General features: G+C 44.6%; 2 protein-coding genes and 1 long non-coding RNA gene across 6 annotated transcripts in view; 1 reads left to right on the top strand and 2 right to left on the bottom strand.

Moving 5' to 3' along the window:
- CCNE2 (cyclin E2) overlaps positions 1-6445 on the bottom strand; it is a 12347-nt gene extending 5902 nt beyond the window's left edge. The window contains exons 1-7 of one of the 2 annotated variants that reach the window (XM_040261054.1): positions 6384-6445; positions 5332-5371; positions 5139-5235; positions 5005-5058; positions 3943-4094; positions 2903-3038; positions 680-826 (exon numbers count right to left, since the gene is read on the bottom strand). In XM_040261054.1, the coding sequence (XP_040116988.1) occupies positions 680-826; positions 2903-3038; positions 3943-4094; positions 5005-5058; positions 5139-5235; positions 5332-5345 (600 nt within the window). In that variant the 5' untranslated portion in view covers positions 5346-5371; positions 6384-6445. The remainder of the gene's footprint in view (positions 1-679; positions 827-2902; positions 3039-3942; positions 4095-5004; positions 5059-5138; positions 5236-5331; positions 5372-6383) is intronic. The other variant, XM_040261053.1, reaches the window with a different exon arrangement.
- Positions 6446-33139: 26694 nt separating this feature from the next.
- Positions 33140-49055, top strand: LOC120878480. The gene is made up of 2 exons (XR_005724557.1): positions 33140-33410; positions 46772-49055. It is a non-coding gene; the product is annotated as an uncharacterized LOC120878480 (long non-coding RNA).
- Positions 34085-50013, bottom strand: TP53INP1 (tumor protein p53 inducible nuclear protein 1). 3 transcript variants are annotated; one of them, XM_040261058.1, is made up of 5 exons: positions 47603-47684; positions 46872-46989; positions 43401-43661; positions 42453-42813; positions 34085-38936 (listed from the first exon to the last, which is right to left on the bottom strand). In XM_040261058.1, exons 3-5 carry the CDS (start codon positions 43510-43512, stop codon positions 38687-38689), a joined length of 723 nt encoding a protein of 240 aa, XP_040116992.1. In that variant the 5' UTR covers positions 43513-43661; positions 46872-46989; positions 47603-47684; the 3' UTR covers positions 34085-38686. The 3 variants fall into 3 exon arrangements, with proteins under 3 accessions (XP_040116992.1, XP_040116993.1, XP_040116994.1); XM_040261060.1 differs by lacking the exon at positions 47603-47684 and adding an exon at positions 40010-40047 and having other exon boundaries at positions 38678-38936; positions 46872-46960; XM_040261059.1 differs by lacking the exons at positions 46872-46989; positions 47603-47684 and adding an exon at positions 49845-50013.
- Between the last annotated feature and the right edge of the window lie 21057 nt (positions 50014-71070).

Genomic DNA, 71070 nt, shown 5'->3' with positions numbered 1-71070 from the left:
TGCAGTTTGTTGATGACAGATCTGTCTTAACAGTTCAAAGAACAAGAACCAGAATGATCAGAGGAGTAGAAGAGATGCCTGCCACAGGTGAGAACAGGCTAAAGATCAAGATTCAGTCTAGAAAAACATTTGAAACATACAGTATTATTTCAGGTAAGGAGATACTGAAAATACAAACTTATAAAATTTGGGGACAGCCCGTAAACCTCAAAAGACAAAATGTGGAAGAAAAATACACTTAAGGAAATTAATGCATGATTCAGTCCCTCCTGTACTCTCAAAACTGTACAGGCTTTGAAAACATCAGAGGAAGTTACTAATGATCTGTGTTGAATTTAAGAAAAGTAGATTGAAACTATGTGAAAAAAGATTTCAGGCAGAAAAGTTATTTCCTTCTATCCTGGCACTATTATCAGATACAGAAATATTAGGCTGGATATAGATCTTTATTCTAACCCAGTGTAGCATTTATTGCATTTGATTGGTTAAGTAGGTTTCACAGACCATTCTGTTGAATCCAAGCACCATAACTAGGTATATAGAGACAGCATTGGTGGTTTTGTTTGGCACAGTGAGTCATGGAACATTTCACCTAGATTCTAGTCCCAGAATCAAACCAGAGACTTATAATTTAAGAGTTTGGGGTAAATATATCTAGGGATAAACTCTAAGAGCTTACCTCAAGTTTGGAAGCAATGAATAATGAGGTAATTCCAATCAGTTGAAGCATATTTTTATTTATATCCTTTTGTGTCAACATAAATCTATCGAAAAAGTCTTGTGCGAGATAAAATGTTTCCCTATGAAGTGTGTATACTTCACATACCTAGAGAAGAATCCAAAATAATTTAAATATTATTCCATTAATTTCTCCAAATTACAGAGTCCCTCTTAGCATACTAAAGAACAGTTTTCTGAAGCCCAACTTTTTTACGATACCAAATCACAAATGCAGGAAAAAATTAACATGTGCTAATAGGATAAATCTATTACCATCCTCACTGACTCTTAATTAGTTTCATAGGTTTTTTCCCCACATGGATTTAATGTGTTCATTCCCAGGTACATTTGCTAACTATGGATAAGAACTTTTTTCCTATTAACTTTTAAATTTTTATTGATGATAAATGGGTGGGTGTTTTCATGATGCTTAGTTTGTCTTCTGATAGTTCCAAGTGATTCCTTTTCATCATTTTAGATACACATTTAACTACAAAATGACAACAGTGTTTCTTCAATGTTCTTTCCTCATTTAAGAATTAAAGAAGAAAACTGAATGGATAACACTGGTGATAGTCAAAATTTTTATTGTATTCCTTGTTTCTGACTGTAATGGGAGTTCCCCTAATGTTACACTATTACTATCACTAATAAGTAATATCTGTCATTTCCACAACATAGGGAAAGCTTTTAATTCTCAAAATAATTTTATGAAGCAGGGAGGAAACAGAGGGATAGACATCAATGTGTTTCTAATTAACATTTAACGTGTTAAGGAAATTTATTCCTAGTTGATTACACATTTTAAAATCAGGAATGTATATTCAATTTCAAAAAATACCTTTTACATCCATGATATATAACCTTATGAGTTTTCTTAAACTATAAATAGAGTTTCAAATGTTGAACCATTTTTGCATTCCTAGACTGAAAGAATATACTAAGACAAAGTAGAGATTAGTGCTCTGCTGGATTTGACTTACTATATTCTATTTGGTTTTGTATATGTAATCATATATTTAAGGGAAAATAGGGATAAATTGGATAGACAACCACTGAATAAAAATCAATTTAACATAAAAAGGAAAAATAAAATTAACATAATTATGCTGAAAAGTTGCATTCATGATCACTAGACATTCAGAAAAAGTCAGAAATCAACTACAGTCTTGTACACACATGATTGAAATATAATCTTCCCTTCTAGTCAGAATAAGGAATAAGATGACCGGATTCAGAAGGACATTTTGTACTCATAAGAACTTTTCTGATGGCTTCTGAGATCTATTCTGCCATGTGGTACTTCCCCCTTAAAGTTCACTGTCTCTATACAAAACAGGGAAATTACAGAGCAAATATCCAAGGATTGTGGGAAAATCAATTTGTTATCAATACAGGTAATCATTTTCTCAATTTGAGATTCTTTCAGAATTATTATCCAGAAAGGATATGGGGCCTAAACGAGAGCAGACATTCTGGCACAGATATTTAGGGACTTTTGGATCACTGATTATTTCTTTAATGGTACAGTTTATTTCTGAAAGGAACAGAGGGATATAATAAAAGGAAGTTACATGGGCTTTCTTAGGGCTTAGGGCTACTGGATATTCAAAGCCGCCTTATCATTTAGGATATAGAAATTAGGAGTCCAAATCATAATTTGATTTTGGTGATGAAGGACTTCTGAGGTCTGAAGCCTAGTCCTGGCTTTTCACTTTGCACAGCAGACTTCAAAACCTTGTCAAATTCTGTTCATCTTGAATATCCTTGGCACCTAGAACAGTGCCTAGTACACAGCAATACTCAGATACCAGGACTTCTAAATTGTGTTTGGGTTGTATGGGATATAGTGGCTGTGTCAAGATTTTACTCTTACCATCTGCTGGTGAACAGCACCCAAAAAATGCCTCCTGATGTCTTTCCTGGTGGTCCAGTGGTTAAGACTCTGTGCTCCCAATGCAGGGATTTGAGGGAACTAGATCCCACATGCTGCAACTAAGAGTTCACATACTGCAACTGAAGATCTACATGCCACAACTAAGACGCTAATAAGTACTAAACAACAACAACAAAAAGGCTCCTGGCAATAGGTAATATACCATGAGGGCACATGGAAAGCATATATGTTTAAATACGTTCCCATCATACAGAGAAAAAGGAATTTTGTACTGCTAGAACATACCTCTAAAAGCCAGTCTAGAAGTATTGACCTCATCTGTGGTTCCAACTCAGAATGCAGAACTTCAAAATGTTTGTCGTGAACATATCTGGTCTCTTTTTTTAACATGTTTAGCCAAACATCTTGTGAACATCCCCAGCTATGGAAAGGCGAAAAATATTGTGTGATCTACATAATATACGGCTATCTATTTCACATTGAATAAACTGAACTTCCAAACACTGAATCAGAATTTGGAAGGAACAGCTCTTAAATTAGGAAAAATTGCTACTTTAAGAAACCATTTCTTTAACATGAAATTATACAAAGAACTTGGACTATGATAATCTAAATAGACAGATTTCAAGAATGACTTAGCAGCAGCAGCAAGAATACCTTCTAGTCCCCATTTACTTATATTTTACAAAGGCATCGATATAAGATAATCATGTTTTTTCAAGAACAATACTAAAAACGTAAATATTTAGAACGTATGATCCCAGTAGAGATAGTCTCAATCACCTCCAAACAGATTGTCAGTACTCTGCAGTGGGAGTTAGGTGGGACAGGACAAAAGGAAGATGGGTGAGTTTAAACATCTGAGTCCATTAATTTGCTTATTAAAGCCAAATATAAATTACTACATATTTTATATAAGCTGTACCTGTTAGTCATTAACTATAAAAAAGTATAGACCTTAATAACTAATCTGGGTAAGAAGAGGAGCTAATCTATCAAATGAAAATGCTGTACATGTTAAAATACTTCCAGCTTAACAATGTACATAAATTACTTAAACTCTATTAAAAAAGGTGATTCAGTTCTGATAAGGCTTACAGTCTTCAGCAAGCAAATGAAAATGTTATACAATCACTGTTTTAAATAACCTATGTCATCTGTAATAGGACTACTACCAGAAAACATGTGCTTAAAGACTAGTTTTTAAAAAAACAAGTTTTTACATCTTATAATGAAGGCCAAAAAAAAAAACCCCTCAAAATAGCACCATATATTACATCAGTAAATTTTAATCTTTGACATTAAATTACTGAAATTTTTCTTACCTTAAATCAGGTAAAGGTGAAGGATTAATAAAAAGATTTTTAAATCTATAATTTGTAAATCTGGAGAAGTCACTTGTTCCTATTTCTTTGTGGGGTGTTTCAATGATAATGCAAGGACTGATCCCCCCGGATAATACAGGTGGCCAACAATTCTGTCATTAAAAAAAAAAAAACTATATTTGTACAGTAAGAAACTAGCTTTTGTCTGAGATCTTTTCTAAATGAAAGCTAATACTTCTAAACAGTCTATAGTTTCCCCCAAACACCATCATTTGCTAACAGTGCTGACGGTCTAGTTAATTGGACATTCATATTTAATAATTAGCCCTATAACTCGTATCAGTGTTCATAAGTAGTAACAGGATGTTTTAGACAACAGATTACAATTCTGCAAATACAAGACATTAGGTATTGAGGGAGAGGAGAAAGAACAACAAAACGCATCTGTAGTCAAATACCACTTTCAATATTATAAAATTCTTCTTCTATATTTAGCAGTAGTGTCCAGGGCACTTCCCCACCCTCTCCACTCCTTTAAGGCCTGTTACTTTAGAATACACGAAGGCAAAACCTTGAAAGTAGAAACAATTACTTAAATATCTAAAGGGCCCTTTCTCCAGTGAATGCTGGCTTCAAAGAGAACCACTATTTCTACAGTGTTTTCTGTACAACACATAGGCAGAGTAGATAGCAAAGGGCTGGGTGCCAGTCTGTCGCCGACTTTACAATCTATTTATGCCCTAGGAGCACTATTAGGATCCTCCACTATAGTCAGAGAGGGAACAAAGAGCACTACATTGGACAGATTAGGCGGGCCCTGTGCACCAGGCAGCTCCTAGAGGGAGGGATTTACAAAGAGGAACCAGCTGCGTCAAGGCAAACTTACTCTGCAGCTGTAGTAGGATTCAGGGACATAAAAACCACCCAAAGACAAGCGCGTTCCTGCTGACCCCTAGGGGCATTAAAAGTGTCAGAGGAATCTTCCTACCGCAAAGCAGTAACAATTTTTTTTTTTTTGGTCCCGCATTTGTGTCCCCCAAACCCAGCCCAGTTCTGCATTACCCTTATTTCATACTGATGTTTCTTGGTGACCTCCTCTTTTCTTTTTTTGACATCCTGGAAAATAAAAAAGTCATGGTTGCACTAAGGTCCCAGCAAGGAATTTTCTCTCTCCTCTCTTTCCCTCCTTAACTCACCTGGGCCGTTTTCCTCTTCTTGGCCTGAATTATCTGGGCTTCTTGCGGGGAATCCGTCTGACTGGCCTGGGGCTGCTGTTTAGCTTGTAAACGGCTACTATAGAGTTTTTAAGAAGGAAGTTTAATTAGAAAGTGATTCGTCTCAAAGGCAGCAACTAACTTTGAAACATATTTCCAAGACAAATAATGTTACCTGCGTCTTGACATTCTCTTCTTTCAGGTGAAGGAAACCTCTGGGGGGGCGAGGAGTGGGGAGGAAAAACCAGAGTCAAATACGTGGTCATTCATACTCTCCAAGTGCCAGTCAGAGGCTTACACCTAGGTTCCTCAGGAGATGACCCGAGCCATTTTACCGCGATGACTTCTGCACTATATTAGCGCAGGATTTTTTAGACACATGCCTGTGTTCCCACAACTCAAGGTACAGCCCGGACCCGGAGTGTTCAAAAAACATTTTGCAAAGCTCCCTGAGAGCCCCTCCGAACGCGCAGGGAAGCAGATGGGATCTTTTCTGCGTCCTGCACCCCTCTCCCCCGGACCCCCACCCCCCCACCCCGAGCGGGGCCTGGGCAGCGCCCCCACTTTCCCCCACCTCCCACCCTGCACAAGCCGCGGGGAGAGGGGGGTTGTGGAGGCGAGAGGCTGAGGAGAAGCCGGTTCCGCGCCAATTTGGAGAGCGGCGGTGGCGGGGGAGCAGGGGGCGGAGGGAACTTGTGTCACGTCCTTCAGTCTCCTTTCCCTCCTTCCCGGCCCCGCCGGCCCCTGCCCACCGCCTGGAGGGGCACTGCGACCCCGACTCCAGATGGGAGATGAGGACGAAGAAAAGGCAGTTCCATTTAAAAAGCGGGGGTGGGGTGGGGGAGAAACCGGGGTGGTGTAGAGCAACCGGTCGGCTCTGGGAACTTTTCTCCGCGTGAAGGAGACCCTGACCCTCAACCCTCTTTCCTGAGGGGATAGCTCCCCCAATGGGGTCGGCACAGAGAAGCCCCGAGAGTGAGGGGCTGCTCCGCGGGCCTCCCGCTTAGGGGCAGCCCTCCATCTCCTACCACCTCCCAGGTCCCCTGCCAAGGGTCCTGACAGGGACGCGGAACGCGGGAACCCGGCGTCCCCAGACGTCTGCTTCTCAGCCCTGCCCGCTTTCCCTGCCCCCAAGCTCCCGCCCGCGAGATGGATCGACCCGGGGGTGAGGAGTGGGGTAGGGGTGAGGCGTTTCTTTCCTCCCGCATCCCGCCCTGCGCCCGGCACCTCCTCACCGCCAGACCCGCTACCGCTCGGCTCTCAGCTGGCGCCGGCGCCAACCCAATATATAGGCCGGGCCTGGCCCGCCCCGCGCGCATGCGCCGCAGACTGACACCTCCGGACAGCGCGCTCCCCTCCCCCGCACGCCCGCCACCCGCCCGCGCGCGCCGCGCCGCGCCGCGCCGCGCCCTGGCCTCCGTCCGCGCCCGCCCCGCTCCAGGGCCGGCAGGGCTGGCTCACCGCGGCCCCCTGCCCTCCTGCCCTCCTGCCCGCTCGGCCCGGCGGCAGGAGAGACCCTCTCAAGAGGGCTCCGCTCCGCCGCCGCCGCCTCAGCCCTGCTCCCCGCCGCTCGATTTCGTCAATCTCCCGCCAGTACGTTTCTGTTCCCTCCCTCCTCTCTCAACTCTCGAAGGCCGGGGATGTCAGGCCGCAGCCCCCAGCCCTGGCGTACGGCACTGTGGAGGCGGCTCGGGGGTGGGGATGGGGGGGTGGGAGGCACAGAGCGGCTAGGAAGTGGCCATCCTGTGGCGCAGGCTGGCTGTCCCGCCTAGGCCTCCAGGAACCCGGGTTTTCTGAGACTCGGGGACCCGAAAGGCCCGCCCCCTGCGGGCGGAGGGCGGCGCCGGGGGACTGGCGAGCTGGCCAATGGGAGGCGGGGACGGCGGCACAGCGTGGAGCCGCCTGGCGAGCTGGCCAATGGGAGGCGGGGACGGCGGCACAACGTGGAGCTGCTGCAGAATGTAAACACAGCGCGGTGCGCCGCGCACCACATGTGTCGCCGCGCGCCCCACACGTGTCGCCGCGCGCCCCACCCGGGCCCACTGGGACCCCTGGAGCCCCACGACGTCCACGCACAGGGATGCCTGTCTTGCACTTTGCTCCAGCGACCCCGCCGAGGTATGCATCAACCCCCTTATTTCCCCCGCCCTCTGTTTTGTGGACTCGGTCATGGCTCTTCGTGGGGGTGGGTCCCTGCACCCCGTGTCACCCAGCCCCTGCCTGGCAGCTTCCCCATTCAGTGGTCCCAGCGCAGGAAACAAAACGCTCGCGCCGAGCCGCGCGGTCCCTCTCTAATCCCAACCTCCAATTCTGGAGCTCTTCAAGGGGAAGCGTAGACATCTCTCCGGAACGGGGCCGGGTGTGGGTGGGCGGGTGGCATTGCCCCTTTCCCCAAGAGAACGGTGGCTTTCCGGGGGCCATGCCCGACGGGGACAGCGGTTCCACCACGTGCAGGCCCAGGGCCGGCCCGCCGCGCCCCGCCCCGCCGCTGCAGCCGCCAGCGCGCCCTGCGGAGCCCGCGCTAGCCGGCAGCGCGGGAGCTCGCCGCCCGCCTCCGAGCGGTCAGCCGAGGAGGCGGTCCGGCGCGTGTTTCCCTCCTTTTCCCCTAGCATCCAAGTTTGGGGTTCTCTTCGCTGCCTGTGCTAACGTTCCGCCCCGACGCGCCCCCAAGATCAGGGTATCTCCAAGTAGGACCAGCCGCGGACCCTCCCGCAGCCCGGATTTGCGGGGCGAGAAAGTGGGGTGGGGGACGCCTGGCGGGAACAAAGACCCCCGGGGCGGGAGGAGCCTTGCGGGGAGCTTCCTGGGCCCAGCGGCGGCTTCCACAGGACGCCGGCAGGCCGTGCTTGCTTCTCTGCCCGGGCCCGGGTGGAGCCGCCGGGGGAGGCCGGGAGCCGCGGCGCGGCGGCGCGGCCCGGGGCCTTCCCGAGATGCACCGGGAGGCGGCGGCCCCCGGGCTCTCGGCTCCGCGCCTTTTGTGCCGCGCGGCCCGCGGAGCCTCGAAATCACGCGTGCGCTTCAGGCAAAGCCCTCCTTCACTGTTTCCCCACCACAGTCTCCGGACGCTGGCAAATTTGTTTCCCTCCCAAGTTTACTCGTGAGGAAATAAGGGTAAGGTGACACGGGCTTCCCAGGTGGCGCTAAGTGGTAAAGAACTCGCCTGTCAGTGCGAGAGACGAGAGAGAAGCAAGTTCGATTCCCTGGGTCGGGAAGATGCCCTGGAGGAGGAAATGGCAACCCGCTCCAGGTTTCTTGCCTGTAGAGTCCTCGTGGACAGAGGAGCCTCCTGGGCTACAGTCCATGGGGTCGCACAGAGTCGGACACGACTGAAGTGACTTAGCGCACAAAAAGGTGTCATGGAATCAGAAGAGGCCCAGGAAACTTCATACTACTTAGGATGGTTTATGATGGCCTTCTCAATGAGAGGGGAGTTGGCTTCTTTTTGTAGTCACCTCAAAACGCTGTGCTGTTCCAGTGTAAAGCTTAGGGAGCTAATAGCGTGATAGTAAGAAATGGGAGGTTCCAACAAGCTTATGACTGGAACGTAAGCAAAGCTGGTGGTCTCCGTGAGTGAATTTGGTAGTGACGCTGAAAACCACTCCCGGAAGTTTGGAAGCCCAGCGTCGGGCCAACTAGTAAATGAGACACCATAATTAGAAGTGTTCTGTGGACCATGCGGTTGACTATGAAGTGAACAGGGTGGGATCCTAGTAGAGGAGACATTAAAATCCTAAGACTGCTTTGTGTGGAAAGGGACAGGGTGAATTCTGCCATATTACCAGGATCTTAAATGAGAACCAAAATGAGCAGGGCTTGCCTTTCAGGTGGACAGATTGTGGAATCTTGCTCTGTTGTAAGTCATGTTAATCCCTGTAAACCTGAATTTTATGGAGAAAAGATAACAGACCCTCGTTTCAAGGCTGTTTCAGATTAAATTTTATAATGTGTATAGACACCCTCTGTATATACAATGGACCTTAATTTGAGTAAACTCCTGGAGGCAGTGGAGAACAGAAGGACCTGGCATGGTTCGGTCCATGGGACTGCAGAGTCAGACACGACTTAGCCACTGAACAGCTACAACAATAGAGACCCTCTTGCATGTGTACCTATCAGAGAGCAGATGCCAAGTGCTATCTTCACTCTCCTATCCACCTCCCTTACTAGTTTATACTCATAGACATGTAGGTCATGAAACTGCTGTTTCCCAAAGTTTTGTCCTTGTAATTGTCCTTTTGGGTACCTATTTTAGGTATCATCTTTCAATATATTATCTTTATTTTGTATTTGTATATGTTCATTTTTAGCTCCCTCTTCTTTCTACTCATCCCAGTTTTAATATTCACTTAGTTTTAAATGTATGAAATTCCTTTATATTTGTAACAGTTTTAGAAACTTTGGCTTTTTCTAAAGTGTATTTTGTCCATTGTACATGCAACGTTAAAACACCATGGTAAATAAACTGTTGCCTCTACAGTGCTTTCATTTTCAGCAAAAAGGAAAAAAAAAAAAAAGGGTGGGGGGAGATTCTTAGAAGGACAGATTTAAAAAAAGAAAAAAAATTAGGCCCAGTCCCAATTATTTCTTGCTTCTGCCCCTTTTCTCTGCCATACCTCTGTGCTCTTCAGTTATGCTCACCTCTCAGGACAGTAATTACCAATTAAACAATTAAAATGTCTTTTGTCTTCAACTAGGCGGTGGGCCTTGTTTTGTTCTTTTTTTTTTTTACAGCCAGTACCCACCTGTTCAGAGGCATGCTTGATAGGAGCTTGGTAAATGGATATCTCATTATAGAACTTAAATTCTGTAAGGTTAGAGTGATGGATGGTAAATTATTCCCAATTAATATTAGGATTTTTAAAATTAATAAACTATCTTTTAGAAAAGTTTTACAGAAAAATCAAGCAGGTAGAACAGAGCTTCCATAAACTCCTCTGGTCTCTTCCACCCTCCCCCACTATGGCAGTTTCCCCTATTATTGACATCTCACTTTACTGTGGTGTGTTTGTTACCACATGAACCAATATTGATGCATTATATTATTATTATGCAAAGTTGAGAACAATTAAAGTCTGTATTTTGTTCAGATTTCCTTAGTTTACCCTAATATCTTTTCACTGTGGCAGGATACACACATCACATTTAGAAGTCATGTCTTCTTATGGTTCCTCTTGGCTGTGACTGTTTCTCAGACTCTTGTTCTTGATGACCTTGACAGTTTTTAGGAGTGCTGATCAAGTATTTTGGAGGATGTCTCTATGGGAATTTATCTGATGTTTTTCTCATGGTTAGATGTTTATGGGTTTGGAGAAAGAAGATCACAGAGGTAAAGTGTCATTTTCATCACATCATATCAAAGCTCCATGCGATCATCATGGTTTATGAACTGCTGATGTTGACCTTGATCATCTGGTCCTGTTTGTCAGTAAAGTTGCCCCCCCACACCCCACTATGTACCTACTCTTGGGAAGGAAGTCACCGTATGCAGCCCACACCTAAAGAGTGGGTCCTTATGCCCCCCTCCTTCAGGGTAAAGTATCTACATGGTTCATTTGGAATTTTTCCATGTGGGAAATTTGTCTCCTCTTCATTTATTAAGTCATCCAATGACTTCTTTATATCTTGTTGCTCAAGTTCTAACTTTGGTCAGGGTAATACCTATTTATTGTTTCAGGGCTGATTTAAAGTTAACAATGAATGTGGCTAAATGATAATCAACATTTCTCACATATACGAGAGAAATAAAACTCCCCTTCCCCATTTCATTAGACTTCCTTATTATCTGTATTAGCCAAAACGAAACTATAGAAAAACAATCCTTCCAGATTGTAATAATGGATTACCCATCAGACTGTTCTTTATATCGCTTCATTATGGATATTTGTCAGTATGCTGGCTTTATTTTTGACCTGGGGAGTGGTGGTACAAGGACTACTAGTATAGTTTGCTGAGTTGATTTGTTCTAGGGCACCAGTGGTTTTAACTGACATTGCATTTGCATCATCAGAGCCAACAGTAACGTGTTGAAAAAGACAAACATCTTAATTTTTTTGCGAAAATAGTTGTGATCTTTTGGTCCTTCTGAAAGGGTCTTCGGGATCCCCACCCCCGCAGACATCTATGGAACACACTTTGAGAACAGCAGACCTAGTTTCCAAATCAGAATGCTAGGAGTCATCTTGGTCCCCTAGTGGAATCTGATTCCAGCCCCGCTGAGCTGTATTGTCTTCCAATTACCATTGCATCTCTAAAGGAAATCAGTCCTGGGTGTTCTTTGGAAGGACTGATGTTGAAGCTGAAACTCCAGTACTTTGGCCACCTGATGCGAAGAACTGACATTTGAAAAGACCCTGATGCTGGGAAAGATTGAAGGTGGGAGAAGCAGGGGATGACAGATAGTTGGATGGCATCACCGACTTAATGGACATGACTTTGAGCAAGCTCGGGGAGTTGGTGATGAACAGGGAGGCCTGGCATGCTGCAGTCCATGGGGTTGCAAAGAGTCAGACCCGACTGAGCGACTGAACTGCCCTGACCATCACATCATTTCCAAATTCTCTCCCCCCACCACCCTCTTAGTTCAGGACTCCATTCTTTCCTTAAATACTGCAGTAATCTAAGTGGTTTTCCTGACATGTGTTGCTCCTTCTATTTTGTGTTCTAATGTATCTCCCACGTTCTCTAAAGCACAGATCTAACCACCCAGCCAAGGGCCTGTTGTGGATCACTTTGGGTTAAAGGCCAAGGCCCCTACTTAACACACATAGCCTCTGGAACCCAGGAAATTCAACGAGGTGCCATCCTGCCCCACCCTGCCTTTTTCACTTCCGACCTTTGCGCCTGCACCTCTCCCCCCACCTCTACTCTCTTCCCCAGCTACCTCCAGGGAATCCGTCCAGACGCAGAGATGCCTCCTCTAGAAGGTGTCCCAGCGGCCGGAGGCAGGGCGCCCCTTCACCCCTCGGCCTTCTGCCTCCGGCCTCTCCCACGGCCCTTCCCAGGCTGCAGGGGGCTGGAGGGACGGAGGCTGCCTCTGGGGGCCCCTTACGCTGGGCCTGGGGCCTGGCCGACGGCGGCCTCTGTGCTTGCCGGGGGGCGGCCGGGCCGCGGCCGAGCGCCGCCCGCTAGAGGCGGAGCTGCTCCCGGGCTCGGGGGCCCTGCAGCCCCGGGGGGTCAGGGCCCAGGGCGCCCGCTCGGCCGCACTGTTCGCGGCTGTCACCTGGGAGGCGGGCCCGTGAGGAGGACGGCCTCTAGCGGGTGGGAGCGCGAGCTGGCCCTGAAGCAGGCGGGGCCGGCCCCGCTCCCAGTGCAGGGAAAGAACAGGGGTAAACAGCAGCCTTGGAAATCCAGAAGCTCTGCGTGGAGGTTGAAACAGACAGGAGGGTGAGGGTTGGATCGGCCCTCTCTGGGCCAGGCGCGGTTAACTGCAGGACGTGAACTGTCCGCAAGAGCTTCCGTTTTTGAGGGGTCGGGAACAGAGAGCTTGAACTGTGTTGCTGGAGAAGACTCTTGAGAGTCCCTTGCACTGCACGGAGATCCAACCAGTCCATCCTAAAGGAAATCAGACCTGAGTGTTCATCGGAAGGACTGATGCTGAAGCTGAAACTCCAGTACTTTGGCCACCTGATGCGAGGGATGGATTCATTTGAAAAGACCCTGATGCTGGGAAAGATTGAAGGTGGGAGAAGCAGGGGATGACAGAGGATGAGATAGTTGGATGGCATCACCGACTTAATGGACACGACTTTAAGCAAGCTCGGGGAGTTGGTGATAGACAGGGAGGCCTGGTATGCTGCAGTCCATGGGGTTGGACGCGACTGACTGACTGAACTGACTGGCTGACAGAGAATAAATGTGTAACAAATAACTGTTAATAAGCACTATGGGGACTTCCCTGTAGCCCCGTGTACTTCTGTGGGAGCTAAGTACTGGATGTAGCCAAATAAATAAAAATTATTTTTAGGTTGAGGTACATGAACCTAGAGCCTATTATACAGAGTAGAATAAGTCAGAGAAAAACGAATGTCACGTATAAATGCATATATATGAAATCTAGAAAGATGGTTCAGATGAACCTATTTGCAGGGCACAGTGGGGACGCAGACATAGAAAAAGACTTGTGGACACAGTGGGGGAAGGAGAAGGTGGGAGAAATTGAGAGAGTAGCAGGGAAATATATATATTACCATATGTAAAACATAGCCAGTGGAAACTTGCTATATGATGCAGGGAGCTCAAACCCAATGCTCTCTGACAACTTAGAGGGGTGCGATGGGGGAGGGAGACTCAGGAGGGAGGGGACAGATGTATGCCTATGGCTGATTCCTGTTGATGTATGACAGAAATCAGCACAATATTGTGATCAATTGTCTTCCAATTAAAAATAAGTTTTTTAAAAATAAATATTTTTAAAAACATTGTGAAAAAAATAAGTGCTATGGAAAAGGTAAAATATTCTAATATGAGCAAGGGGACTACTTTAGCAGGAGAAGATGGGGAGGGAAATGGGATAGACTCAGAGAAGGTGCTATTTATCTATTTCATATATTCAGCAAACACTAGGCCACCTGATTCAAAGAAGTGACTCATTAGGAAAGACCCTGATGCTGGGAAAGATTGAAGGAGGGAGGAGAAGGGGAGGACAGAGAATAAGATGGTTGGATGGCATCACGACTCCACGGACATGAGTTTGAACAAGCTCTGGGAGTTGGTGATGGACAGGGAGGCCTGGCGTGCTGCAGTCCATGGGGTTGCAATGAGTGACTGAACTGAGGACATAATATGTAATATAAACAAAAATTCCTGTCCTTCAGAGGTTAATTCTAGTGGGGGCGCATAGGAAACAAACATGTCGGATAGTAGTAAAAACTCAGAGGAAAAATACAGGCAGCATGGGGGATGTGGTGGGCAATACTATATTAGATAGACATTCAGGAGCCTTTCTGGTGTGACATGAGCGGAGAACCGTGAAGTGAGAGAGCAAGCCCTGTGGATGAGGAGGGAGAAAATTCCAAGCAGAGGAACCTTGGCATAGTTAATAGACATTGAGGAGGAGATCAGGATGGCTGGAATAGAGTGAGTGGGAGAAGAGGCAGCAGGAGGATGCGTTTTAGAGTGATCAGAGCGACTGCTGTGTGGAGCACAGATTCTGAGGGGGAGAGTGGAAGCAGGGAGACCAGTTAGTAGACCAGTAGGTCCAGGTGAAACATGATGGTGTGGACTGGAACAGGGCTGTTGTGGCAGACTTATGGAGAGGTGGTTGCATTCAGGACATAGGCTGAAGGTAAAGCTGAAAGGATGTGCTGATGGATTAGACGTGTGGGACAGGGACACCCCAGAGGAGCACCTAGATGAACGTTTGTCACTTACCAGAATGGGGAAGGTGAAGGGAAAAGTGGCTTCAGGGAAGGATGAAATCAAGAGTTGGTTTTAGATGAGCTAAATGTTAAAATGTGGGAGAAAATTTTAATAGGAAAATTTTAAATGTTCAGCAAAGTTGAAAGGATTTTATAATAAACACCCATATACTCACTGCCTACATTTCATCAACATTTTGCTATGCTTGATGTTTCCATGCCTCTTCTATCATTCCATCTTGTTTTTTGATGCATTTCCAAAAAATAAATAAATAAATTGGGGGATATCAATTTAGGATAGTTTTAGTATTTAGGATACATTTTCCCTGGTGGCTCAGATGGTAAAGAATCTGCCTGCAATGCAGGAGAGCTGGGTTCGATCCCTGAGTAAGTAAGGACAATCCCCTGCAGAAGGAAATGGCAACCCACTCCAGTATTCTTGCCTGGATACAACCCATAGGAGCCTGGCGGGCTACAGTCCATGGGGTCACAGAGAGTCGGATACAACTGAGTGACTCACACTTACTTACTTCCCCCTAAATACTTCAGCATGCATAGCATTAACAGACGTCAACATTTGTTTTAATTGAAATATAGTTGATTTCCAGTATTAGTTTCCGGTGTACAACATAGCGACTCAATATTTTTATAACCTGTTGTTGTTCAGTCAGTCATGTCCAACTCTTTATAACTTATACTCCATTTAAATTTATTATGCAACCTTTGTTATACCCCCTGTGCTCTACAGTAGGGCACAGGGGATATAACATTGTGTTTTATTTATTTTATAATGGTAGTTTGTATCTACTAATTGCCTACCCTTATCTTGCCCCTCTTTCCTTCCTCCTCCTCACTGGCATCTACTAGTTCTCTGTATCTGAGAGAATATAACAGACCATTTGTTTTGTCATATTCAGTTTTGATTCCTCCACATAAGTGATAAGATATAGTACCTGTCTTTCTCTGGCTTATTTCATGAAGCATAATACCCTCTAGGTCTATCCACACTGTTGCAAATGGCAGCATTTGATTCTTTTTTTATGTCTGGGTAGTGTTGTTGCCTGGAGAATCCCAGGGACGGCAGAGCCTGGTGGGCTGCCGTCTATGGGGTCGCACAGAGTTGGACACGACTGAAGCGACTTGGCAGCAGAAGCAGTATTATATATAGATATCCATCTTCATTCATCTGTTGATGGGCACTTAGGATGCTTTCCTGTGTTGGCTCTTGTAAATAATGCTGCTATGAACTTGGGGCTCGCTGTACCTTTTTTGAACGAATGTTTTTTTTCTTTAGATCTAGACCCAGCAGTGGAATTGCTGGATGGTGAGGTAGTTCTGTTTTCAGTTTATGGAGGACTCCATGCTGTTTTCTGCAGTGACTGCACCCGTTCGCATCCCCACCAACTGTGCTCTAGGTTTCCCGTTTCTCTACATCCTCACTAGCGTTTGTTACTTGCAGACATTTTAATGACAGCCATTCTGACAGGTGTGAATTGCCATCTCATTGTGATTTTTGATTTGCATTTCTCTAATGATATTGGAACATCTTTTCACCTGCCTGTGGCCGTCTGTCTGTCTTCTTTAGAAAAGTCTTTTCAGCCTTCTGCTCATTTTTAAATTTTTTTTAATATTGAGTTGTATGAGCTGTTTATATATTTTGGTTTTTAACCCATTATCGGTCATATCATTTGCAAATATCTTCTCCCATTCAGTAGGTTGTCTTTTCATTTTGTTGATTGTTTCCTTTTTCTGTGCTAAACCTTGTAAACTTAATTAGGCCCCTCTTGTTTATTTTTGCTTTTGTTTCTTTTGCCTCAGGCGAGAGATCCAAAAAAATATCACTGAGGTTTATGTCAAAGAGCATTCTGCCTGTGTTCCCTTCTAGAAGTTTTAGGTATTTAGATCTTATATTTAGATTTTAATACATTTTTAAAAATTTATTCTTTTACATACGGTTGTCCAGTTTTCCCAGTACTACTTATTGAAGAGATTGTCTTTTCTCCATTGTTCAATATTTGTTTAGTTTTTTCTTTGATAAAATTTCAACAAAAATACAAATATTAATTATGATTCTTAACAGATACACTTGTATAACCCAAACTCCTGACAAATTATAGACTATAACTATCACTTCCGCAGTTTCCTTTTCTTGTTAATTCCCATTTTCACCTTCGTAGAGGCAGCCACCGTTCTTTTTTCCACCATAGGTTGGTCATACTATGAATATATATGAATGCATATGTGTTTGCATATATTGCACGCAGAAATGGAATCTTGCATATACACTATTTTGTGTCTGATTTCTTTCTTTTTTGTGGACAAGTATATTCATTTCTTTTGAATGGTACCTAAGAGGTGAATTGCTGGGTATATGCTTTAGTTTTATAAAATAACCGGCAGACCTTTTTCCAGAGGTTCATCGACAAAAGACTGGATGGATACATTGTGAAGACTGGATGGATACATTGTGATATATTGTGCTATGGTTAAAATGAAGTACAGCCACATGTGTCAACATAGATAAATTTCAAAAACATAATGTTTGGTGGAGGGGAAGCAAATTTTAGATCGAAACATTCAGTATGATACCTTTATATCAAGTTTGAAAACTTGTGAAAGAAACATTACATATCATTATGGATACTTACTTATATAGTAATAGCATAAAAGACAGCAAGCAGTGATCAATTTCAGGCCACTGGTATCTCACCGGGGTTGTGGAGATGCATGGGATCCAAGGGGTTCACAATTGGCTTCAGCTGTATTGGTAAACTTGTTTTTCGCCTTAAAAACATCTGAAGCAAATATGGTAAAATGTTAAGATTTTATAAAGTTGGGTGCTGGATACATGTTTATTATATCAATCTCTGTAGTTTTGGTTCTCTGATTGCTAACTTGTATCTAAGCCCTCCAAGGGGCTGAGCCAGGACCGGGGAGCAGAGATGCTCGTCCATTCCCACTGTGTCCCTCCTGCGATGCCACAGTTCAGGGGAAGCGCCCCAGAGCCCCCAGGGAAGATGCCTCTGACCTGCCCCCAGATACGCAGCCTTGCAGAAGACTGCCGGGCCTGCCCTCCCTGCCTCGCTACTAAATTCAGGCCTGTGACCTGGGCCTAGCTCTCCCTCCAATCCCTACTTAAAGTTGGGCTCATTTTAAAGTATCGGTTCTGTTGGCTTGTCTGGGTTTTCCCTCAGTTACCCTGACCTATGTTTGTGCAGTTCCCCTTAGCCTGTCTTCTCTAATGATGTTTATTAATTTCCACTTTATCTTCACTTTTATTTCTCTGTATCTTCCGTGGCATCCCTCAGAGTGGTGTCTGGTCTCTCTTGTGTTCCTTGTAATTGGTTTTTGTTCTGAAATGTCTGGCATTTATTTTTCTTACGCTTATTCCCTATATCTACCCGTTTCTGTCCCCTGCCCTCCCGCTCTCTGTCCCCTTCCGGTCCTTGACCTGACCATCCCCTCCTTGAACCATTTCTGCTTTGTCAGCTCCCTGCTTAGCTGCCGCTGCCTCGTTATATTTGTAAAAATTAATCATGGGACATTGCGATAAAACTTGCTTCTGCTTTGTGGCCACATTTTTCTGTTGAGTTTTCTTAGCCTGCAGGGAAGTTTCGTTGCTCCTCTTCAGATTTTTCTTCTGACGGTACCTTTGTAGAGATGTGTTCCTGACAGTGCCTTTGATTGAATGTTGACCTCTAACTTTTTATCATTTTGGAATGAGTTGGAGTTTTCTAAAACGACTGTTAGCAAGAGAATCCCATGTTGGGAACGAGGGAGCTTTGCGCATTTCTCTGCTCAAGGCTTCCTGCCTCTGTTGGGTAGCGTGTACCTGACTTTGTGGCACCCAGGGTGTCCTCTCAGTTTAGAGCTGTAACCTCGCTCAGCTGAGTGCCTGTCATTCATCCTGGTCCCTCCCCCAGCCACTGATTCCCAGGCATCCTGCCCCTTCCTGCCCGCCTGTTCTCCTGGCTTTCCTGAGCTGCAGCTGTGGCTGCCCCAGTCACTCAGATTTATTTCTTCCTCCCCAGTGTCCCTGCCCTCTTCCTCCTTATCCCGCTCAGCCAGCTGTTCCCACCCAGGCCGAGTCCTCTCCTGGGCTGACTTCTCACTGGGCATTGCTGAGACCTGCCCCTCAGGGCCATTGTGCCATTTCTGTCCCTCCCTGGGGCACCTGCTGAGCCTCCTGTTATAGTTTCCCGTGTTTGTTGGCGGTGGGGGTGACACCGCACACCATATGCAGGCTGAAATTTCTCCTTTCCTTGTTTTATTCACTAAAAATGTAAGCTTGTTGGTGTTTCACACCTCTGCTCTGAATGATTTTCAGGAAAACGGGAAAGATTCTGCACAGAACCGTTACCACGTACCCATCAGGCTGACCTAGCGTCCTTGGCCAGGCATTCAAAGCCCTGCACAGTCTGGCCTCAGTTTCCCTCCCTGCTCTTGGGTGTGACCCCGGCTCTGGCCAGACTAATCTCCCAGCAGCCCAGGAACTCACCATGCACACGCCTTGCTCTCTGTTCCAGCCCGTGTTCCCTCTAGGGCCTCTTCATGGTAGCCATTGTTTTTGGTGACCCAGCATGTATTTCTCCACCCACCCCACTAGCCGCCGCCCACCCCCCATCCCCCAACCCCTCCCCGACCTCTACCCGCCCACCAACAGGGATAGACTCAGAAACCCAGTATGTTAATCACAGTTCCCTTTCCCTGGGCAACAGTTTAAGGGAAAGCTGAATGGCCCAAGCAGGGCCAAAGTCCCTCCCTGACTTCCTTCCACTGGAGCTAGCTGGAAGCCTGCCTCTTGCATCTGGGGTCACTGTGTCAAAGAACGTTCATCTGGAAGAATACACCATCTGCAAAATTACAGGACGTGGTGACACACAGAGAGAGCTTCCTTAAGTTCTGGATCCACTGAGGTTCCTGGTGACATAAGCCAGTCTGTCACAGTTTAGCTTAAGTGCAACTGAACAAATCCTGACAAATACGCCTTATTGTGTTCTCCCATTACCCCAGCGTTTTTATCTATCTTAGAGCACCTTACACCGTATTGTAGTTGTAATTGCCTGTTTATTTGTGTGTGTCTCTTGCCGAAAGCCCTGTGCTGCAAGGTCCACACTGCTCACCCGGGAGCCTGACCAGCATTGGGCCGTGGATAAATTCTCAGTTGAAACTTCATTTTTGCCTTTCCTAATTCTTCCCATTACTCAGGGTCTCCACCTCCGAGGTCTTTGTGCAGCATTCCACATCACATCCAAGAATCTACGTAAAATGTCCTGGATGAAGCAGGTTCTCATCAGAGCTGCAGCCTCCGCTTCCCTAGTTAACTCCAGCCAGAAGTGATGTCTCCTTCGTGGGAGCTCCTGTATCTCCTTGAATCAAATGGTATCCACTCATACTGTCTTCAAAGAGAGATGCAAATAACCTGTGGCTGATACAAGTTTTCAAATGTGACTGTAGATGCCAAAAGCAAGGACCTAGTACCATGTTGTATGTAAAAGAATCATAGTTGTTGAATGAACAGCCGAGAATGCAGCAGTGATCAATACTTCAGAGGTCAGAGGGCAGCTGGTAGTCTGTTACTGGGTGTGGAGTCATTATGTTAAGTGAGTCACCGGGTAAATTCAGAGGAGCCTGAAAGAAGGATGAAGCTGAGTCACACTTTAGCAGAATGAGTGAATGCCGTTTAAAAATCTAATTAAGCCATAACAACTGACCACACCTGAAAAATAGTTGTGGTTATTTTCTCCACCCAGACATCTCATTCCTTGGTAAAGGGGGTTAACTTGTCCAGGCTCAATAGTTGGAAGGAGAAATGAGACATGAGGGGGACAAGCCAGAGTTTATGATGTCTCCCATCCTGAGTGTAGCCTGAGAAGAGGCCCGCAGCCCTGGGTCCAGAACCATGTTCAGACTTCTCACAGCAGCCTCATACTTCTCTTTGGCTGTGCCTTACATATGTAATTAAAAAAAAAATATATATATATATATATATATGTTAGTCGCTCAGTTGTGTCCAACTCTGCAACCCCATGGACTGTAGCTCCTCTGTCCATGGAATTCTCCAGGCAAGAATGCTGGAGTGGATTGCCATTTCCTTCTCCAGGGGATTGTCCCATCCCAGGGATCGAACCTGGATCTCCCGAATTGTGGGCAGATTCTTTACCATCTGAACCACCAGGGAAGTCGTATGTACTCATATAATTAGTGATAGTCTGCTTGATTCAACTCTTCCAGTGGATCGTAAGCTTCAGAAGGCCAGAGACCTGGTCTGTCTTGTGCAGAGCTCAACCTCCCCAATGCCTAGAACAGCATCTAGTCCTTAGGTCTGGGGCTATTGTAGGAGCTCTGCACATATTTATTGAATTCATATCTACAATACTGGACACAACTGGTTTACCTTTAGGAGGCTACCTTGTAGCTTCCTAAAATATTTACGTGTCCAGATTTCCTTGTCTGATGCAGATGTTAAAGAACATCTTCAGGTCCAAGTCCTGTGAGGTCAGTGACCTCCAGCGTCTTATTCACTAAAGTATCTCCAGTGCCTAAAACAGAAGACATTCTTTCAATATTTTAAGAATGAATGATCTAAGTATCTGATTAGTGAAGTTTAAACTAAGGGAAGAAATGGGAACAAGTGTCTCAGACTTAGGAAGAATGTTCTGCTGAGTTTGTTTTAACCTTTGCAGTTTATAAGTACTCTCTCAAATGCTTAAATCTTATAGCAACACTATGAGGTTTATTTTTTCAGTTTTATAGATGAGGAAAGTCTAAGAGGAATCACAGAGCTTGTCTAAGATCACATAGCTGGCAGGTTGGGACCTGAACCCTAGGCTGCAAATTGTACGACCTTTCAACTTTTTCATGGATACCACTTACAGATGAGCTGGAATTATCAGAAAACTATCAACATTTTATCTTTGGAATTATAGAATCTTAGAATCGGAAGTAGCCTTCCACATCAGAAATTCCAAACCCCTCTCTCATTTTTCAAAATGGAAAAAGAAGTTTTGGAGAACTTCCACGAGCTGTGCAGAGGCATGCCTCCGGCTGAGCCGTGGTTCGGCTGATGGCGGCCCCTCCACGCTGGCCTCCGGCTGGTCCTCAGATTTCACTCGCAGCTGGAGACGGGGCTGAGCTGTGGGAGGCCGCGCTGTCTGCTTTCCTGTATCAGAAGCTCCCGACACCCGCCCTCTTACAGGAGCCTGGCCCTCTCTCGAGGAAACTGGGTGTTTGTTTGTTTGTTTTTTCCCCTCTTTCTCTTTTTGTCATTTCTTTTTCTTCTTTCTTATTTACCCTGCAGGTGAGGGGCAAAGGCTGTAAAAGCAGCATCTGGTCTTCAGTGTTCCTTACTCCCTCCCCTGTAAGACCTGGTTTTGATACAGCCTTTGAGCGTTAGTAAGAATGACCCCACTTCCCTCTTCATTTATTTACCGTTATTCACACCTCAGAGTTCAGCTGTGTCTTCCTTTCTTTCTCTGATGCCCCAGGTAGGACCCTACTGTCTAACTGAGGGTGGGTTTTGCCCAGAATCCAACAGACCTTGCCCTTGTCTTATAGGGATAACTACCAGCCTTAGAGGCAGATTGCATTTTTGGCCTTGCACATCACTCTTTTTTATGAGTCAAACCCTGATAACAGAAGAGCACAGATCTAAATTTTATGGGTAATCAAATGCAATGAAATACCATTTTTGACTATCAAATAGGCAAAATATTATATCAGAGACCTTGGTAGTGTATCTGGCAAGAGGGTGAGACAATGAGCCCTCATCCATTGCTGCTGTAAATATGAATTGCTGTTCCTTTTGGGCATACAGCCAGCTACCTATTAAAAAATACAGAGGTTACATTCAGTAATGCCATTTCTGTTCATTTATCCTGTGGAAATCAAGGGTCCAGTTTGTAAGGTTCTATGTCCGAGGAAGTTTACTAAAGCTCAGTTTGTGCCTGCAAAAAAACTAAAAGACAATTTGAATTTCTGTCAGGAAATGTTGAATAAATTGTGGTTTATCTGTAATTCAGAATATAGCCGGCAGTTATTTTTTAATGAGTTAGGGTTATGGGTATACACTTGGAAAACTGTCTATATGATATAATGTAGACATAAAGTAACAGAGTAACATTAGTAGGATGATCTTACCTTTGGAAAAACCAAATCTTTGTGTGTGTGTGTGTTGTCGTCGGCCCCTGAGTCGTGTCTGGTTCTGTGACCCCATGCACTGTACACGTCAGGCTCCTCTGTCCTCCACTGTTTTTCTGACTTTGCTCAAACTTTGCTCAAATTCATGTCCATTGCGTTAGTGATCCTATCTAACCATCTCATCATCTGCCGCCCCCTTCTTTTGCTTTCAATCTTTCCCAGCATCAGAGTCTTTTCTAGTAAGTTGGCTCTTTGAATCAGGTGGCCAAAGTACTGGAGCTTCAGCTTCAACATCAGTCCTTCCAATGAACATTTATGGTTGATTTCCTTTAGGATTAATTGGTTTGATCTTCTTGCAGAGTAAGGGACTCTCAGGAGTCCTCTCCAGCACCGCAATGTGAAAGCTTCAATTCTTCGGCACTCAGCCTCTTTATGTTCCAACTCTCACATCTGTACATGACTACTGGAAAAACCATAGCTTTGTTTATAGAGACTTTTGTCAGCCAAGTCATGTCCGCTTTTTAATATGCTATCTAGGCCTGGTTTGTCATAGCTTTCCTTCCAAAGAGCAAGTGCCTTTTAACTTGACGGTCGCAGTCACCATCTGCAGTGATTTTGGAGCCGGAGAAAATAAAGTCTGTCACTCTCTCTACTTTTTCTCCTCCTATTTGCCAAGAAGTGATGGGACCAGATGCTGTGATCTTAGTTTTTTTAATGTTGAATTTCAAGCCACCTTTTTCACTCTTCTCTTTCACCTTCATCAAGAGGCTCTTTAGTTCCTCTTCATTTTACTCCATTAGTGTTATCATCTGCATATCTGAGGTGGTTGATATTTCTCCCAGCAATCTTGATTCCAGCTTGTGCTTCCTCCAGCCCAGCATTTCACATGATGCACTCTGCATATAAGTACATAAGCAGGGTGACAGTATACAGCCTTGACTCGTTCCTTTCCCGATTTTAAACCAGTCCATTGTTCCACATCTGGTTCCAAATGTTGCTTATTGACCTGCACACAGGTTTCTCAGGAGACAGGTAAGTTGATTTGATATTCCCATCTCTTTAAGAATTTTCCATAGTTTTTGTGATCCACACAAAGGCTTTAGTATAGTCAGTGAAGCAGAAGTAGATATTTTTCTGGAACCCCCTTGCTTTCTCCATAATCCAATGAATGTTGGCAATTTGATCTCTAGTTCATCTGCCTCTCAGATACCCAGCTTGTACACTTGGAAGTTCTCAGTCCATGTATTGTTGAATCTCAGCTTGAAGGATTTTGAGCATCACCTTGCTAGAATGTGAAATGAGCACAATTGTATGGTAGTTGGTAGCTGAGACGGTAAAGATTCTGCCAGACTTGGTTTCTATCTCTGGGTCAGGAAGATCCCCTGGAAAAGGAAATGGCAACCCACCCCAGTATTCTTGCCTGGAGAATTCCATGCACAGAGGAGTCTGGCAGGCTACAGTACATGGGGTCACAAAGAGTCGGACACAACTGGATGACTAACACTTTTACCCTTTGGACATTCTTTGGCATTGCCCTTCTTTGGATTGGAATGAAAGCTGACCTTTTCCATTTTTGTGGTCACTGCTGAGTTTTCCAAATTTGCTGACATGTTGCGTGTAACACTTTAATAGCACCATCTTTCAAGATTTTAAATAGCTCAGCTGGAATTCTATCACCTCTACTAACTTTGTTCTTAGTAATGCTTCCTAAAGCCCACTTGACTTCACACTCCAGGATGTCTGGCTCTAGGTAAGTGACTACACCATTGTGATTATCCAAGTTATTAAGACCTTTCTTTTTTAGTTTTTCTGTGTATTCTTGCCACCTCTTTCTAATCTCTTCTGCTTCTGTTAGGTCCTTCTGTCTTTTATCATGCCCATCCTTGCATGAAATGTTCCCTTGATATCTCCAGTTTTCTTGAAGAGACCTCTTGTCTTTCCAATTCTATTGTTTTCCTCTATTTCTTTTCATTTTTTATTTAAGAATGCCTTATTTTCTCTCCTTGCTATTCAGTTGGGTATATCTTTCCCTTTCTCTCTTTCTTTCTGCTTCTCTTCCTTTCTCAGCTATTTGTAAAGCCTCTTCAAACAACCACATTGCCTTCTTGCATTTCTTTTTCTTTGGGATTGTTTTGGTCACTGCCTCCTGTACAGTGTTACAAACTTCCATCCATAGTTCTTCAGGCACTCTGTCTACCAGAATCTAACCCCTTAAATCTATTAATCACCTCCACTATATAATCATAAGGAATTTGATTTAGGTTATACCTGAGTGACCTAGTGATTTTTCCTACTTTCTTCAATTTAACCCTGACTTTTGCAATAAGGAGCTGATAATCTGAGCCACAGTCAGCTCCAGTTTTTGTCTTTACTCATTAAACAGAGCTTTTCCATCTTTAGCTGCAAAATCTGATTTTGGTATTGACCATATGGTGATGTTCATGTGTGGAGTCTGTTGTGTTGTTGGAAAAGGTTTGCTATGACCAGTGTGTTCTCTTGACAAAACTCTGTTAGCCTTTCTCCTGGTTCATTTTGTGTTCTAAGGCCAAACTTACCTGTTATCCCAGGTATCTCGTGACTTCCTAGTTTTGCATTCTAATCACCTATGATGAAATGGACAGATTAATGATGCATCCCAATAAATCCACGGTAAAAAGTTAAAAATACACTTAATATACCTAATCTTCTGAACTTCATAGCTTCAGGACAGAAATAAAGGACAGAAATGGTATGGATCTAACATAAGCGGAAGATATTAAGAAGAGGTGGCAAGAATACACAGAAGAACTGTACAAAAAAGATCTCATGACCCAGATAATCACGATGGTGTGATCATTCACCTAGACCCAGGCATCCTGGAATGTGAAGTCAAGTGGGCCTTAGGAAGCATCACTATGAACAAAGCTAGTGGAAGTGATGGAATTCCAGTTGAGCTGTTTCAAATCCTAAAAGATGATGCTGTGAAAGTGCTGCACTCAGTATGCCAACAAATTTGGAAAACTCAGCAGTGGTCACAGGGCTGGAAAAGGTCAGTTTTCTTCCAGTCCCAAAGAAAGGCAATGCCAAAGAATGCTCAAACTACCGCACAATTGCACTCATCTCACACACCAGTAAAGTAATGCTCAAAATTCTCCAAGCCAGGCTTCAACAGTACGTGAACTGTGAATTTTCAAATGTTCAAGCTGGATTTAGAAAAGACAGAGGAACCAGAGATCAAATTGCCAACATCTGCTGGATCATCGAAAAAGCAAGGGGATTCCAGAAAATCATCTACTTCTGCTTCACTGACTATGCTAAAGCCTTTGACTGTGTGGATCACAACAAACTGTGGAAAATTCTGAAAGAGATGGGAATACCAGACCACCTGACCTGCCTCTTGAGAAACCTGTAAGCAGGTCAAGAAGGAACAGTTAGAACCAGACTTGAAACAACAGACTGGTTCAAAATTGAGAAGGGAGTACATCAAGGCTGTATATTGTCACCCTGTTTATTTAACTTATATGCAGAGTATATTATGTGCAATGCTGGGCTGGATAAAGCACAAGCCAGAATAAAGACTGCTGGGAGAAATATCGATAACCTCAGATATGCCGATGACACCACCCTTATGGCAGAAAGCGAAGAACTAAAGAGCCTCTTGATGAAGGTGAAAGAGGAGAGTGAAAAAGCTGGCTTAAAACTCAGCATTTAAAAAGGAAGATCATGGTATCCAGTCCCACCACTTTGTTGCAAATACATGGCGAAACAATGGAAACAGTGAGAGACTTTATTTTCTTGGGCTCCAAAATCACTGCTGATGATGACTGCAGCTATGAAATTAAAAGATGCTTGCTCCTTGGCAGGAAAGCTATGACAGACCTAGACAGTGTATTAAAAAGCAGAGATATTACTTTGCCAACAAAGGTCCATCTAGTCAAGGCTATGGTTTTTCCAGTGGTCATGTATGGGTGTGAGAGTTGGACTGTGAAGAAAGCTGAGTGCCGAAGAATTGATACTTCTGAACTGTGGTGTTGGAGAAGCCTCTTGAGAGTCCCTTGGACTGCAAGGAGATCCAACCAGTCCATTCTAAAGGAGATCAGCCCTGGGATTTCTTTGGAAGGAATGATGCTAAAGCTGAAACTCCAGTACTTTGGCCACCTGATACGAAGAGCTGACTCATTGGAAAAGACCCTGATGCTGGGAAAGATTGAAGGTGAGAGGAGAAGGGGACAACAGAGGATGAGATGGTTGGATGGCATCACCGTCTCAATGGATGTGAGTTTCAGCGAGCTCTGGGAGATGGTGAAGGACAGGGAAGCCTGGCGTGCTGCAGTCCCTGGAGTCACAAAGAGTCAGACACAACTGAGCGACTGACACAACAACATACAATTCAGGCTATGCATAAGATTTGTTAGCTTAATATATATTGCAGCCTCGGTATTTATATTGAAAATGGCATAGATTTTTTACTGGTTTTCCCACAAGTCCAGGGGTCTCAGGCTGCAAACTGCCACACATGTCCCAGGTTCTCCACACAAACGTGAACATATGGTTCTTAGAAGCACGGAGTGGGTAACATGTGGAGCCCCCGCATGAAACAGCACAGGTGTCCAGAGCTCAGGACCTAAATTTACCATGAGCCCTGAGAAGGTTCATAGATCTGGTTCTCAAGGCCCCAAAGCAAGCAGAAGTAGAAGTGGGGCTTCAGAGAAATGAGTGGCTGGGAGTCTGCTGAGGGGGACTAGGAAGAAACAGGAAGACCTGTGGGAGTAAGTGATGCCTGTGCTAGACCTTGTAGGATGAGCGGCCTCCAGTGGGCGGCTGGGGAGGCGCCCCACCCTGGTGTCCGTGCCCTCGCTCTTCGTCAGAAGTAGATCCCCTTATTTGGCTGAAAGAAAGGCCACATACACTTCCCGTTCTCCCTTGCAACTAGTGGAGACCGCCGACTGAAATTCCACCAACGGAGGTAAGCAGAAACGGTGTACGTGGCTCAGGCAGTGAGGCAGGAATGTGCGGTGAGTTTGTAAGTCTTCAAGGAGCTGAGAGAAGTAGCAAGATGGCATAACGTTGTTTCTCAGTAGCAACTCAACACTGAATCAACACAGAGAATCACACAGAGGCCAGCCAGATGCTTGTCCATGGGATCAATACCACCCAACAGCAAGAAACTTCCTTAGGAGAGCCACTGTCCCCAGCCCTTCCATCTGAGAGAGAGAGGCCAGCACCCTGCCTTTCACACCCCATTCATGACCCGGCTCCTACAGTCCAGCTGTCATCCTGTCAGATACTTCTGTATATTTAGCATTTATATTTAAAGAAGTTACTACAGAGGAGGCCCAATTTTAGCTTACCTTACCTATTAAAAAACAAACAGAAAAACAGCCAGAAGAATGAGTTTAGAAAACAAACCACTGAAAAGGGTAGTGTCAATATTTAAGTTCCTACAATAAAAATGCTACAGTAACACCCCGAGGAGCGCAGGCCCCTGATTTCTGCCTGTTCCCCAGGGCCCCGTGTGAGAGGCACTGGGGCACTTAGTCACATCTTCAAGTCAGCTTCATTTCTTCGGGATCGTTTCACACACTTACTGGAATTTCAGCCACAGCACAGGTGTAGCTATGGGATATGACTAGAACTCACATTTCCCAGTATCTGACAAGGGTATTTCAACTGGAAAATAGATGTAAAAGTCAGTTCTGCCAAAACTGACAGTAAACGTAATAAGTCTTTGGGTCTGAAGTGGATTATCTTTGTATAATAACCAGGTATTTGAATTACCAAGAAGTGTCTTAGCAACAGCACCCCCACTTTATGGTTTTAAAATAGAAAATACAGCCACAAAGCATCTCCACCTAGAAGAAATTTAGTGTGTCAGCACTACAGAGATTTTAGAAAACTTTTAGTTGGAACCTGAAACTGATGTCCTCTTAATTTGTCAAGTCCTCCCCTGCATAATATGACCTCAATCCAGTTTTATGACAAAGTATACAAGAAAGAATTCTTGAGTTTATTTACATTGCTTTAAGCATATGAAATGTTAGTTTCTTCATCATTTTGCTTAAGAGCAAGAGTATTAACGGAAGTTTCTTATGTTAATAATCCCTCAGGTACTTCTGCAGAACTCTGGGGCTGCAAATGCATTCTGCAGCATGTGTTAGCCAAACGCAACATGTTTTTGGATCAGCAAAACTTTTTGTAAGATGTTCCCTAGTTCCAAGACTTTCTAACTTGTTCTGGATTTCTGGGTAGATATTTGTAATTTTTCCCCCCCAAAGACTACCGCCTGACCTGTGAAACTCAGAAACTTCTAAGTGCAACGTACTGATCCGTTTGACTCCCTTACTGATGGGTGCCATTGACACAGCCTAGGCTCATCAGGGAGACAAAGCCAGGTGCTGTTCATGTCCCCTGGGTACCAGGCTTGATGTGAAGCAGGAAACCTTGGCCAGGGCCTCCCGGGGTTTCAGAGATAATAGGGACAAGCAGGTCCTGGGAAGGCTGGTTGAGAAAGAAGCTGTCCAGGGAAGCCACCATGTCAGATTCTGTTACTGTTATTTTAGAGGCTTCGTTTATCATCAGCAAAGCCTGGTCAGCTCTGTAACTGCTAATCCACTTTTCAGCTTCACAAACTTCTCTAGGGTGAGCCCCTTAAGAAATGCAGTGTCTGATCCCACCCTGGACCTAGTGGATCAGAACCTGCATTCTTCATAAGATCTCCCAAATGATTCGTCTACACATTAAAGCTTGATGGCCCTGGGATAGGAGTCTTGAGGTGAGCAGAGAAGGGAAATTGTGTCGAGTTGACCAGGGGTGCACAATAGGATGGCCCAACACTGACACTCAAGCTTGTACCCCCCGAGTGTCTCATGGCCCCAGACCCCACAGTTGTGTGATTTCCTCCAGGAGCTCTTAGGCAGCTTGAGTGTAGAAACAAAGGCCTGCATTTGGATTAATATGAGGTTGGAGATCAGCAGAGGAGGCATGTCTCAAAGAGAGAGGGCTCAGAGTGAAGCGTGCGGTCATGAGGATGGTGCGAAATGGCGTTGAGGCTAGGTGGGAAGGACAGCGGCCGTGAAGAAAGAGGATGACAGCTGTGTAGTTCCGACGACTTAAAGCAGGTTATCTGATAAAGTGGGGGAAAGCTGCCTGGCAGAGCAGCGGTCCGAGACTGCTACACAGAAGCTGTGGAACTGTTGCGAGGCATAGAGATTGTTATGGGTGAAGGAAATGTTCTGTACCTGAAACTGTCTATTGTGGTATCCCCTGGCCACATGTGGCCGTTGAACACTTGAATATGACTGCTGTGACTGAGGGGCTGAACTCTTAATTTTGATTCCAATTAAAATAACCACTTGTGGCTAGGGGCTACCATCTGGAGAGGCCAGGTCGAGAGTCTGCAGTCTTATGGGATCCAAAATTGTACATTCCAGCAGACGTTTTTATTCGAAATATAAATTTGCATGCTAAAGGATACCGAGGTATTTTAGACCTAAAATTAACCCAAAGACACAGAACTCAAGTCTTACTATAATTCTCAACTGAGTATCATCCATGGTCCAATGAAACAGAGGCAGAACCACTAAAGGAAGGAAGGAGATCAAGATAGAAGGATGTGCCAAAAACCAGGGCCCAGGGAGCAGTCACATTCTTCTCTGGCTGGTCACCTGAGACCAAGAAGCAACTTTGTGGCGGGTGGGCCAGCGCCTCTTATTTCCAGGGCAGCAACGGGAACCAGCCTTCAAGAGCTCACTATCTTGTGCCTGGCATGTCCGCTCCCAAGGAAAGGGCTAGGACTCCCAGCTTCTGGGGAGGGACAAGGAGGACTGGGATGTGGTCCCTGGAATTCCTGACAGCACAGTCTGCTCTGACTCCCTCTCCTGCCACCAGGGGTTCTCAACTTCAGTTGCCTAAAAATCACAGGGAGCTGGAAGAACCCAGATTCCTAGGCATCCTCTGGAGATTGATTCATTAGGTCTGGAATAGAACCAAGAAGCTGAAAACCAGTTACTTAGTTTCACTGAAGTGTTAAATACAAAAGGATGTACACAGGGAACAGTGTATCTTCTCCAACCCTGGCTCCTAGAGCCCAGATCTCCCGCACTCTCCTGTGACTTCCTTTTTTCACATTTCAAGAATCGTTCCCATCTGATGTGTATGGCTACAGGTGGTCCGCTGTTGCTGTTACATAGCAGTGCGTTGCACGAGCGCACCACAGTTTATCCAGCCTACCATCGGCAAGTGTTTGGGTTGTTTCCAGTTTCTGGCTGTTGGGAAAAAAAATGCTGAAATGAAAGTTCTGGGACGTGAGTCCTAATGCACAGAAGCACACATTTCTGTATGGTCTGCACCTGGAACAGAGCTGCCAGGACACAGCTTGTGTCAACAGTAGACCCACCTCCACTTGTCATTGTCAGTGTTGAATTTCTGCCAATCAAGTGAATATATAATTGTATTTCATTACGGTTTTAATTTGCATTCCCATAATAATTAATGAAGTTTAGCAGCTAGACTCTCTTTCAGAGGGCTTTCCTGATTGTTCAGGCCATGCAGGAGACTCTTTTGACCTTAAAATTAGCCGATTAGGGACTTTATTACATCTACAAAGTCCCTTCACCTTTGCCATATTCTGTTGGTTAGAAGCAACCACTGGTTCAGCCTTCACTGAAGGGGAAGGGATTACAGAAGCTGTGACCTTGCTCGGGGTCACCTTAGTGTGTATCTGTGTCATGGCGTGTGAAACTGGCTCTCATTATCCACCATATATTCTGTTCATATGTTCAGTCCTAATATACACACAAAATGACAGAATTGCTAACTCATACCTTTGTGAGCAGCAGACGACTACTTGGCTTATTTGTCTTATGGTTCTTTTCATCTTAGCCTTATATTAATAGTGCCCATTCAAAATGCTAATTTCCAGTTACTTAACCACACCTTCAGTGTGGTTATATTCTCATCTGTAATAGGTCCAATTGTAATTGGTTCCAAATTTGAGATTCCTCCTTCACACACCCTGGTTGATTTTCGTCTTTTATTTTGTGAGGGTGCTAGAAGCATTACTATGGTTTCTAAAAGCCAAAACTGTACAAAAGGGACACTCAAGAGAAATGTTGCTCTTTCTTCATCCCAAGGAACCTGTCCCAATTCCTCTCTTTGGCTTTTTTGCCTGCCCTCTGAAGGTTTAATAACTTCCCTGATGTTTCAGACAGTAAGGAGTCTGCCTGCAATGCAGGAGACCCAGGTCTGATCCCTGGGTTGGGAAGAGCCCCTGGAGAAGGAAATGGCAACTCACCCCAGTATTCTTGCCTGGAGAATCCCATGGACAGAGGAGCCTGGCGGCTATAGTCCATGGGGTCGCAAAGGGTCAGACATGACTGAGCAACTTCACCTTCTTTCTGAAGGTTTAGCTGCTGGTTTATTCTTCCTATGTTTTGTACAAATGACCAGATACATGTGTGTTTTCTTATATTCCCTTCTTTCTTGCATACAGGGTATCTTACTTTAAATACTCTTTTGCACTTTGCCTTTTTCCCACTTCAGAGCCTCAGAAATCACTCCAAATCAGTTCATAGATTTGATCTCATTTTTTAAAACCAATGAGCATTGACTTCCATTATGCAATGTACCACAAGATTTTCAACTATTCTCCTATGTGTAAACATTTAAGTTGTTCCTAGCATTTTGCATTTTACAGACAATGCCACAGTGACTAGTCTTCTGGTCAGTATAAATTCAAACATAGGAACTAGATAATCTTAGCAAATGTCAAACTGTGGAACCCTGAGATACCCATCTCTCACAAGCCCGTGTTGCTTGTCGCCTACATTAGACTCTGTGCAGTCACTGCCCTTGAGATGTGATGGAGCTGATGGATTCCCCTGACGTTTCAGTCACCAGGAAGTGGGCCTGCTAAAGACTCAACGACCTTCCACCTGCCCCTCCTGGGTAGGCGCTTTCATTTCATGCTGCTCCATCCCAAATCAACTTTCATGACCTTATTTTCATCTTTGGGGTCACCCCTTTTCTTCACCTCTGCCCCCAATCTTTTCATCTCAGCTGAGAGTTTCAAGAGATAACAAAAATGTATCCTGCAGTAAGCTACTGTTCTAGAATGCCAATCTTCCTCAAAGACCCCTTCACACTGGAGTTATTCTTTGTGCTTCCTATTCAAGTATTCTGAATGTTACTGGCCTTTTAAAACTAGAGTGCCAGAGGAATTCCCTCCTGATCCAGGGGTTAGGGGACTTCCCTGGCGGCTCAGATGGTAAGGAATCAGCCTGCAATGCAGGAGACCTGGGTTTGATGCCTGGGTTGGGATGATCCCCTGGTGAAGGGAAATAGCTACTCACTCCAGTATTCTTTGCCTGGAGAATTCCATGGACAGAGGAGCCTGATGGCCTGCAGTCCATGAGGTGGCCGAGTCACACACGACTGACGCTCCAGTGGTTAGGATTCGGTACTTTCACTGCTGTGGCCCAAGTTTAATCCCTGGTTGAGAAACTAAGGTCCTGCAAGCTGTGCAGCATGGCAGAACAAAAGAAACCAAAGCAAAAGAACTGGAGTGCCACAGCGGGACATCAGTGGACCTCAGGGATACTGTCCTGCAATGTTTACATAAGACTGTGTCTGCATTTTTCTGGGAGAGGAGCTATTAAGAATTCAATCAAGCTTGCTTAAAAAAGGCTAAGAACCAGTATATTAAATTCTGTATTTTTTTTTTAACACAGATTGGCTGGAGGGAAAATGTTCTGGCTGGGATCATTCTCAAATTCATGTTCAGGTAAATGATTATTCATTTTAGCTGAAAATTTTTAATTTATACAAGTTTTTTAAAAAAGTAAGGTACATATTAAATATATCTTTTGGACAAGTAAAACTAAAAAGCATTCATTTTAAGACAGCATATTAAAAAGCAGAGACATTACTTTGTCAACAAAGGTCCATCTAGTCAAGGCTATGGTTTTTCCAGTGGTCATGTATGGATGTGAGAGTTGGACTGTGAAGAAAGCTGAGCGCCGAAGAATTGATGCTTTTGAACTGTGGTGTTGGAGGAGACTCTTGAGAGTTCCTTGGACTACAAGGAGATCCAACCAGTCCATTCTAAAGGAGATCAGTTCTGGGTGTTCACTGGAAGGAACTGATATTAAAGCTGAAACTCCAGTACTTTGGCCACCTGATGCAAAGAGCTGACTCACTAGAAAAGACCCTGATGTTGGGAGGGATTGGGGGCAGGAGGAGAAGGGGACGACGGATGAGATGGCTGGATAGCATCAGCAACTCAATGGACATGGGTTTGGGTGGACTCTGGGAGTTGGTGATGGACAGGGAGGCCTGGTGTCCTGCAGCCCATGGGGTCACAAAGAGTCGTACACGACTGAGCGACTGAATTGATTAAGTAAGTTGTACCTAGTTTTTAAGACTAATGACCATAAAGATAAAAGAATCTGACAAATGTGAAGGCAAAGGACATTTTTTTTTTATTGACAGATTAAAAACCGTAACTCCAGGTAGTGCAAAATGCGCCACTGAGCCCAATTACAAAGAGCTGGTATTGGTGCGCAATGCTCAAGCAACGCTACACTTATGTTTTGGCAAAGTGCTGTATTGTTTAGTCTGTGTATAAAACTGACCATCTATGAACCAATCAGTACAAAAATTTTCTATAAAAACAGAAAAAAAAATTTAGACAGTGGCTCAAGAAAACAAGCTGCCATTTATGCATAGATTGATGTACAGTATATAACCTAACCAAATGTCCCTTTTAAGTTTTCAAGTTGTTGGAAAAAAAAAAAAAAAAAAACTGTCCAGAAACACATCAAGAAGGCAGAGTACAACCTACAATACTCTTCAGTCTCTAGAACAGATGCCCTGCCCTTGAAAAGCAAATGTGTTCACAATTTTACTTGAGGGAGGAAAAAAAAAAAAAACACCATAGCCACTTAAAATATAATAATACACACAATTACTGATTAAGATTTCCAAACCTCTGGAGGAAAACACAACCAAAAAAGCAAGCAAAACCACTCATACACACCAAGCTTGGAAACAGACACGTCTAACCTCCCCAAGCACTGGTTTGGTTTTTAGAAGCCAACCTAGAAAACAAATACTAAAAACTTCAGGCAAATACAGAGAAAAATTGGGCATTTAGCAATTACACAATTAAAAAATATATTTTAAGAAAAACTGTCAGTGACACACAAAACATTATCCACTTAAGCTGCCTTCCTTGGAATAGTAACTTCTCCTCCCACATAAAGGATACTGTTGCAAACAGAAAAAGATATACTTATCTGTATGCTTTCCAGGACTGCCTTCTCCACTCCAGACCACTGCAATTGGTGTCAAATTTCAAGTTAAATTGGTACATGGCAAGGCAGACACCACTATATTATGTAAGTTTTCTAAATAAAGCATTTTATATAAACCTTTAAGCATTAAAATAAGTAGATAAGAATGCTATTTATAATACATCAACAGGGCTGATGGCAGTGAAACCATCCATGATAGTGGCCCAACTCTTTAAAGAATTTAACCAGTATGTATGGGACTTATAAAATAAAAAGATAATTGTAAGGTAACATTACAAACATATGCTAGTATCTCCAGTACAAGGAGCAGTCTCTTAACTGATTCTAAAAACAAAGACTAATAATTGGAAACTCTTAAACTTTTTCCACTAAGCTATTTAAATTTAAATGTCTATCTTCTAGAGTCCTTTGTTTTGTTTCCAACTCAAAGATGAGAAAAAGAAAGATATCCTTCTTTACTCTTTTTTCTTAAAAGAGTATATAAGACAATATATTTCTTTGAGGAAGAAGAGAAATAGCAAAGACACTCAGATTCAATGAAGACACAAAGATTACAAACCAGTGTACTACACAGATTTGAGAAGCAAAAACATTAGCCAATGCTGAATGGCCCTCTGAAGTTTTACGTAAACTGTCATCTCTCTAGAATCAAAGTACTGATACAACAGAGAAGGTATGTAAACAGAAACAGTTTGCATCGGAACTGGGAAAAAATGCACAGGAAATCAATGTAAAAAAAGCTCCCTGGAACAGTAAGTAATGAATCCAATCACTCTGCACCTTCTGCAAAAAATTCTCTACCCTTCCCCCCAACCCAACCATATAAATTCCCACAGAAGATAAATAATGGGTGGTTAATCTTCAACTTATGGTGCAGTACATAATCAAATTATTTGAGGAAGAAAAGTATAAACATAAGATATACATCATAAAATGTTTTAAAAATGAAACACACAAACTTTGAGACACATGGTGCATTATAAACACTAAGAAACTCATTCATGAAGCACTGCTGTGTGCAGCACACGGTCCAGACTGTTCAGTTCAGAACCAGGGTGCTAAATGCAAAGGGGTTTTATTTCTCACTGCTGGAATTTTTAAGAAATATGCACTAAAGCACACTGTAAACCATTTATATTTACAATAGCAAAAATAATAATTAACTTATAATAAGCTGCATTTCAGCCCTGTTTCAAAGAATACTTAACAGGTCAATAGCACTCTCTGTTATTATTGGTCTTGTGAACTTCACATAGTCGATCCCTAACACACATGATGACCAAGAACTGCATTAGGTGACCACTTTCTTCAGTTCTTACATGGGCCAGTTTTAGACAGAAGCCTTAGACACTGATGCAGAAACCACAGTGTGGTATCACAGATACGTGGTAGGCCTTACCCTGAAAAAACACTGAAATGACTGAAGTTAATTGTTTTCCAGGTACAAAGCCTGGCTCGAATAAGGCAAACGAAAGGTCAGTAACTGATAGAGATGTAAATGTATTTAAGGTATCAGGAAATCTGAAAAAATAATAGTTAAAAAAAAAAAAACAAACCATTGCAGTTTTATATACAAATCTGTTCGTGCTGCCAAACAAATTCTCACGGCTGAACTTCTGGAGCTCATGAGGTACTAACAGCTTACATTTAGTATGTGAAAAAAAGAGACCCCCATGTATTCAGAGGCTTATACCTATGCTCAAGTTAGCAACATACGGCCCTTTAACAGTCATGGTATAAAACACACACACCTTCATGAACACTCTATCTCCCAAGGCTGGTAAACACAAATAGTAACAAAACAACTTCTAGCTCAGTTTGACAAAACTTAACAGACTTGGCCCCTAATGAGGAAAACAAAATAAATAAAGGGGTAGTCGAAACGGAAGGGGACTAAGATGAGAAGAGGGATCTAGACCCTTGTTCTGAAGAGACATTCCTGGCCCTTCAGCACAGCCAGTAGTGGAGGAACAACCTACCACCCCCATCTAACTAAGCTATGTGACCTCTTCCAACTCCACACATCCCAGTCTAGTCAGAAAAGAGCACAGCTCTTCACTGCAAAGTCTCCCATGATTCCCTGCACCCAACTGCTACAGGGTTGCTGAAGAATAAAACAGTACTTCACATAACTATATGCTGCTTTTTCCTTGACAACACTGTCTAGTCATGTACTCAATTAGGATTGCAGAGGAGAATGGAAAAATAAGCTATTTGATTATGAAGGTGATAGTATTATTGCTCTGTCAGTAGAATGTGCTTTGGATTGTAAATGTGTTTAACAATTTCAGAGGAAACTGGTGAGAGTGCAGATGGCTCAGCAAAACCCATCACAACTGCGAAAAAATAAAGTGACTGGCTAGACGTAAAGAAATAGGTCTTCTCTGTGTTCGTTGAGCTAACTGGCCTCGGTGTGACTCAAACCCTGCACCCTGGCCTCATGAGCACCAACACTCTGAAGAGGAGTTGTGACCAAAGAGCTGCCCCGGCCCTGCCCCTTCACTAGACTCGGCAGAGAGGCCCTTGGAATTTCACACAAAGATCAGTTCAGGACAGCCCCACTTCAAATCAGTACACGGTCCTCACGACTGAGAGGGAGGTACATGGTACTACTCCCTCCTCGGTGGAGGTACCAAAGGCCAAAGTGGTTAAGGAATTTGCCTGAAGCCCAAGTTAAAAAAATATATATATATAAACTCAAGGAAAAACTCAACCTGTCACTCTTCATTTAGATGCTATGAATAGATGTCACCAGGAATCCCCTTCACCGTTGCTTGCCAGCTGGCAGAACAGGCTCCATACCAGAGGATCTATCACTGTATCAGAAATACAAAGCCTATCTCTTTTCCCCTGGACAGATATAAATAGGAAGCCACTAGAGTGCAGGACACATACTTCTGAATTTACAGCTGATGTGAGGTGGCAAGTAGGCAAAGCTGGCAGGAAAGAATCCAAACAGTGGACCAGTGGATTACTTACAGACACACATTTCCCCAAATACAATTTCACAGGTCGAATTTAATCCCTCTGCACGTGAGACGGGCGCTGTTGTCCCACGATGCCGTAATGTCTGTACCACGTTACAGTCACATCGGAATTACTGAATGCACTGTTCACTAACACTTAATGTACCTGAATTCCAAAATGAACTGCATGGCTAATCTGGGAAATAAAAACCCCATACACACAGAAATAGATCAAGTTTTCTTCCAAAAGAAAGTTCAGCCATAATTCCATTTTATCTGTGGCAACCACATCACCTGTTAATGCTCATGTTAGTGTGTAAAAATGTATTCATTATATACAGAAAAGATTATCAAGTACTGGTCAATAAAGAGTATGGCTGACCCTGAGAATAAATTTCTGCTTACTCAAAAGACTGATTAATACCAAATAAAATGAAATTGAAAGATGCCTATTCTCGTACTTGGGAAGAAACGTCTTTAAACTGCTAATTCATGTACACCTTAATAGATTTAAAGACCTTCCCAAACACTAACTGTATTGATATATTTCCAAAAATATTCTGAAAAAATTTTTACAAAGAAGCAAATGTTAAGAGCAAGGCATTACGTGATACCCAGCATATAAATCGGGTTTTCAAGATAGTGTCTAAACACACCAATAAAACCATGTGATTGGTCATCTGTTGGCTGTAAAGAGACAGCAGCTTCACCGTCCATACATGCACATGCCCACACATATGCACAAACTGTGAGAAACCAACCAAACACGCTTCAGATTCTTAGTAATTGTACTGACGTGGGCAGGGCTGATGGACAGCCCAGCCGCTGTGCTTGACTTGCCGAGAGTGGCAATCTCTGGTAAGATTTTGGCGACGAAGGCTATTTCTGTTCAGAGACTGTCTTTCACTGTGTTCTTTAATCCACTGGGAAGGGCGAAAGCTCTTGGGTTGTTCCAGAAAAGCTGTATGAGCAGCGAGAGCTGCAACATAGCAATGAATGTGCTGCCCCATTTCATTCTCGGCTTCCACTCTGAAACAGAAAAAATTGGGCATGTGTTACGTAACACAGCATGTTATCGATGAAACTGAAAAAGCTACTTGGCAATTCAATTTGCCACAATTTGCCACACTCATTTGTTTATGGTTGAATGAGAGCTCAGTGTCTCATGGCTGTCAGACAAGTTTTTATTTTGTGACCACACTGACTGATAATGGTAGAAAGAAGCAGCCAACTTTCAATTGAAATATGTGATAGAATCCACCCAGAGGTGGTAAATTAAGTGAACTGTAGTTTTTAAAAAAATGCTTTATACTTTGAGTGAGTTTCAGTTACACACCAAACACATTTATACATGTAGTTTGATTCTCATTATAACCTTAAAAGAAAACTATTTTAATTCCTAAATTTTACTAATCAGAAAACTCAGGCTCAGAGAGGTTAAGGTCACAAATATTAACTGACTCAACCAAGAATGTAACAAAAGTCACACTCCAAGGTTTGATTATGAGGCACTGTGCCAACAGCAGCTTCATAAGCAAAATGTTCTAGGAAAACAAGCTTTAAGTCTGAATTTAATAGAAACATGCATAAGGAAATTCTACTCATCAAAAAAAAATTTTGTCTTGGTAAGATATCTGCTTATTACAAAACATAACTCTTAAGTTTTAAATTTATATCACAACAGGCACACTTTAGAATGGCATTTGCAGAGCAATGTTATAAAGACCCTTGGAGAACACATAATCTTAATATATGGCTACAAACCATGTAATTACTATATATTTTCTATATTAAAAGCTAATCAGATAGTTCTAAACTACATTAACACGTAATGAAGAACTTTAAGATTTTTAAGGGTTATTTTACACAGGAAAGCAGTTATATATTCAGCCTACAACTGCTAGAGGAAAACACAGTTATATTTTTAATATATTATTTTTATTAAATAGTAGAATTAAAGCTGGTCACATTAAGAAACTAATAGAAAGCAGTTAAAACAAAACAAAGACAGTGGTTTTTAAAAGCTGGATGCCTTGAGTCCTTTGCCTTCCTGCTCAGACTGATAACACAATATCACACAGTCTCAAATGAAACATACTTACTCTGTGCCAGTGAGTCTTATAAGCAGCTTTTCCTGGCCCTACAAATGTTAAATGGTGAACTATTAAATCACTAGTAAAGTTGCAAATGCTATTTAATTTTACTATTAGGAGGTGGTCAACTTTTCTTTATTAAAACTGGGTTACTATGGGTCATTAAAGGAACATGTATTACTTAAGATTATGATAGCAAATAAACCTTCACATACAATATTTTATAAAGGCTAAAATGCAATTAAGTACATACTATGAAGCCTTCTTTAATTGTTAAGCACCTTACTTTTATGTGCTTTATGGTAATCTCTCCAAGGATATATAGGATGGAAACAATCTTAACTTTCGAAAAGCATATAATTTATTTCCTGCTCAGAAAATACAGATATTTACTACATAGCCATCTTCCTAATTTTGGTGACATCTGATTTCTATCTTGGTTTAGTGGGCCTTTCTTATAAAAATTTAAAATCCAAATATAAAGATGTTAAAATTTTTTGGTTATTATGAAACTGTAATAATTTACAGTACTTTATGTTCAGAAAGAATTCATATAAAATTAGGTGTGTCCATTTGATCCTTTCTTTATAATTAACTACCTAAGTGTTATATCAAAACATATAACAATATATAGTGACAAACAAGATATAAAAAATGAACATTCTCACTGCATCAAAACTACAAACACTTAACCAGGTTCAATGCAAGGTCCTGAACTGGATCCTGGTTTGAACAAACTAGATGAAGTATTCTGGGCTTTAGTGGGCAAATCTGAGTATGGTCTGTATAGTTCACAAAGTAAAATTTTACTGGGGAAAATAAAAAAGTAGAGATCACTGCCTAAGGAAGCAGATTATAAAACAGTACCTATAGCTTGATCCCAGTTAGGTTAAAAATGGTGTTACATATCCATGCATGGGCACATCCAGAAAATGCCACCTGGAAGGATATGCCCTACAGTCTTGACAGTATTCTTCTCTCAGTAGTGAGAAAAATGTCATTTAATTTAAAAATTTTTGCCCTTTCTAATTTTCTGCAGTGCATACGGACTGCTTCTGTTGTCTACAAAGCTGCTGAATATACATATGTAAATACACATACTTTAAATATTGAAAACGTAAATATACAAATGCTAGTAATTTAAAGTGGCTATTAATCACACTAAATTCTCGAGTGGAACTCCTCAGGGATGAGATCAAAATAAAGGTAGAAGAATTTCTAAGAACTGAAGAAATTAATTTGAATCAACTGTTAAGCAATTAAAGAAATTAAACCATCTCAAAAAATTGTATTTTAAACTTCTGTTGGAATGCCTGAAACATTAACCTCTTGATAAATTTATAATATGGAATAAAGTGCCAGGCAAAGTAACATTTCCCATCAAAGATCCAACCTAATACAAAGCTTGGGTAACTATATAAGCAAATGTTTTTCAGTCTGGTACAAGTGTATGTTTATCTTCATTCAAGAACATCTACAATATTGAGAGTTGAAAGTGCAGCAAACTCTGGTAAAGTTATCAGATTAATGAGCTGCCTCGGCTTTGTTTATATTTGGCAAACAGGAAATGGAAGGAGGTACGCATACAGTGGTCTGGCTAGTAGAGTCAGAGCTTGGACAACTGAAAAGGCGGCCCTCTGCGTGACCTCACTGAACCACAGAACACTGTGGGCGGCTCCAAAATCCAGGTCACCTGTCGCCTTAACAGGTATGAAGGGAATTAAGTCAGTGCCAGTATCCTACAGATACCTTAATACCAGAGGGGACCTCCCACCAACATGCATCACAGACCAGCTGGACTTTGAGCCACTGAACACAGCCATGGGCTTTGTTTTAGTGGGTGGGAACAATCTTGAATATAGTCCCTGGATAAAGGCCACAGACTTGTGAGTTTGTTCTGGAACGGATTACTGACTAGACACCCTCCCTGAACTGTTCCAGACGCTCAACCCATCTGCCATCCAAGCAGAGCCTTTCAGACCACTTGGGACAACCATATAACCACCAAACAGTATTTGGGTATGAAAGCTTCCCTCTGCAAGGCAGAAAAGAACTCTGAGCAAAATGCTTTGCTAAATCTGCCATTTTATTTACCTCATGCTTCAGATTCCTCAGGTTTTCAAGGCTAAGCACCATCTGACGTGACTCACTTAGGACTACTTCGAAGATCATGAGATTTAAGATATACCATTCCTGTCAAATTTGATACCCCAAATAATCCAGCCTATAAAGTGCCAGAGTTATATTCTAAGATACTTAGCAGAAATGCCAGTCTTTTCTTTCCATTCAGTAGCAGAATATTACAAACGAGGCAGCTCCCCATTACATAACTGGGGCCATGCTAGAACTGAGTTTTTTTTAAATCTCAAATGAGTTCATCTTTTCATAGCATTACCTGCCTTATTCACTAGGCACACACTTTCACGAACGTCTGTGGAGACAGTTAAGGTACCTGGGACTGCCTGGGTTATGAAATTCCTCAGCCCCACAGTGGGCCTCACTGAGGCTGGGGCAGGGCTCATGCACAGCATAGACGGACATGCTGGGGTGTTCAATGAGAAGGTTTTCCATAGGACTGGTCTCCACCTTGATAGTGGTTAATCCACCTGCAGTAAAACATGGGGGAGGGGTGATAAACCAGCTCTCCTCCATTGGACAGGACTCAAACTGGAGGAAGCAGGAGTCACTCGTATCAGCCAAGCACTCGAGAGATGCAGGGAGACAGGAAAAGACTGAAGGGCGCTCGGGAGGTGACTCTTCACTGATGTCTTCTTCCTCCTCATCCTCTGCTGCTGAGAAACCCGTGCAAGTGTCTAGATGGCAGTCCACACACGTTGTTGAAGTCCCACGGGGTATGAGTGACACATTGAGATCACATCAGAGCACAGAAAAAGAAGAGACGATGCTGTTAGCTGATGCTCAGTCCTCCCTTTATTTAGATCAGACACAAAACCATTCATATTCACTCACAATGATCATAAAATAATTTCTGGGCACCTAGTGTGCGCGTGTGTGCATGCATGTGTGAGTTAGGGGGCGGTGTGTGTCATTGTACGCGATGGATTATGTTGGTTTGGCAGAACAGTTTTTAAGGTTGGTTTCTATTTTGCTGAGTAAACACATAATGCACCAAGTGGGTTACTGGTTGTAGAGGATGGGGGTTTCCTATAAAAGTGCCTCTGACTGGATCAGGGTATGAGAGCTGCCATACTGGAGAGGCTGACATCAGTGTCACTGACCTGATCCTCTGGCACAGAATGCTTCATGCAATTTTTTTAGACAAATTCTTATTTACTTTTAAGGCTTAAAAACCTTCAGAGTTATTGGTTTACTTATGCAAAAACTCGATAAAAGAGTTTCCACTTTTGCTGTGATGATTAATGGCTAAGAATACCCTTACCTATGAAGTCAACAAGAATCCACTCATCATCTTCTTTCTCACTAAATTCTGGTTCTTGGTTTGAAGAAGTATTGACTTCACCCACAAACATTTTATTCAATCTCTGGAACATTGTTAAGGCAAGATTAAGACTTTGGCTGGATATCTTTGTAGCTGAGATTTCCAAAACCTGTCTTCGGTCAGCCTGATGCCGCTGACAGGGGATTAAAGTGCACACGGTGCTTATTCAACTTAGGCGAGAAGCAGGAAGAGTCATTATCCCTAAAATAAAACAGAAAAAAAGGCTATTTCAAATCAGCACATGTTTATATAACGTGTACATCTCCTCACACCTAGAGAAAAGCACAGGCCTTAGCCTACAGCTTGGCTCTTCCCTTCTTTCAAACACAAGAATGCAGAATCTCTTTTTTACAAACATTAATCAAGTACTCAAACGCAACCTGTAAATATCTCAAAATGCACAATGGAAGGGGTTCTTTTTCACATCTGTGTTTTATAATAAGAGATATAAAAGTATATCCCTGGGTAACATATTTCAACTGAAATACTACTTTTCTGTAAGTAGAGCGAAAGCTAGCTTTTCATGGTCAACTGGTCAGAAGCTGCCAGCTGAGCCCGGCACTCCTCCTGGGTGCGTGTCCACTACCTCGCCAAGCCCTCCCCTTTCCCTGGCCCCCTTTCTCTCCTGCTCTATTCTTGTGTATGATTGTAAGCACACCTAATTCCATTAAAATCTCTAACTGCAGCACACTTTGACCTTCAAAACCATTCCTACAGCTGGCATGGAAAAAGTCACACTGTAGAGAACTCAGGTGGCCCAGCAACCAGAACTGAAAAGGACCACTGTGGCTGGGTTCAAAGGTGGCTTGTCTCCTACAAGGGTGAGGAAGTCACACTCCAAGGGTGCTATCCCATGGAGTTCTGGTGAGTTCTAATGAGGAGCTCCAGCCTCGCCTGATCTTATTCCAGAGTTCCAGATTTATATATACCCATTTCTGCCTGGTTACCTGATGGGCAGACCAAACCTAACAAATTGCAAGATCTTTTCATTTTCCCCACAAACATACTCAGGCTCGCTGCCCGTCGCCCCCCTTCTCAGGAAGGAGAGGCAGCAGTTATCTAGGCCAAACACTTAGCCCTCATCCAAAACTCCCTTTCATCCACACCCCCGCGCCCCTCACCCAAACTGGCAGCACGTCCTGTGGACTCTAGCCACACACATGGCTGGACTCCACCTATTTCTCTCCACCACTCTCACTCTACTTGAAGCCAACTGGTTTGACTTTGCCAATCACCACCTCCTAGATGGCTTCCCTGATTCTACTCAGGCAACCTACTTAGCAAGGTACTTGGTACAGAGTTCTCAGTCAGTGTCAGCTATTATTCTGCAAATATTTGCTGAGCACCTATCATGCATCAGGCCTAGTGCTCAGGGCAGGAGACAGCAGCGGACAAGGCCCTCCCACAGCAAGCCCACCAACCCGGTGTGATGAGTGTCACGTAAGGAGAAGTACTGGGGGTTCGAATCCACAGACAGGGGCCACAGAAGGACACCTGCAATCGTGACCTTAATCGGGAATGGTTGAGAAGCTCAAGAACGAGGTAGAAACAATGCCGTGGAAATGTGCAGATGAGTGAGAATGTGGCTCGCTTCCCTATGGCTCAAGATCCAGGTGGACAGTCTTGACAGCAGGCTTGGGGGCTACGTGAGGACTGGATCCTGCAAGGCCTTGTGCTCCAGAAGTGAAGGGGAGGGAGAAAGTCAAGGATGCCCTAGGTTTTCGGCCTGGCCAACGGGGTGGGGGGTTGAGGGGGAAGATTGGTAGGATAGTTCAGTGGAAGAGGGACACAGCAGAGGTGTAGGCCATGTGCTCTGGACACGAGGAACTGGGGAAGTTGGCGAGTCCTGGGGATGTCTGCAAGGAGCTGAATCTAGGGCTCTGCAGTCCAAGAGCATGGTGTCTGCTGAGGGCAAGAATCTGGGAGTTACCAAAGGGGTGTGAGAGGAACCATAAGAGTGGAGGAGATCATCCAGGGAGCGTCAGCCCTGAATCCCTAACTTCAGACTCTGGATATTTCATTTTCAAAACAATCATCCTTAGCTATAAATGACATGGTTCACATCTGCTGGTGATGAGACTCCTGGTTCAAATCCTTATGTGTGCACTGGGCTGCTACAACTGTTTGGCACGCTACTACTCGTGTAGTACTACAAATATGTGTTTAAATAAATGACATTTGAATACTTCTGTGGTCACAATCTGTTATCCTCAGCCATTAATTATGAAAAACGGGTAAACAGGAAGTGTCACTTGCATAACCAGTCTTCCCAAAACCCTTCTGGAAAGCAGTATGGCCAATCACATAGCCTGGAGTTCAAGGATGAGAACTCAAAGTGAACTTTATGTTGCATGTAAGAGAATTTACAAGAGAAGTGGGCTGTGTAGTTGGCTAGACTTGATTATCCCAAAAGATGAGCTATCTCAGGGCTGATGTGTACGTAAAAGTTTTGAGCATATGAGCTAGGAGGGAGAAAGAATACTTTAATCTTTCCCCCATTTCTCTTAAATTATTGGCCCCAAGTACAGTTCTGGGTCTGCTGACCTAGTTGGATGAATTCTTCAGAGTGCCCGGCTGGACTCAGGCCCTGCATCAGCGAGAGCTGCCGGGTGGGGAGGAAACACCCCACAGGAACCCTAGCTCATCATGAATATGCCTCTATCCCCCAGCTATGCTGCCACATGTGGTCAGTCACTGAGGCCCAGGCCAGTTAAGTGGCAGCTACAAGGCAGCAGTCATGCTGGCCACCACTGTGCTTGGGCAGCTGCAGGTTCCAAACTGCCCCCTCTTCCATAACATGGAAGCCAGCCTAGGCCTGGAGCGCACGCAGCTCTGCCCCGGGAAGGGCGTCTCTGGAGGAGCATCCCCCAGGACCGCACCAGTAAAGCCTCTTTGGGTTTCCTAAAGTGAGGTTGGTGTGACTTTGCCAAGTTCCTTCGGCCCCGCTTTCTGTAGCTGTCACAGAGGACAAGGAGCTGCTGGAGAGACCCCAGTACGCTGATACTGTTCAGTGAGGTGGCCTCTGGGAACATCAGGTGAACGATTATTTGAAATGCAATTAGACTGAAAAACTAAAAAAAAAAAAATTCTTTGGCTACATCACACGGCATGTGGGATCTGAGGGATCTTAGATCCCCGACCAGGGATTGAACCCATGCTCCCTTCAGCGGAAGCTCAGAGTTTTAACCACTGGACCGTCAGGGAATTCCCTGAGAAACTAAATTTTAAATCTTATTTAATTGGGGAGATAGTAGGTTAAATAAAATATATTAACAAAATTAATTTCACCTGTTTCTTTTTCCTTACTTAAGGTGGCTACTTAAAGATCCAAACCACTGCTGCTCTAGCGTCTTGATGGCCTATCTCCCCACTGACCCAGACTGTCCCTACCAGGCCGCTGCTACTCTTCACCTTGGCTTCGGCCCAAGAACGGAGGCTCTCCTTGGGGCTGGTCCTGTGCAGCCAAAGGCAAAGCAGAACTCCAGACTGCACTCCTCAGCAGGTCACAGACTTTTTGATATTCACAACTCTAGGACAAAGATAAAACTAAGGTGAAAATTCCAGAGAAAGCAAGTGTCCTAAGAGGACAAATTTACAAATACAGCTCTGGAATTTAGCCAAGAGGTAGAGGAATGAAGGCAAGGCAGGAGGCGCTGCTGTTGTCCCGGGCACCTGCCAGCCTGGCAGTCTCACACTGCTGGAGAAAAGAAACAAAGTGTCTGTGCCCCAGCACCTCAAGGAGGCAGCTTGGCCTCTTCTGCTTGGCTCTAAATATCTCCATTCCCTCCCTTCATTATAGAATGAACCAAAGCACATTACAGAAAGTTTAGAAAATAAATAAGGAAACTGTTATTCCGTACTTTATTGCCATCATTGTTAGTACACTGTGTGTTTTCTTCTACCAACAGTTTCTTTTTTATCACAATTGTAGGCACACAATTTTGTATCCTTCTTTGTTACTTAACATTTTATTATCAATATTTTTCATATGACATGAGTAGAAATGCTCTGTGATCAGAGAAAAGTGGCTGAGTTTAACACTCATGGGGTAAAGCAGTCTAGTTTGAGAACTTAGAAAAGGAGTTACTGGGCTGGGAAGAGTTTATTGGTATGATTTCTCATTTTTAAGACAGGCAACCAACCTTGAGGCCACGTGGCTCTGGAGTTAGCCTGCTCGGTTTGAAATCTTGACTTTGCTCCTCAGAACTTGTGTGTATTTAGGATATACAGTAACTTCTCAGTGCCTCGGTTTTCTCATCCCTAAAATGGGGAGATAGGGCCAACATGAGGAATAAGTGTGTATCACTTAGAAGCAGGCACACAGCAGGCACCCAGTAAATATTAACCACAAGTTCACTTCAAACCAGGTGTATGACTGTGAGCAAGTCACTTAGCATCTTTGGGTCTGAGTGTCTTTATTGGCAAAATGTTCCTATAGTCATCAGAGCTGTGATTTACTCAATGTTTATTGTATGTGACAGATCTGAGGCACTTATTTGTCCCATTTGATTAATAAGGAAACAAACTCAGAAATTAAGTAACTTGCTCAAAAGTGACAGAGCTGTTCAGGAGTGGGGCCTGCGTTGGAGCGGAAGTCTCTCTGGTTCCTAGGACCTTGCGCTCTTGCCCCCTACCCTCAGCACGGGATGTCTCAGGCTCCTTCCAGCCTCAACTCTGGCTCTATGAACTTTGGAGAACTGCACTTTTCAGTTGGTTTTGGCTGCCAGTAGGCGGCTCCAAAAACATTTTAAATTTAAAAAAAAAAAAAAAAAAACACCACAACTTTGATGATTGAACTCCTAACTGTGTACAGTTGTGGCTTCTTGACAGTTTCGAAATATCAGGTGGCCAAACTAACACATCATCATCAAAAAGCAGCTCAAAATGATCTCTTTATCCCACCCTCTCTCACTAGTTTAGAAGAATAAATGTGCTGATTCAAGTAATTTTACATCAATTTTAAACTGTAGAAAAACCAAGCCAAGAAAGTTGTCTTCGCTTGTTCCACTCTATCCAGCCTACTCAACCAACTACAAGGAGGTTATTCTCCCCAGGATCCGCCAGGTTGGCTCTGAAGCCGTGAATGACAGTGAACAAAGACAGCAATAAATGGTAATTCACAGCCTGTTAACCCTGAAGTTTGAAAGTGGGACCATTCCCAAGAGAACTATGAGCAATCGATGAAGCATTCACAGAAAAGAACAAAAGATAAAGATACAAAAACAAACCAGACCTTACTCTTAGAAAGTAGCAAGGTCCTGGTTCCAGGCTGGAACCTTTGAAAATTATGCTGCCAGTTTAGGGTTATAGTGACCGTGTCTTAAAAGCAAAAGCTTCCTAGTGCTTTTTGCATCTGCAGTGAAAAAGATATTTCAGTTACCAAGCAAGTGATTTCCAGATCGTGGGGCTCCTCATTATTACCTCTGTTCAACAACCCCAGGGGACACTTTCCACTCCCCTTTCTCAAAACTACTTTGTCCTCAGAAAGGGTTCTTGTCTCAGTGACGGAAAGGGGGAGAGGCCCTCCTCCTTAATCTCCTCGAAATTGGAATTAACACAGGAGACAATGAGCAGATGTAATTAGGAAATACAATTTAACACACACACACACACACAAGGAATCCCTACAGAAAACTCATCTTCAACCGAAAACACCATTTCCTTCTACCTGGCTGTGTGGTCTTCAGTAAGTTAGGTCCATCTCTCTGGGCCCTCAGGTTTCCTATCTGTAATACAGCCTAACTTCACAGGATTATTGTGGGAATCGAGTTAATGCACGTAAAATCCTCACCGAGTCTGTGGCCCACGCTAAGCATCCAATGAGCGTGCGTGATCAAAATGAGGAGGATTTTAACTACGATGAGAGATAAAGTGCCTACCACAGGTGCAACCTCCACCAGTGATAGGAAAGGAAGATCACAGCAAGAGTCAAGGAACCTGCCACCGACGGGCGGGCGAGCGCCGGTCGCGGGGTAGCGGAGCCGCCGCGCGCCGGGAGGGTTGGCCGTGCAGCCGAGAGCCCTGGAGGCTGCGCCCCGGGGCGGCGGGGGCCGCCGCGCTCGCCCCTCCGGGGCCCGGAGCCCCCGACGCCCAGTCCTGGGCGGGCAGCCCCAGCCCAACGGCGGAGGGGAGGAGGCGGAGTGAGGAGGAGAGAGAAGAGGAGGTCGGTCCCGCGGCGGCCCGGGGGAAACAGGCCGCGCTCGGGGTGGGGGGAGGCAGAAACCAAACACCCAACCGCCGCCCCGCGCCCACCCCCGCGGCCGCCGAGGTGGTGGGCTGCCGGCCCGCGGGTGCAAGTGGAGACCGGGGTGGGGCCGCACCGACCGCGGCCCGAGGGGCGATCCGGGGCGAGTGGCCCTGGACGCCGGCCCCGCCCGCACTTACGTGGGCCCGACCCGCGGCCGGACGGGCGGCGAAGGCAGCCGGCGGGGACCCGCGCGCGGGCGGCTGAGGTAGCTGCGGCTCCCGGACGGCGGGACGCGGGGCGCTGGGCCGCTCCAGCCCTCCTGAGGCCGCGCCGCTGGCCGCCGCCGGCGCGTCCCGCTCCTTTTGTTGTTGTGCAGCCTCGGAACAGCTGATCCGCCGCTGCGCCCGCCCGTCGGGCCCGCCCGCCCGGACGCCCCGCCCCGGGGCGGGGCCAGGCCCGGCCCCACCAATCAGCGGCGCGCGGGCCCTGGGGCCACCCTGCGAGAGGCTGTCACTAACGCACGTGACCTGGCGCCGGGCCGGGCAATGCTCCGGAGCTAGAAACAAGCCCGGGCAACAACGCCCGGGTGCCCAGCGGGGAGAGAGGGGCCGGCGGAAGGCGGGGGTGCTGGGGGCTGGGCCGGGGGCGAACCAACGCGGAAACCCGCCCCGGAGGTTGAGGACCAAGCAGACCTGGGCGCCGTAAGGAAGAACCCTGACCCCAGCTGTCCCTTTGGCCGAGCGTCTGGGGGTACACAGGGACACAGAGTTGCTGTGAGAGGAAAGCTAAGGGCCTCGGGAGTGATGGAAGCCCAAGACGGTGAGGCAGGCCCACTTCACGTCTTGGCCGTCGTGGGAAGGAAGGGCTGGGCCCCGTGGGTACAGGCGTGCCGCCCACCCAACCTCCTTAAGACCAGGAGCCAGGCGCCCACCTTGCTGTGGTCGCTGACTCTGGAAGCTGACTGAGTTGTCTACTGGCTCGGGAAGCAAGTCGGCGAGGCAGAAGAGGCCCATGAGACCAGACGTTGAAGGCAGAGACGCCAGGAGCCTGTAGGCTCTCTGCTCCAGAAGACGGGAGAACCTGAAGGAAGAAGACAGGGCCCCGTCCAGGCTCTGCTCTGACCCAGGAAGCCGATGGCCTCTGTTCTGCTGTTTACACAGCACAAAACCGTGGTTATTTATAGTGAGAGGAATGTAAGACAGGGGGCTTGAAAATATTTTCCAAACCAAAGCTCTGTACGGGTATTGACGGATTCACAAGGAGAACCCACCATACTGTGAGGAAGTCTAAGCTATGTGGAGGGGCCACCTGGAAAAAGAGAGATGACTGACTGGCCCCTAGTTGTTCAACCTGTCTCAGCTGAGGTACCAGACTTGTGAGTGAAAAACCGCTCTAGGAAGGTCCAAGGCCAGCAGATACCACATGGAACAAAGATGAGCCATCCTCACTGAGCCCTGCCAAAACTGTAGAATCATGAGCAAATAAATGATTGTTGTTCTAAGGCACTAAATATTGGGGTAGTTTTAAAAGCAGCAATAAGTAACCAAGACAAAGCTAAACAAGAGAAAGTCCCCTAAGATATAGATCAACCTTCTGTAGGCTCCACAAGGCAGACTTTGGGGGATAATTCTTTTTTTTTTTTTTTTTTAATCTTATCTCAGGAGTCATTTGCTTTCTGTTTACTCTCTTGCTGATTTATAATCGTCCCACCTGGTGCTTGTTTATCCCAGTGTTATACCAAGGGTGGGAGGAGGAAACATTGGAGAAGTCTGCCCCAATGAGGGAGGAGTATTTTATCACTGTACCTTGTTTGGAACTGTTAGAGCATGAAATAATAAAAAGCAAACAGAATTTTCATCAGTTTTATTATTGTTTTTAAGTTCTCTCCATTCACGCACACACACAAATCCACTGCTTGTTGCCTGAACGGGTGGCTCCCATTGCCTCTCTCCTTGGTGAGCCACTGGTTTACATACACACACAGTGAGACTCAGAGTAATGTCTCCACAGCACAGAGCTGTCTGAACACAACCAAACTGTCAAATCACACAGCTGCAAACCAGCCTCTTGTCTGTTGGCTGACAAAGACCCAGCCAGGTTCCCTGCCTGGGCAGACCCAGTGAATCCAACCTTCCTTTAATTCACAGGATGATTCTCAGTGGGTTGCCATAGTACCCACTTCCAAGCTGACCCCTTGCTGTGGGGGTGACCCTTTCCCCATCTGTCAGAGCCCTCCTGTCTGTTTTCCATGGAGCTCAATGCACTGCCTTATCTACCCCAACAAAAGAGATTCAACCTCAAGTTTTGTTTTGAAGAACCACAGGGCAGGACCACATTTCTGCCAACTTCCAGAAACAATACAGCTAATGCCCCTGCCTCCTGTTAACAAAGGCAGGCTACGGCCATTACCCTGCCAGTTGCGTCAAGGCTGCTAAAGAATGTTGTTTCCTACCAAGCTGCAGATGGGGAACCCCGTAGGGTGGCTGCTCAGGGCAACCTCAGAACAACAAAGCAACAAGTCATTCAGTCTTTACTGAGGAGACTCCCAAAGTAAAGTCTGCCCAGGTAGTTTTCAATCCGTCCATCAACACAGCGTCTTCTAGGCTTCTACTGTCCATCCAGCTTGATGTCAAGTATCTGGGAAAGACAGAAGATTTGTTTGTTTGTTGTTTGTGCATTTTGGGAAAACAAATCATTTGGAATTCCAGTGAAATCTGTTGTCATAAGAGAAAGAAAGAAAGGGTCTGTCTTGCTCTCCAGAAAGCCTGGAACAGAAGGAAGCAAGAGGTTTGGTGAACTCCTTTCTGGAAAAGAAACAAAAAAAGTCAGGCAACTGGGCTGCCAGTTATCATCTCAGGAAGAAGTCAGGAATGATACTAGAGCCATTGTGTGCTAGCTTTTCAGGACTCTGTAACCTCTGTTACTCCAGCAGATTCGTTTTTTTAAATGAATGATGATTAGAAATAAAATCCTTAAAAGCGTCTGTGTTCTGGCTGAGGCTCCAGGAGGGAGAAGGGAGGTGGGGCCACCTTGCTTGACAGCCAGTGTTTGAGGAGCAGAGCCCCCAAGAGCCGTGGTGGTATGGGGTGGATTGTGAGTGACTGACAACGGTCCCCCAACCTAGTGTGCTTTCTCCAGTTTCTGTAAAGTCGGGACTTTAAAGACTTTTTGGTTTCTAGGTGAATGCACAAAATGTGTCCAGTTATTTAAAATGTTTCCTTACAGCAGAGCAGAGGGTCATCCCTCCGTGGATGTGACTGAGATCCATGATCTAGAGTAGCCCTCTATACACAGCACGTGAGCCATGAAGCTGAAGACAACACCCGTCCCCCACCCTGGAGCAGCAGACATGACCTGTCCCAGTACTAAAGCAGCTGTTATCTGAGGAGTGTGAGCAAAGGTCTTTTGTTGGTCCTGCTGCGGAAGCTACCTCTTCACTCTCACGGCTACTTCTGGGTCATTGCCCAGCAGCCCGCATGTGCCAGAGGCAGCTCCAGGTGGGATCTGTAACCATGAATCACTCGGTTATGGGACAGCTTGAGCAGAATGTGTCTTCCTGCCTTTCTCCAAGGTGGTGACGTAGACAATGTGATTTCTCCTTATGTAAACTACATGCTGCCTGCCAGTCTACCTATTTAAAGAAAACTTGTTTACTGGGTTATTCTTTTTGCTGGAATTAACTACCTTAAATATCCATTACATTCTGCAAGGTTAATTTGTGTTCAGGTTTTTCAAGGCTTTGGCCATGAAATCAGAGGCAGGAGGGTTTTTGATTTCTATTCTTTGGGGGCCTCTTTCCCTGTTTACTCCTCTGGTAGGAGTCGTCCTGTCTCTTCCTTTGAAGCTCAGACAGAAGGAGGATGTGAATAGAATAGCCTGTAAAAACTGAATGTCATAAAGTAAAATTTAAAATAAATAAATAAATAAATAAAAGCTGAACGTCACCCACTCATTCCTTCAGGCCTGCTGTATTTACAGCATCCATTCATTCATTAAGTAATTATTTAATGAGCACCTACTCTATGCTGAGCACTGGAGATAACCGCAGTGAACAAAACAGTCTCAGCCCTTAGGAAGCTATCCTCTAGTGGAGGAGATAAGTATGGAATGTAATGGATGCTGTGAAGAAAGACAAAGCTGGATACAGGATTAGACAGAGGTTGGTGGGGAGGTGTTTGTAAGGCCTTACCAACAGCCATGAAAAGAAGAGAAGCAAAAGGCAAAGGAGAAAAGGAAAGATATATCCATCTGAATGCAGAGTTCCAAAGAAGAGCAAGGAGAGATAAGAAAGCCTTCCTCAGTGATCAATGCAAAGAAATAGAGGAAAACAATAGAATGGGAAAGACTAGAGATCTCTTCAAGAAGATTAGAGATACCAAGGGAACTTTTCATGCAAAGATGGGCACAGTAAAGGCCAGAAATGGTATGGACCTAACAGAAGCAGAAGATATTAAGAAGAGGTGGCAAGAATATACAGAAGTGTACAAAAAAGATCTTCACGACCCAGATAATTACGACGGTGTGATCACTCACCTAGAGCCAGACATCCTGGAATGTGAAGTCAGGTGGGCCTTAGGAAGCATCACTAGGAACAAAGCTAGTGGAGGTGATGGAATTCCAGTTGAGCTGTTTCAAATCCTGAAAGATGATGCTGTGAAAGTGCTGTACTCAATATGCCAGCAAATTTGGAAAACTCAGCAGTGGCCGCAGGGCTGGAAACGGTCAGTTTTCATTCCAGTCCCAAAGAAAGGCAATGCCAAAGAATGCTCAAACTACTGCACAATTGCACTCATCTCACATGCTAGCAAAGTAATGCTCAAAATTCCCAAGCCAGGCTTCAACAGTACATGAACCATGAACTTCCAGATGTTCAAGCTGGTTTTAGAAAAGGCCGAGGAACAAGAGATCAAATTGCCAACATCCGCTGGATCATGGAAAAAGCAAGAGAGTTCCAGAAAAACATCCTCTTTTGCTTTATTGACTATGCCAAAGCCTTTGACTGTGTGGATCATAACAAACTGTGGAAAATTCTTCAAGAGATGGGACTAGCAGACCACCTTACCTGTGTCCTGAGAAATCTGTATGCAGATCAAGAAGCCACAGTTAGAATTGGACATGGAACAAATGTCTGGTTGACTGGTTCCAACTCAGGAAAGGAGTAAGGCTGTATATTGTCACCCTGCTTATTTCATTTATATGCAGAGTACATCATGTGAAATGCTGAGCTGGATGAAGCACAAGCTGGAATTAATATTGCTGGGAGAAATATCAATAACCTCAGATATGTAGATGACACCACCCTTATGGCAGAAACCAAAGACTAAAAAGCCTCTTGATGAAGGTGAAAGAGGAGAGTGAAAAAGCTGGCTTAAAGCATAACATTCAGAAAACTAAGATCATGGCATCTGGTCCCATCACTTCATGGGAAATAGATAGGGAAACAGTGGAAACAGTGGCAGACTTTATTTTTGGGGGCTCCAAAATCACTGCAGATTGTGGCTGCAGCCATGAAATTAAAACACGCTTACTCCTTGGAAGAAAAGTTATGACCAATCTAGACAGCCTATTAAAAAGCAGAGACATTACTTTCCAACAAAGTTTGGTATAATCAAAGCTATGGTTTTTCCAGTAGTCATGTATGGTTGTGAAAGTTGGAACATAAAGAAAGCTGAGCGCCAAAGACTTGATGCTTTTGAACTGTGGGGTTGGAGAAGACTCTTGAGAGTCCTTTGAACTGCAAGGAGATCCAACCAGTCAATCCTAAAGGAAATCAGTCCTGAATATTCATTGGAGGGACTGATGCTGAAGCTGAAACTCCAATCCTTTGGTAACCTGATGCGAAGAACTGACTCATTTGAAAAGACCCTGATGCTGGGAAAGATTGAAGGTGGGAGGAGAAGGGGACAACAGAGGATGAGATGGTTGAATGGCATCAGTGACTCAATGGACATGAGTCTGAGTAAACTCCGGGAGTTGGTGGTGGACTGAAAGGCTTGGGTTGCTGCCATCCATGGGTCGCAAAGAGTTGGACGCGACTGAGTGACTGAACTGAACCGGTGGGGAGGTAAGGATGATCAGATGGAATTCTCTGAGGACAGAAGGACGTGAGATGAAGGGGCAGCCCAGGCAGCCAGGAGAGCCAGCGCAAAGGTCGGAAGCACAAGAGTCCTTGTGCTCATGGAATAGCGCTGCTCTCGCACCAAACAGTGTCACTGAGAATTTGGCAGGAGCTGGTATCTGACGGTTGCCTGAGCAGACCCGTAAGTCCACGAGTTCAAGAGGACTGGCCCAGATCTTGAAATTCCTCTGTTAGTCTTTGGGTTTTTGCCACAAAGGCATATAGGTCCCTGAGAAGTGGCTTTTGTGATTATCATTATGTCCTGGGACTAAATTTCAGAGCCCTAAGAACAATGGCTTCAGGGAGTCAATTCAGTATCATGTTGGGAAGGCAAAACCACTTTGCAGCTTATACTATCTGGTAAAGAAGGAAGGGACAGGAAATTGCAGAGTTCCTGTGCTAAAGTGGATCATTTATCTCCTGGTGCCTCAGTTTCCTTAATTGTAAAAGACGGGAAATAATACCTACTTAGAGAGACAGTGAAAGCAAAAAAATGCTTGGGACATGTAGGTATTTGACAAATGTTTGTTCTCACCAGCACACTGACCTTTATCTAAGAATTTTATTTTAAAGATTTTATTTCTAATCACATTGCGGAAATAGGATGTTTTTAAGAGAAAAAAACTTAAGTTTAAAAGTGTTAATAATTTCTGAGAACTTGAGCCTACCTCCAAACAACAAAGATGAAGAAAATACCCTTATCTTCTTTAATAAGTCTATAAGCAAGAACCACAGAGGTGGTCTGGACCCATGTTTGAATTTGTCCCAATGAAACCTGCATTTTGTATTATCTGATAGTTTAAAACTAGAGTTTGGAAAATAAGTGCCTCCCTAGCAAACACTGATACAGCAGAGTTACTTTACCGGCTCAAACACCAGTGCAGTGGAAACTAATTAATCCAGGAAAGTAAACTCCTGGAAGCCATATTGTCCATAATCAGGAATAGCGTTTAAAGTGAGAAGCAGCTGAACTTCATGATTAAGAGCACCAGTTCTGGAATCAGACCTTAGTGCAAACTATATACCCTACCTTGGGTTTAACCTCTCTTACCCTTGGTTTCCTCACCTGCAAAGTAAGGATGATAAGAATGTCTCATTAGGTGGTTCTGATAAGTAAATGAGATCATGCATATAAAGCATTTAATATAATGCTCAGCACTATAGTAGGAGCTTCTTAAAATGTTATTAGTGTAACCTGAGTGTACTGAGTCCTGCAACCTTCAGGAGAGTGATACTGAGACAACAGGTAAAAAAAAGCCTCTCGACAAGGTGAATTTTGAGTCAAGCCCTGAGTGATGTAAAGGAGCAAATAGGCCTTGTGAGGCTCTAAGCAGTGACTCGGAGTAGAGGCAGAAGAAACACTAAGCGTAAAGGCCACCCCAGGTGTACATAGAGGGCCAGTAGAGTGCCGGGAGTTTGGTGAGCGAAGGGGCTTTGGAAGAAGATGCTGTCCAAAGGGTAACGAGGAAACTTGCAAGCAGGAATAAGAAATCTGGATTTCATTCTAAATATGATGAGAAGTTAAAGTCTGGAGTTTCAGACATCTTGAGTCCAAAATGTTCTTTGGCTATTCAGGGAAAATGTTCCGGGCAATTGAATATTGAGCCTGAAGCTCAAGGAACAGGTAGGTAGGGGTTGCTCATGCAAATGTATGACTTATCAGGTTTTTATTAACACTTCAAGCCAAAGAACTGAATGGAATGACCTAGGGAAAGATTATAGACAGAGAAGAGGGCTGAGGCCTGGCCAGGGGCTCTGACTTTTAGAAGACAGAAAGAAGGAATATTCAGCCGAGAAGACTGAGAAGGAGCAGTCAGTGGGGTGAATGAAAACTTAAGAGTGAAATAACCTGGAATCCGAGGGCTGAAAATGCCTTCGGAAGGAAAGAAACTGCAGAGAAGCCGAGTCTGATGAGGATGGCAATGTGTCTTCTGGATCCAGGAGGATGGCGGCCAGCGGTAACGTTGGGTGAGCAGGTCTGGCAGATTGGTTGGTGGCTACGGAACGCTGACTGGAAAAGGTTAACAAGAGAAGGGAAAATGCAGAGAGAGACTAGGAGTGGAGGAAGCAGAGGCAGAAAGTCTAAGTGTATTAATTTGCTAGGGCTCATAGCAAAGTGCCACACACTGGGTGGCTTAAACACTAGACATCTGTTTCCTCACAGTTCTTGAGACTTGGAAGTCCAAGATCAAGGTGTAGGCAGGCAGGGTTGATTTTTTCCTGAGGCCTCTCACCCAGACTTGCAGGTGGTGGCCTTCCCTCTGTGTGTGTCCTAATATTCTCTTCTGGTGAGGGCACCAGTCATACTGGACCGAGGCCCACTCAGACTGCCTCCGTTTAACTCAATCACCTCTGGAAAGGCCCGATTACGAATGTAGTCACGTTCTGAGGTGCTAGGATTTATGGCTTCAACATGTGGATTTCAGGGCAATGGCTTATCACTAAGCAATTCCTCTTCAGGAATTTTGCTGTGAAGGGGAGCAAAGGGCTGCACTGGAGGTGACAGGGGAGACAGGGAGGTTTTGTCTTTAGTTTGGATTTTTACTCTGGGAGAAGTTCCAGCCACTGGTACTGCTGGTGAGAAAGGCACAACAGAGAAGCTGAGACCACTGTGAGGGAGACAGGGGGTCGGTACAAAGTCCTCAAAGCTCTGAGAGGGGATGGGATCTAGAGGTGTGAAATGATTTACCCAGATCACTAACTTGTGAGTGGTGGGGCTTGCACTCGACCCAGAGACTCATGGTCTCGCCAGCTACATTTCAATACCAGCAATCACTGTAGGAATTCCCCAGGAAAGGAGCAGAGGATCACAACGGAGTAAACACGATCAAGCCTGGACTTATAGCTGCCCCAGCTACCTACTAGCCCTGCGCTCAGGGGTTGGCTGGGTCCACAGAAGGGGAAGGAAGAGAAGTAAGTGAGGCACTGTCCGACTGATCAATGACCTGAAACACCCCCAGAAAGTCCAGTTCCACTGTGGCTGAATATTTGGAATCTGTGACCCAGAACTGGCCTATTTGAACTGAACTGTGCTTCAGGTCACCACCAGTTTCAGCCAGTTACATCATCAGCTTTTCACATGCAGATTGCTACCCTCTTTCACAAGCCCAAGGAACCGTGGCTTTGTGATTTTGCTTTTACAAGCTCTCTTATCACAGCATGTGTGTGTTGGAGCCCAGATGTTAAACAAATCAATCAGTAAATAAACCTTGGCCTCACATTTTGTACAAAATTAACTGACACATGGACACACAGCCTCTATGTCACGGGGTCTCTGAGTGGAAACACTTCATTCTTTTTTTTTTTAAACTACTTTATTGAGATATAGTTCAACTGTCATAAATTTCCCTCATTTAAATTGTACATTCACTGATTTTTACTGTATTCACAGAGTTGTCAGCACTTCCTTCCTGACACTGTGGTTTTCACCTGAGCAGACAGGTCACACTCCCAGTGTTGGTACACCTCTGCTATTTTAATCATGGCCAGTTCCTACCCTGAGAAGGTTACCCAAAGGCAAATGTAGGTCTGACTGTGACTTCCCTGGTGCCTAGTGAGCAGCTGATGAACTGGCCAAGTTCACTGGTAAAGACCACTCAGTGTCTGTTACGTGGGAGACTGTTGTGGAATAAATAGATTGAGTGAGCAGGTTTTGCTACAGGGAGGCATGGACAGTCTACTTGGAACTCAGACAATGAGGTCTCAGTATGTTTAATCCAAACGGCAGAACACCAAATCCCTTACATTTGTTCCACATCTTCTTACCAACCCTTTCCCCTAAATGCTCCATTTCATTATCCTCCAAAGTGTTTGTTTTGAAACTACGTATGTCCTCCTTCCTCTCATGGAAACCACCTGTAGCAGCAACCACTGGGACTGCTGCAAACATTTGTTTTTGATAACAGTGTATTTTGAACGTCTGTGGTTTCAATTTCTATTTTTGTCCCTTACTGTCATAACTTTTCAATCTTTTTATGCCTTTTATGGGTAGTTTTGCTTTTCCCAAGCATTTGAAATCTGCCGAATGTGTCAGCTACATAAACTGTGAACTAAGAAATTTATAATTTCAAAATCAGCATAACTGTCCATGACTTACAGCTCTCAAGATGTTTCCATCTACAATATTTAAGTTGATCCTCACAACAACTAAATGGCCAGAAAACCAAGGTTTCCTGGCTGGTCAGCAACAAAAGTTATAGTAAAAAATGGGTGATTTGAATTCTAGTCTAGGATTTTCCCCTTCCAGAACACTGGCCATCATATATGACTATGGTTCTCCAACTTTAGCTGAATCAGAATTGTTGAGGGGGCTTGATACAACAGAGACTGTGAACTCTACCCCCAGCCTGTCTGATTCAGTAGGTCTGGGCTGAGAGCTAAGAATGTTATTCACGTCCAAGCTCCTCCACTTTCTCCCCTGCCTTCCCCTTCTAGCTTCCCTTGCAGCTAGGGGTGGTCATGTGACATATTCTGGCCAATGAGATGTGAGGAAAAGTCTTGGAAAACCCATGCTTTCCTAATGCAAAGGGACATATTTGGGCCTTCACCCTTCCTACTTCTTCTTGTTTAGAACTTATAAGTAGTGCTTGGAGGTACAACAGCATTTATGACCAACATGCTGAAACTGGCAGGACAGGAAGATAGGAAGAGGTTGGGTCTCTGACAGTCCTCGGTTGCTTATCTCCAGATTTCTCTTCAGGTGAGAAAAATAAATCCCTGTTTAAGCCACTGTAGTCAGGTTCTCTGTTACTTGTAGTCAAAAGCATACCTACTCAATACAGAGAAAGAAGGATAGAAGGGTGAATGAGAATCTGGGGCACTGCATGAGAAATGGCACTTAACAAGCATTTGTGAGGCCCTATTCTGTAGCTGACATTGTGCCAGGTGAATGAGACATGATTCCTGTTGAAAAGGCCACCATGTAAATACACAAATAATAACACAGGTGAATATTACTCAGCCATAAAAAGGAACCATGTTGGATCATTTGTAGAGATGTGGATGAACCTAGAGTCTGTCATACAGACTGAAATAAGTCAGAAAGAGAAAAACAAATAGTATATGTTAACGCATATATGTGAATCTAGAAAAATGGTACAAATGAACCTATATGCAAGGACAGGAATAAAGATAAAGGTGTAGACAACACACGTGTAGAGATGCAGAGGCGAAGGGGAAGAGAGGATGAATTGGGAGATTGCGACTGACATACATACACCACCATGTGTAAAATAGCTAACTAGTAGGAACCTGCTGTATACCACAGGGAGCTCAGTTTGGTGCCAAAGGGGTGGGATGGGAGGTGGAAGTGGCAGGGAGGTCCAAGAGGGAGGAGACATATATATGCATATATATGTGTGTATGTAAACATATATGTATGCATATACTTTCATTTCATTGTACAGCAGAAACTAACACAACATTGTAAAGCAACTATACCCCCAAAAGTTTAAAAAACAAAAAACATATGACAAGCACAAAGGTAGAAGCAAAATGTTTTGGAAACCCAGACAAAGAATGTTTCCTAGGGAGGTCAGCAAAGGCGCCTAGGAGGTGACATTTTAGCAAAGTCCTGAAAGATAAATAAAATTGCCAGAGAAAAGGGAAGTAAAAAAAGCTCTATGTACTGTGTTCCTTCTCACCCTTACCTTTAAGGGCCAGAGGCTAGCCCAGCTGGGGATATATTGGGACAAACTGCCAGCAGAGTCCACAGCTATGCACGAAACTCAAAGTCCAATGAACCAGGAGTGAAGTTGTCAGGATTGGCAGGAACTCCTTGTCACAGTTCAGGGAGCCAGAAATCTGGGGCTGAAAGACCAGAGCAAGAGATCAGAGGGCACTTGGTCCAGGGCGGGCCAGGAACCCCATAAGATGGGCAGAGACTTGCTTCTCAAGCAGGTAAGAAACTTAGGGCACCAAACACCCCATTTCATGATTTCTTATCATTCAACTTCCTTTTCACTCTCAGCACCCATCCTGTTAGGCTTGCAGGAAATTCACTCTTAGTCTTTCCTGTGGCTCCCGCCTGCACCCAGGCTCTGATGAAATCCTGGTCTGTTACTCAGCCGGCAGGGCCCTGCGCTCCCCTTTGCTGCTGTCTCTGTGACACACAAACCCTGGCTGCGGGACCCTATCGCCCTGAGATATCATGACCATTTCCACCAACTGCCCGATACATCCTCCGGTGCTTCTGGAAAGCAGGGCTCAGGTCCCTGCTGCTGGCGGGCCCCAGAAGCCCTTCTTTCCTCTCCCCAGGCCGAGGCATCTCTTCTTGTTTGGAGGAAATATCTCCCTCTGGTCAATTTCCACTAGGAATGTATCCTCCCCACCGCCATCCCTGTGCAGCTCAGCTGACTTCGGGCTAGGGAAAGACGAGCCAGGAAGGGAAGTGTCTGCAAGCCAACCCTGTTCCCGTGACACTGGAGCAGACCCTTTTAGAATGGGTGAAAGCGAAAGGGGAAATGCAAGGAGGAAAGTTTAAACTCTCAATTATTGGGCCACATATTAATGCTGGTGGTGAGGTTTAAGGGACCCCCCACACACGCCCCGGGAGGTGTGGTGTCCGAGTCAGGGAAAGCCTGAGATGTCTGGAGAACGGTGAGTACCTGGGGAGGCGGAGGGGACACCTTGGAGGACCATTTGTAGAATCTGGATTTTATTTTGTTGGCAACAGAATTCAGGGAAGGTCAATATGCTGTGTTGACACAAAACTTTTTTTTTTTTGGCCGTGCTGCACAGCATGTGAAATTTCCCCAATCAGGGATCAAACCTGTGCCCCCTGCGCCACCAAGATCTTTCTCTCTTGTTTGCTTTAAAGGGGCAGCTCTGATGGAAGATAAGCTGTGGAGAGCCTGTGCTTGGCCACAGGAATAACCCAGACAAAGGCGAGTGAGAATTTAAATCAGGGAGACAGAAAAGTGCCACCACGGTTCTGGGATAAAAGCAACAGAGAATCTGGTCACTGATGGGCTTTGATGGAATAAGGGGGAATAACAGAGAGAGAAGTTGAAGGAGAGTCCGAGATTTCTAGCTGTGGAGACAGAGTAAAGCCAGTTACCCGGAGGTGAGAGGACAGAAGGCAGAGGAGGGGATGGGAAGGGTGACGGGGAGGAGAGAACTAAACATATTTAGCCCTGGTTTTATGCCAGACATTGTTTCGGTATGTTTTTGTCATAAAAACCTACTTATGAAAGTAGTGGTATTATGTTCATTTCACAGGTGAGAAGGCTAAGGCTTAGAGGTGCTGCTGTTCACCCAAGGTTGCTTGGAGAGTAACAGTCAGGGTTGGAAATGATACCTGCCTGACTCCAGAATCCATGCCGTCCCCACCTGCTTCCAAGTGCCCCCCAGTGGGGATATCTGAGTCCCTTGGGAGCTTGGGAGATAGGCAGAAGGTGCAGGCATCAATTTGGGAGTCTTTATTATGTAGATGGTTCCTGAAACAGTGGGAGCAGATGAGACCAGCTGGGAGAAGTGCATGGCGCAAAAAGAGAAGACAAGGACAGACCCTGAGGAAGTTCACAGTTAAGGGTTGCATCAGCTCCACTGCTGACAGCAGATTTTCATTTTCTCATAACAGAAGTCCTGACGGGGCACTCAGCATGGTGGCTTCATTAGAGAGCCAGGCGCTCGTCTTCCCTTTCGCCATATTTCTCCTCGAATTTACCGCAATCCCAAAACGGCTGCTTTAGGTCCTGCTCTCCCATTTCAGGCAGAGGGAAAGCAGAAGAGGCTGAGAGCAAAGTATATCTTCCCGCCAAGTAAGCCTGCTTTTAAGAAAGTCTTTCTAGGAGACCTACTCCATAATTGCTGCTTACATTGGCCAGAATGTAGTCACTTGACCTAGCTTCAAGGGAGGCGAGGCGACGCAGTTCTTTAGACAGGCCTCTTATGGCTCCAACTAAATTGTGGTTCTTTTAAAAAAATTTTTTTTTTTCTTTTTCTTTTTGGCCACGCTGGGCCTTCATTGTTGCAAGCAGGTTTTCTCTAGTTGTGGTGAGCCATGAGCGGGGGCTCCTCTCTAGCTGCTGTGCTCAGGCGTCTTATTTCTGCAGCTTCTTTTGTTGCAGAGCGTGGGCTCTATGCCATGCGGGCTTCCCTAGCTGTGGCTCTCGGGCTCTAGAGCACAGGCTCAGTAGCTGTGGCGCATGGGCTTAGTTGCTCCATGGTATGTGGTATCTTAGTTCTGGGCTAGGAATCAAACCCTGCACTGGCAGGTGGATTCTCAACCAATGGCCCACCAGGGAAGTCCTAAATTGTGGTTCTTTTGGTTGAGAAGAAGGGAGAATGGAAACTGGGTAGACAACTGTAATCTCTGCTGTAATGAGGTAGGCAGAGGAAAGAAGAAGATAAAGAACATTTGGGGGTAGGGGAGAGAATGACACCATAACAAATGTAATAGTTAGGATGCTTTTAGTTTCAAGCTGTTGAAAACTCAGCTGAAACTAGCTTAAACTTTGCTCAGATAACCAAAAGAATGTAGAGTAGAGCACGTATGTTGGCTGGGGCTCTGGTTTTGCATATTTTCCTGGCTCTGCCCCCTCTTCATTGGCCTTGCCTCCTAGTTGGCTTCACAAAGGGTAGTAAAATGGCTGAAATAGTTCCAGACTCACACATGCACACCACATTATCCAGAGCCAGACAGGCCATCTTTTTAGCACGAGTCCTGAAATTTATTCATTCACTCAAAAATATTGCTGGGTAATGGGGTATGCACTTTTCTAGATGTTGGGGATAATGTCAGTCAAGCGGATGGATTCTGGCCCCACTGGACTGTTTGAGTCATCTATTGCTGTGTGACATATTTTTCCAAAACCGAGTGTCATAAGACAACCAACATTTGTTATTTCCCAGTTTCTGTGGGTCAGAAATTTGGCCATGGCCTGACTGGGGGACTCTCCTAGGGCTGTAATTAAGATATCAGCTGGGGCTGCTGGGGGGACCTGTTTCCTGCCCATTTGTGTGCTAATGCCTCGGGTCATCACTGACCGTTGGCCGGAGACATCAGTTCCTGGCAATGTGGGAGTGAGTTCTCTTGAGACGACTCTTGAGTAGCGTCTAAAGTGGCCAAGGACGTGAGCCATGGATGTCTGTGGAGGAGCGTTTCAGGAGGAGCCCAGGGCAGGAGCAAACTCCCTGAGGCAGGAGGGTGCTTGGTGTCTTTAAGGAGTCACATAACCAAAATGGCTGGAGCTGAGTGAGCAAGGAAGGAGAGAGAGAGGCAGGGTGGGAGAAGGATTATGGACGGACATACAGAACACAGTAAATCTTTACTGGAAGGTTCTGAGTGGTGGTGTGACATGATCCTCCTTACTTTTTAAAGGCTGTGTGGTGTGTAAAACAGATGATACAAGGGCCAAGAGTGAAAGCTCGGATTCTACAGCAGTAGCTCAGGTGGGAGGTGATGGTGTCTCGGGTTGGGTGGAAGTGGGCAGGAGTGATTGGATGCCAGACATGTTTAATAAAGCTTGTGGATAGACCGGATTTAGGGTATGGCAGAGAGGAGTCAAAGACAACTCGGGCTTCTAGTGTGAGCATCTGTGAGGCTGGGCTCGCCAGTTGCTGGGATGTGAACGGAGGACAAGTCTGGAAGAGTAAACCAAGGATCTACTTGCAGTCATGTGAAATTTGAGGTGCCCTTTAAATATCCAAGTGGAGATGGTTGCAGAGGAAGTTGGAGTCTGGCGTTCAGGGGTGAGATCTAGGTGGGCAAGAGAAGTTTGAGAGTCATCAGCATCAAGTTGGCATTTAAACCCACGGGACTAGATGAGATTACTCACCTGACAAATATGTCTCAGTGGACAAGACATCCTTCAGAACTTTTGGACATGGGAGAATGAGGAGGATCTAGTAAAGGGGACTGAGAAGGAGAATCCAGCAAGAAACAGTGGATGGTGCTGGGGAGGTAGGCAGCAGGCTCCGTGTCAGGGGCCACAGAAAGTGGTGCTTTCCACCTTCCAGATGCCTCCAGGGGGTTGGGGAGTGGGGCACAGGACTTGAAAGGTGGTAGAAGGTCATTGATGACATTAGCAAAGTCAGTTTGCAAAGCATCCTGGAGTCAACAGCAGGATGATGGTGAATTTTGGAAACAGTGAAGTTTAGGAAGAGACCCCTTGGGACCCATTGGTTCCCACTGGGTGTGACCCTCTCTTTTAAGAATTTCAATGTTAGAAACAATAACAGCATGAGGGAAAACACTCATTAAATTATTAAAAATTGGTAAATATCTCTATCAACAAAAACACTGTAAATTAAAACACCCCATAGAAAGAAGGAAACCTCTTAGTAAATATAACAAGTATTAGAATCTTTGTAATGGAAAAAAACTCATGCAAACTGATAAAAAATATACTAAGACCCTAACAGATAAATGGACAAAGGACTTGAACAGGCTGTTCACAAACGAGGAGATAAGTAAACAAAGATAAAGAAAAATGTTTGGCACCATTAGCCAGGAAAGAAATACAGAGAAAAACCACAGGATGACGTGTTTTAAACTATCAAATTAGCAAAAAACTGTTTATACCCTTTAACCTAGTAATTCGAGCTTCAGGGAATCCTAAGAAACTAAGCCAAAATGCAGATGAAAGACCTGGCCATAGCTTTATTTACAATAGTTAATAAGGGAATAATGCAAATGCTGATACCAAAAGAATGACTTGGAAAATTTTGGTACATTCATAAGTGGAATATTAATCAACCATCTATACCATATATACCCCAAATGAGATGAATTTAGGGTAACCGTGTCTTAGTCCATGTGGGCTGTTAGAACAAAATACCAGAGACTACAGTTTTCAGACAACGGAAACTGAATTCTCACAGTTCTAGAGGCTGGAAGCCTGAGATCAGGGTGCCAGCAGGGTGGCAGAGGGGGCAAGCTAGCTCTTTGGGGCCTCATATGGAAGAGCCTGGAGCCCATTCATGAAGGCTTTACCTTTGGGGCCTAATCACCTCCTGAAGGACACATCCCCTGATCTCATCATTCAGGGCATAGGTTTTCAACATATTGATTTTGGGGGGAGGAGACACAAACATTCAGACTATAGCATACTGGAAAAGGCCTGTATCATGTTAACTGAAAAAAAAAAGCAGGACTTGAAACGCTGCCTATCTTATATTCTCACCTAAGGGAAAAATATTTATAGAAAAAAGGAAACCCACCACAGTGTTGTCACAGAGGCAGCCTGGCTGCCTTCTTTCCTGCACCAGACCTTTGCTGAGCTCTGTGCTGATCTCTCTTGGCCAAGTCCTGGGATTACAAAGATAATTCCGAAAATTCTGCCCTCGAGGAATTTGCATCTAATCAAAATTTTAAAAAACTGTTTTGTGGGAAGTTAATAATAAAGTATCAAAAGATATGAAAAGAATTGGGGGAATTCCTGGGTGGTGCAGTGGTTGGGACTCCATGCTTTCACTGCCGAGGGCCTGGTTTCCATCCCTGATCCGGGAACTAGGATCTGACAAGATGCGCGTGGCAAGGCCAAGAAGAAAAAAGAAAATGAAATATCGGTATCTCAAAATATCACAGCAAAAATGAGTCCAGCCACAAATTGGATGTCAGCCGCATAGACGGGCCTTTGGTAGCCTTGTCCAGACCTGCAGTTCCAGGGTTAAAGGTAATAGGGCATTGGGCATGCAGACTTAGCTGTCAGTTAACAGAGAACCAAGTGCTGGAGTTGATATGGCCTTGACTCCAAGAGAAGAATCGAGGAACAGCTAATGAAACTGGAAAATGAAGCTGATGCTTCTTAGCAGGACGTATTTAACTTCCTGCTCTAAGAGGTCTGGTGCCCAGGAGTACCTGAAAGCAAAGACGAGTCATTATTCTTCCCTCTGGGGCTGCTTCTCCGTCCCACCTGTTTGACCAAGACTGGCTTGGAGTTCTTACCGTCCTGTCGGGGTCATTGCTGCTGGGAGTGCTACTGTTTTCAGATTTCTTACGGGTGGAAAAGACAGAGAACCATACCTTCTATTTCTACAGTCCTTCACATATATTTAAAAAAAAAAATTCTGGCTCACAAGCAAATTGAAGAATGGTGTCGGTGGTCATGAAACCATTCATGTTATGTATTTTCTGATAGGGCCATCTGAAGTCCTTCACCTATCAAAATGCAGCCATTTGACAAATACTAAATAAGAAAAATAATGGCTCTGATAATATCGGGGAGAAAGCTCTCCTGGAAAGCCGTGTTCCAAAAGGTGAAAGAGAGTATTTTCAAAGTGATTAAGTGTTTTAGTCCTAGCAAGATCAATTTAGAGAGCAAAGGCAAGATCTTCAAAAGAGATCCTAAAGGTCAACCTAAAGGAAAGTGAGTTTGTTTGTAAAAGTAAGTTGCATTTAAAACATTCAGTTCTCAAGAGGAACTGTCAGTAATTACCATGTAATGAGCACTCATGTTTAAAGACAAACTGCCTGGGTTCAAATCCTGGCTCTGCCTCTTACATTATATTGATAGCTGTGTGACCTTGAGCAAGTTACTTAATTTCTCTGTGTCTCAGTGTTTTCCTGTAAAATGGGGACAATGATAGAACCTACCTCATAAGGTTGTAATGAGAACTAAATGAGTTAGTATTTTGTAAATAGCTCTCAGCAGTACCTGATATGACACTTGCCGCATAGTGAAAGTGAAAGTCACTCAGTCATGTCCGACTCTTTGCGACCTCTCAGACTATACAGTCCATGGACTTCTCCAGGCCAGGATACTGGAGTGGGTAGCCTTTCCCTTCTCCAGGGGATCGTCCCAACCCAGGGATCAAACCCAGATCTCACACATTGCAGGCAGATTCTTTACCAGTTGAGCCACAAGGGAAGTCCAAGAATACTAGAGTGGGTAGCCTATCCCTTCCTTAGGGGATTTTCCCAACCCAGGAATCAAACCGGGGTCTCCTGCATTGCAGGCGGATTCTTTATCAACTGAGCTCTCATGCTTGTTAAATAAAATCATGAATAAACTAAAAGTAAGTGCTATTTTTTCTTGCTATCACTTGTTTAAATAGCAATCACCCCCAAAACAAGCACATGAAATACTTCCATAGTGACAGTGTATTGAAGTCTAATTCATCTAGGTTTCTTCTTCCTCTGGCTGTCCTGTTCTCCCCCTTTCAAGCAGGTAGCTTTGCTCTCATGTGTCTTTGGCCAGAGGGATTCATTTGGAGCAGGAAACCCAAGGGATGAGAAGGTGACTGAATCCAGGGGCTCTTCCAGCCTTTAAGGAAAGCCTAAGCCTGTTGATGGATGATACTGAGTGTCCCCGGAGTGGTAGAGGTGGGTGAGGCCTGTAAGTGTAAGAAAAGAGGAGACAGGGGAGAGTTTCTGGAGATGGTCCTAGCAGTTGGGAGCCAGTGCAGAGCCTCAGGCGGTGGCTGTCCCTCGGGGATGGCTGTGCTGTGTGCTGGGGAAGGAAGCATCGTCTTCCCGTGCCTCATGGCCCAGAAGTTAGGCACTCCAGACTCCTGGGATCTTGGTCTAAGACAATGTCGCCCTTGACTGTGAGAGCGCAGTGGTTAGTGCTGACCAATAGAAACATAATTCGAGCCACATTTGTAATTTCAAACTTTCGAGCTACTAGAATCTAGTTCAGTTCAGTTCAGTCGCTCAGTTGTGTCCAACTCTTTGTGACCCCATGAATCACAGCACGCCAGTCCTCCCTGTCCATCACCAACTCCTGGAGTTTACTCAAACTCATGTCCATCAAGTCAGTGATGCCATCCAGCCATCTCATCCTCTGTCGTCCCCTTCTCCTCCTGCCCCCAATCTCTCCCAGCATCAGGATCTTTTTCAATGAGTCAACTCTTCGCAAGAGGTGGCCAAAGTATTGGAGTTCCAGCGTTAGCATCAGTCCTTCCAATGAACACCCAGGACTGGTCTCCTTCAGGATGGACTGGTTGGATCTCCTTGCAGTCCAAGGGACTCTCAAGAGTCTTCTCCAACACGACAGTTCAAAAGCATCAATTATTTGGCTCAGTTCAGTTCAGTTCAGTCACTCAGTCATGTCCGACTCTTTGCGACCCCATGAATTGCAGCATGCCAGGCCTCCCTGTCCATCACCAACTCCCGGAGTTCACTCAGATTCACGTCCATCGAGTCAGTGATGCCATCCAGCCATCTCATCCTCTGTTGTCCCCTTCTCCTCCTGCCCCCAATCCCTCCCAGCATCAAAGTCCTTTCCAATGAGTCAACTCTTCACATGAGGTGGCCAGAGTACTGGAGTTTCAGCTTTAGCATCATTCCTTCCAAAGAAATCCCAGGGCTGATCTCTAGAATGGACTGGTTGGATCTCCTTGCAGTCCAAGGGACTCTCAAGAGTCTTCTCCAACACCACAGTTCAAAAGCATCAATTCTTTGGCGCTCAACTGTCATATCCATACATGACTACTGGAAAAACCATAGCCTTGACTAGACGGACCTTAGTCAGCAAAGTAATGTCTCTGCTTTTGAATATGCTATCTAGGTTGGTCATAACTTTTCTTTCAAAGAGTAAGCGTCTTTTAATTTCATGGCTGCAGTCACCATCCGCAGTGATTTTGGAGCCCCCCAAAAATAAAGTCTGACACTGTTTCCACTGTTTCCCCATCTATTTCCCATGAAGTGATGGGACCGGATGCCATGATCTTCGTTTTCTGAATGTTGAGCTTTAAGCCAACTTTTTCACTCTCCTCTTTCACTTTCATCAAGAGGCTTTTTAGCTCCTCTTCGCTTTCTCCCTTAAGGGTGGTGTCATCTGCATATCTGAGGTTATTGATATTTCTCCCGGCAATCTTGATTCCAGCTTGTGTTTCTTCCAGTCCAGCGTTTCTCATGATGTACTCTGCGTATAAGTTAAATAAGCAGGGTGACAATATACAGCCTTGATGTACTCCTTTTCCTATTTGGAACCAGTCTGTTGTTCCATGTCCAGTTCTAACTGTTGCTTCCTGACCTGCATATAGATTTCTCAAGAGGCAGGTCAGGTGGTCTGGTATTCCCATCTCTCTCAGAATTTTCCACAGTTTATTGTGATCCACACAGTCAAAGGCTTTGGCATAGTCAATAAAGCAGAAATAGATGTTTTTCTGGAACTCTCTTGCTTTTTCCATGATCCAGCGGATGTTGGCAATTTGATCTCTGGTTCCTCTGCCTTTTCTAAAACCAGCTTGAACATCAGGAAGTTCACTGTTCACATATTACTGAAGCCTGGCTTGGAGAATTTTGAGCATTACTTTGGCTAGACACCTTTAAAAAATACACACACATTAAAGGACACAGGTGAAATTAATTTTAATAATATATTTTGTGTCTAAAATATTACCCTTTTGACATTACT

This window comes from Oryx dammah, unplaced genomic scaffold, assembly GCF_014754425.2.
Source record: "Oryx dammah isolate SB20612 unplaced genomic scaffold, SCBI_Odam_1.1 HiC_scaffold_19, whole genome shotgun sequence".
In the NCBI taxonomy this organism is placed as follows: domain Eukaryota; kingdom Metazoa; phylum Chordata; class Mammalia; order Artiodactyla; family Bovidae; genus Oryx; species Oryx dammah.
The sequence above is the reverse complement of the archived record's forward strand: the minus strand, read 5'-3'. Positions and strand labels throughout refer to the sequence as shown.

What these genes read in the sequence shown, in the direction of transcription:
- TP53INP1 (XM_040261059.1), bottom strand. Translation starts at nt 43,512, where the DNA reads ATGTTCCAGAGATTGAATAAAATGTTTGTGGGTGAAGTCAATACTTCT. An exon ending in GATTCTTGTTGACTTCATAG is followed by an intron (nt 42,814 to 43,400) that starts GTAAGGGTATTC and finishes ACTGCCATCTAG; the next exon opens with ACACTTGCACGGGTTTCTCA. An exon ending in CATAACCCAGGCAGTCCCAG is followed by an intron (nt 38,937 to 42,452) that starts GTACCTTAACTG and finishes TTTCTGTTTCAG; the next exon opens with AGTGGAAGCCGAGAATGAAA.